Source organism: Eumetopias jubatus, unplaced genomic scaffold (assembly GCF_037043125.1).
Source record: "Eumetopias jubatus isolate StellerSeaLion01/CBP00866 unplaced genomic scaffold, mEumJub1_p1.0 scaffold_9, whole genome shotgun sequence".
Taxonomy (NCBI): Eukaryota; Metazoa; Chordata; class Mammalia; order Carnivora; family Otariidae; genus Eumetopias; species Eumetopias jubatus.
Genome location: NW_028274815.1, coordinates 113,703,577 through 113,775,665, shown reverse-complemented (window position 1 = coordinate 113,775,665; position 72,089 = coordinate 113,703,577). Strand labels below are relative to the sequence as shown.

At 38.4% G+C, this 72,089-nt stretch overlaps 1 protein-coding gene and 1 non-coding gene across 2 annotated transcripts; one reads left to right on the top strand and one right to left on the bottom strand.

The window, feature by feature from the left end:
- Positions 1–31,746: 31,746 nt before the first annotated feature.
- LOC114220758 (beta-defensin 115) lies at positions 31,747–33,690 on the bottom strand. The gene is made up of 2 exons (XM_028118833.1): positions 33,597–33,690; positions 31,747–31,943 (listed from the first exon to the last, which is right to left on the bottom strand). Exons 1-2 carry the CDS (start codon positions 33,688–33,690, stop codon positions 31,747–31,749), a joined length of 291 nt encoding a protein of 96 aa, XP_027974634.1.
- A 13,413-nt stretch (positions 33,691–47,103) lies between these two features.
- Positions 47,104–47,206, top strand: LOC114220857 (U6 spliceosomal RNA). The gene has a single exon (XR_003611638.1). It is a non-coding gene; the product is annotated as a U6 spliceosomal RNA (small nuclear RNA).
- Positions 47,207–72,089: the final 24,883 nt, after the last annotated feature.

Below are 72,089 nucleotides of genomic sequence, written 5' to 3'. Positions count from 1 at the left end.
AAAATCCTGAAGGCAGCTCGGGACAAGAGGTCTGTAACCTACAATGGTAGAAACATTAGATTGGCAACAGACCTATCCACAGAGACCTGGCAGGCCAGAAAGGACTGGCATGATTTAGTCAGAGCACTAAGTGAGAAAAATATGCAGCCAAGAATACTATATCCAGCTAGGCTGTCACTGAAAATAGAAGGCGAGATAAAAACCTTCCAGGACAAACAAAAACTAAAGGAATTGGCAAACACGAAACCAGCCCTACAAGAAATATTGAAAGGGGTCCTCTAAGCAAAGAGAGAGCCTAAAAGTAACATAGACCAGAAAGGAACAGAGACAATATACAGTAACAGTCACCTTACAGGCAATACAATGGCACTAAATTCATATCTTTCAATAGTTACCCTGAATGTAAATAGGCTAAATGCCTCAATCAAAAGACACAGGGTATCAGATTGGATAAAAAAACAAGACCCATCGATATGCTGTCTGCAAGAGACTCATTTTAGACCCAAAGATACCTCCAGATTGAAAGTGAGGGGGTAGAAAACCATTACCATGCTAATGGACACCAAAAGAAAGCTGGGGTGGCGATACTTATATCAGAAAAGTTAGATTTTAAACCAAAGACTATAATAAGAGATGAGGAAGGGCACTATATCCTACTTAAAGGGTCCATCCAACAAGAAGATCTAACAATTATAAATATCTATGCCCCTAACATGGGAGCAGCCAATTATATAAGCCAATTAATAACAAAAGCAAAGAAACACATCGACAACAATATAATAATAGAACGGGACTTTAACACCCCCCCTCACTGAAATGGACAGATCATCTAAGCAAAAGATCAACAAGGAAATAAAGACTTTAAATGACACACTGGACCAAATGAACTTCACAGACATATTCAGAACATTCCATCCCAAAGCAACAGAATACACATTCTTCTTCAGTACCCATGGAACATTCTCCAGAATAGGTCACATCCTAGGTCACAAATCAGGTCTCAACCAGTACCAAAAGATTGGGATCATTCCCTGCATATTTTCGGACCACAATGCTTTGAAACGAGAACTCAATCACAAGAGGAACATCAGAAAGAACTCAAATACATGGAGGCTAAATAGCATCCTACTAAAGAATGGATGGGTCAACCAGGAAATTGAAGAAGAATTTAAAAAAATTCATGGAAACAAGTGAAAATGAAAACACAACTGTTCAAAATCTTTGGGATGCAGCAAAGGTGGTCCTAAGAGGAAAGTATATAGCACTACAGCCTTTCTTAAGAAACAAGAAAGGCCTCACATACACAACCTAAACCTACACCTAAAAGAGTTGCAGAAAGAACAGCAAATAAAGCCTAAACCCAGCAGGAGAAGAGAAATGATAAAGATCAGAGCAGAAACCAATGAAATAGAAACCAAAAAATAGTAGAACAAATCAATGAAACTAGGAGCCGATTCTTTGAAAGAATTAATAAGATTGATAAACCCCTGGCCAGACTTATCAAAAAGAAAAGTGAAATGACCCAAATCAACAAAATCATGAATGAAAGAGAAGAGATCACAACCAACACCAAAGAAATACAAACAATTATAAGAGCATTTTATGAGCAAGTATATGCCAGCAAATTAGATAATTTGGAAGAAATGAATGCATTCCTAGAGATGTATAAACTACCAAAACTGAACCAGGATAAATAGAAAACATGAATAGACCTATAACCACTAAGGAAATTGAAGCAGTCATCAAAAATCTCCCAACAAACAAGAGCCCAGGCCAGATGGCTTCCCAGGGGAATTCTACCAAACATTTAAAGAAGAATTAATACTTATTCTCCTGAAACTGTTCCAAAAAATAGAAATGGAAGGAAAACTTCCAAACTCATTTTATGAGGCCAGCATTACCTTGATCCCAAAATCAGACAAAGACCCCATCAAAAAGGAGAATTACAGACCAATATCCCTGATGAACATGGATGGGAAAATTCTCAAAAAATACTAGCCAATAGGATCCAACAGTACATTAAAAGAATCATTCACCACGATCAAGTGGGATTTATCCCTGGGCTGCAAGGTTGGTTCAACATCCGCAAATCAATCAGTGTGATACAATACATTAATAAAAGAAAGAACAAGAATCATATGATTCTCTCAATAGATTTGACAAAGTACAGCATCCTTTCTTGATCAAAACTCTTCCGAGTATAGGGATAGAGGGTACATACCTCAATATCATAAAAGCCAACTATGAAAAACCCACAGCAAATATCATTCTCAATGGGGAAAAACCAAGAGCTTTCCCCCTAAGGTCAGAAACACGGCAGGGATGTCCACTATCACCACTGCTATTCAACATAGTATTAGAAGTCCTAGCCACAGCAATCAGACAACAAAAAGAAATCAAAGGCATCCAAATCGGCAGAGAGGAAGTCAAACTCACACTCTTTGCAGATGATGTGATACTCTATGTGGAAAACCCAAAAGACTCCACCTCAAAACTGCTAGAACTCATACAGGAATTCAGTAAAGTAGCAGGATATAAAATCAATGCACAGAAATCAGTGGCATTCCTATATACCAACAACAAGACAGAAGAGAGACAAATGAAGGAGTTGATCCCATTTACAATTGCACCCAAAACCATAAGATACCTAGGAATAAATTTAACCAAAGAGGCAAAGGATCTGTACTCAGAAAACTATAAAATACTCATGAAAGAAATTGAAGAAGACACAAAGAAATGGAAAAACGTTCCATGCTCATGGATTGGGAGAACCAACATTGTGAAAATGTCAATGCTACCTAGGGCAATCTACACATTCAACGCAATCCCCATCAAAATACCATCCACCTTTTTCAAAGAAATGGAACAAATAATCCTAAAATTTGTATGGAATCAGAAGAGACCCCGAATAGCCAGAGGAATATTGAAAAAGAAAAGCAAACTGGCAGCATCACAATTCCGGACTTCCAGCTCTATTACAAAGCTGTCATCATCGAGACACTATGGTACTGGCCCAAAAACAGACACATAGATCAATGGAACAGAATAGAGAGCGCAGAAATGGACCCTCAACTCTATGATCACTTTATCTTTGACAAAGCAGGAAAGAATGTCCAATGGAAAAAAGACAGTCTCTTCAACAAATGGTGTTGGGAAAATTGGACAGCCACATGCAGAAGAATGAAACTGGACCATTTCCTTACACCACACACAAAAATAGACTCCAAATGGTTGAAAGACCTAAACGTAAGACAGGAGTCCCTCAAAATTCTAAAGGAGAACACAGGTAGCAACTTCTTCGACCTCAGCTGCAGCAACTTCTTCCTAGAAACATCGCCAAAGGCAAGGGAAGCAAGGGCAAAAATGAACTATTGGGATTTCATCTTTTTGCACAGCAAAGGAAACAGTCCACAAAACCAAAAGACAACCGACAGAATGGGAGAAAATATTTGCAAATGACATATCAGATAAAGGGCTAGTATCCAAAATCTATAAAGAACTGATCAAACTCAACACCCAAAGAACAAATAATCCAATCAAGAAATGGGCAGAAGACATGAACAGACATTTTTCCAAAGAAGACATCCAAATGGCCAACAGACACATGAAAAAGTGCTCAACATCACTCAGCATCAGGGAAGTCCAAATCAAAACCTCAATGAGATACCACCTCACATCAGTCAGAATGGCTAAAATGAACAAGTCAGGAAACGACAGATGTTGGCAGGGATGTGGAGAAAGGGAAACCCTCCTACACTGTTGGTGGGAATGCAAGCTGGTGCAACCACTCTGGAAAACAGTATGGAGGTTCCTCAAACAGTTGAAAATAGAGCTACCATACAATCCAGCAATTGCAGTACTGGGTATTTACCACAAAGATACAAATGTAGGGATCCCCAAGGGGCACCTGCACCCCAATGTTTATAGCAGTAATGTCCACAATAGCCAAACTGTGGAAAGAGCCAAGATGTCCATCGACAGATGAATGGATAAAGAAGAGGTGGTATATATACACAATGGAATATTATGCAGCCATCAAAAGGAATGAGGTCTTGCCATTTGCAAGGACTTGGATGGAACTGGAGGGTGTTATGCTGAGTGAAATAAGTCAAGCAGAGAAAGACATGTATCATATGACCGCACTGATATGAGGAATTCTTAAGCTCAGGAAACAAACTGAGGGTTGCTGGAGTGGTGGGGGATGGGAGGGATGGGGTGGCTGGGTGATAGACATTGGGTAGGGTATGTGCTATGGTGAGCACTGAGAATTGTGCAAGACTGTTGAATCACGGATCTGTACTTCTGAAACAAATAATGCAACATATGTTAAGAAAAAAGAAAAAGAAGAGAGCAGAGGGGAAGAATGAAGGGGAGTAAGTCAGAGGGGGAGACGAACCATGAGAGACGATGGACTCTGAAAAACAAACTGAGGGTTCTGGAGGGGAGGGGGGTAGGGGGATGGGTTAGCCTGGTGATGGGTATTAAAGAAGGCACGTTCTGCATGGAGCACTGGGTGTTATGCACAAACAATGAGTCATGGAACACTGAATCAAAAACTAATGATATAATATATGGTGATTAACATAACAATAAAAAAATTAAAAAAAGAAATGGGCAGAAGACACTAACAGACATTTTTCCAAAGAAGACATCTAAATGGCCAACAGACACATGATAAAGTGCTCAACATCGCTCAGCATCGGGGAAATCCAAATCAAAACCTTAATGAGATACCACCTCACACTAGTCAGAATGGCTAAAATTAACAAGTCAGGAAACAACAGTTGTTGGCGAGGATGCAGAGAAAGGGGAACCCTCCTATACTGTTGGTGGGAATGCAAGCTGGTGCAGCCACTCTGGAAAACAGTATGGAGGTTCCTCAAAAAGTTGAAAATAGAGCTACCCTGTGACCCAGCAATTGCACTACTGGGTATTTACCCCAAAGATACAAATGTAGTGATCCGAAGGGGTATGTGCACCCCAATGTTTATAGCAGCAATGTCCACAATAGCCTAACTATGGAAAGAGCCTAGATATCCATCAACAAATATATGGATAAAGAAGATGTGTTATATATACAAAATGGAATATTATGCAGCCATCAAAAGGAATGAAATCTTGCCATTTGCAACGACGTGGATGGAACTGGAGGGTGTTATGCTGAGTGAAATAAATCAATCAGAGAAAGACATGTATCCTATGATCTCACTGATATGAGGAATTCTTAATCCTAGGAAACAAACTGAGGGTTGCTGGAGTGGTGGGTGTGGGAGGGATGGGGTGGCTGGGTGATAGACTTTGGGGAAGGTATGTGCTATGATGAGCACTGTGAATTCTGTAAGACTGTTGAATCAGAGACCTGTACCTCTGAAACAAATAATACATTATATGTTAAAAAAAAAAAAGGAAGATAGTAGGAAGGGAAAAACGAAGGGCGGGAAATTGGAAGGGGAGATGAACCATGAGAGACTATGGACTCTGAGAAACAAACTGAGGGTTTTAGAGGGGAGGGGGCTGGGGGGATGGGTTAACCTGGTGATGGGTATCAAAGAGGGCACGTATTGAATGGAGCACTGGGTGTTATACGCAAACAATAAATCATGGAACACTACATAAAAAATTAATGATGTAATGTATGGTGATTAACATAACATAAAAAAAAATCCTCCCCCATTATCTGGTTTACTCCAGATTTCTGACGTTCCATTTTTATTTGTAAGTGTGTTCTGTTGAATATGTTAGATCACCTTAATTTGCACTTTCATGAAGTAATTATCTGTTGGATGGGAGGATGCACAGGCGCAGGCTGGTGGATTTTCCTGGGAGATAATGGAGTTATTTGGGGCAGCCTATGGCTTTTCTTGCTGGAAATTTTTCCCTTTGTCACATGTTTTCTTTTCTTTTCTTCTCTCTCTCTCTTTTTTTTAGTATGTTCAATTAGCCAACATATTAGACATCATTAGTTTTTGATGTAGTGTTCAATGATTCATTAGTTGCGTATAACACCCAGTGCTCATCACAACATGAGCCCTCTTAGCGCATGTGCAAGTGGAGGGAAGGGGCAGCAGGATAGGGAGAGAGAGAATCCCAAGCAGGCTCCATGCTCCAATTCTCACAACCCTGAGATCATGACCTGAGCCAAAATCAAGAGTCAGATGCTTAATCCACTGAGCCACCCAGGTGTCCCATGTCTTCTTAACCAAATTTTCAGTGTTTTTTTGTAGCCTTTATAATTGTTGTAGCTAGTTTTTGGTCTCTACTGCCTGGAAAGCAGAAAGGAAAACGATCTATGACTCAAAGTTATCAATGAGCCAATCATAATAATAAATGTAATAATGTAATAATACATGTGAAGAAGAATCCGTAAACTTAACACCTGTGGTCAATAAATATGATTATGTGTGTAACACATCTAGCCCAGGCCTGAAGTATACCTATTTCCTTGTATCTCAGACACATTTTCTTGCACATTTCAACACTTGTGAAATTTGGATGCATTATACCATCAGTGTTACGAGCACCTTGTTAATCACCACACATTGGAGTAAATTGTAAGTTACATGCTTGCTTAATCGCTTTGAGAAAAACAACCAACACTATGGTGTTTTAGTATGCCTTGAAACTGTATTGTCAATATTAAAATTATTAAGAGGTCAAGGTCACTCATAGCAACTAAACAGTAGTTTGAGAATATGATCTTATGCATAACTGCCAGAGGCTAAAACTTCCATTAATATTTTATTGATATCTTTTATACTTTATAAATGAGAAAAGATATCCAAGAATGAGATTGTTCCAAAAGACATAATTTTTGCAGGCACACAGAAAATAGGATGTGTCATAGTCGAGTCAATAGATAACAGTAACAAGGTGTAAGTCACATTCCTTAGTATATTAGATTTTGTTGCATTATTTTTGGCATTTAGCTGAACCAAGTTCAATGGACCCATTTTTACATGCCTCCTCAGATTTCCTTGACCCTATCTGCTTCTCAAATCTTTGGCCATTTACTCACAGGAAAGCCCTGATCACCGCTGACATCACCACAACTCCTATATGTGCCAGATGGAATGAGGATTGTGCTCCTGGCAAGATGCCTACATCATGCCAATGTGGTGGGAACTTCAGCACTGAATGCTTTCACCATCTCTGGAGAAGTACCACATCTTGGGGAATGGGGTCTGGTTTCTACAGTGACTGCTCAGAGGGGCTGTTTGCTGCAGTTTAGAAGAGGAGGGGAATTAATCCCCAGGAGGCAAATTTTGAGGAATAAGGGCCTTGAGACAGGAAGAAGCCAGCGGGTGTGTTCTCCCTTGTTCCCCTGATACACTGTTCTGACTGGCCAAGCAATGATGATATTTTCTCTTGAAGCTGTGGACAGCTTGGTAAGGCATCTCCTGGAGTCCATCTCTGTTGTAGGCTTATCATCCCAAATGAAGTGTTAGTACGCAAACTTTGTCTTAAATTCTGCTTTCTAGGACAGTGGTTTTCATACTTGCTAAAACCCAGATTGCTGGGTCCACCTCTATAGTTTCTGATTCAGTAGGCCTGGCATAGAGCCCAAGAATTAGTATTTCTAGTAAGTTCCTAGTAATAATTGTTCATAATAATCCCTCATGATCCTTATTATTTTGAGGCATCTGTTGCAATGTCTTCTTTCATTTCTGGTTTTATTTGAGTTTTCTCTTTTTTAGTCAGGCTAAGGGTTTATTGATTTTGTTTATTTTTTTGAAAAAACAAATCTTAATTTTGCTGATTATTTGTGTTTGTATTTTTGTCCACTCTGATTTGAATTATTCCTGCTCTAATCTTTATTATTTCTTTCCTTCTGCTAACTTTGGGCTTAGTTTTTTTTCTAGTTATTAGAGGTGTATTATTAAACAGTTTTTGAGATCTTTCTTCTTTTTTAATTTAGTCATTTATCACTATAAACTTAACTTTTAGTTCTGCTTAGCTGAATCCTATAATTTTGATGTTATATTTTGTTTTTATTTATATCAAGGTACTTTTAAAATTCTCTTTTGAGTTCCTCTTTGATCCAATACTTAAGAGTATGTTGTTTAGTTTCTACTTATTTGTGAATTTTTCTTTTTCTTGCTGTTATTGATTTATTTTATTCCATTATGTTTGGAAAAGTTACTTGGAATTATTCTGATTTACTTAAATTAAGACTTATGTGACATAATATGTAATCTGCCTGGTGACTGTTCAGTGAAAACTTAGGGATGTTTATTCTTCTGCTGTTGGGGAGAAAAATCTGTGTTAGGTCTGTTTGGTCTATAGTGTTCAACTCAGCTATTTCTTTATTGGTTTTCTCTCTGGATGTTCTATCCATTATTGTAAGTGGGGTTTTGAAGCCCCTCAACTATTATTTTATTGCCATCAATTTCTTCCTTCAGATCTGTCAGTATTTGCTCTATATATTTAGGTGCTCTACTATTGGGTGCAAATACATTTACAATTGTTATATCCTCTTGATGAATCAACTGCTTTATCATTATATAACAATTTGTCTCATGACAGTTTTTGACTTAACATCTTTTTTTGTCAGATATGAATATAGCCACTCTTGTTCTCTCTTGTTTGAAAATTGCAATTGCACAGAATATCTTTTTCCATGTTGCTTTGCTTCTTTCCTCTTTCTCTCCCTCTTCCCTTCTGTCTTTTTGCAATTTGTACACTTTTAATTTAATTTCAAAAATTCCCTTTGCATGACAATAAGCGATCTGGAGAAAGCAAAGTAGTAATAATGAGAAGTTTTCCTCATTATTATTTGTGAGGAGAATAGCACTCACAAACATGGTGTCATTGCTGGGTTCCCACTGTGCTCCCTGGCTGGGAGAGAAGTGGGATCTATGGGAAAAGTAGGAAAAGTTGCTCTTGACACTAATAATGGTCCTGGGGCATGCCACCCTAATCCAGTTGCCTGGTCATGCAAGATGCAAAAAATGGAGACATCTCAGGACCATGGAGCAGATGCATCAACATGAGGAGTCCTTTGGGTACGTTCCAAGGTACCTGCAGATTCTGAAACACCGTAGCCTCGTATCCAAGTCCATGAGTGTAGTCAGTTAACAGCACCAGTTGGGAGGCTTATAGCAGGAGAGAGACTGAGACTCTTAAACTCTAGCATTCACTTGCCTGGCCCTCCTGGGAAGAAACTTACTTCCTTGATGGGCTGCTCTTGCAGCATGAGCCCCTCTCTCACCCCTTTGCCCTCATTTTCACCTAGGTGTGTCTTTAAATTTAGTGTGAATCTCTTAAATCCTGTTTTTATTGATTTTTTAATCCAGTTAGTCACTCTATGCCTTTGGGTTGAGAAGTTAATTCATTTACATTTAAAGTAATTATTTTTTTAACATGAATAGTTTTTTAAATTTTTTAATTTATTTAAAAAAAATTTTAATTAACATATAATGTATTATTTGTTTCAGGGGTACAGGTCTGTGATTCATCAGTCTTACACAATTCACAGCACTCACCATAGTACATACCCTCCCCAAAGTCCATCACCCAGCCACCCCATCCCTCCCACCCCCCCTCCACTCCAGCAACCCTCAGTTTGTTTCCTGAGTTTGAGTCTCTTATGATTTGTCTCCTTGTCTGGTTTTGTCCTGTTTCATTTTTTCATCTCTTCCCCCATGATCCTCTACCTTGTTTCTCAAATTCCACATATCAGCGAGATCATATAATTGTCTTTCTCTGATTGACTTATTTAGCTTAGCATAATACCCTCTAGTTCCATCTACATCGTTGCAAATGGCAAGATTTCATTTCTTTGATGGCTGCTAATATTCCATGTATATATATACCACATCTTTATCCATTCATCTGTTGATGGACATCTAGGCCCTTTCCATAGTTTGGCTATTGTGGACATTGCTATAAACATTGGGGTGCATGTGCCCCTTCAGATCACTACATTTGTATCTTTGGGGTAAATACCCAGTAGTGCAATTGCTGGGTCATAGGGTCATTTATTTTCAACTTTTTGAGGAACCTCCATACTGTTTTCCAGAGTGGCTGCACCAGCTTGCATTCCCACCAACAGTGTAGGAGGGTTCCCCTTTCTCTGCATCCTCACCAACATCTGTAGTTTCCTGACTTGTTAATTTTAGCCATTCTGATTGGTGTGAGATGGTATCTCATTGAGGTTTTGATTTGGATTTCCCTGATGCCAAGTGACGTTGAGCAATTTTTCATGTGTCTGTTGGCCATTTGGGTGTCTTCTTTGGAAAAATGTCTGTTCATGTCTTCTGCCCATTTCTTGATTGGATTATGTGTTCTTTGGGTGTTGAGTTTGATAAGTTCTTTATAGATTTTGGATACCAGCCCTTTATCTGATATGTCATTTGCAAATATACATTTAAAGTAATTATTGATAGCTGAGGAATTATTATTGCCATTTTGTTGTTTTCTGTTTTGCAGTTTGTCCCTCTCTTTCTCTCATGCTGTCTTTCTTTGTTATCTGTTGATGTTTTTTTTGTTTTTTTTTTAAAGATTTATTTATTCATTTTGAGAGAGTGAGAATGAGAGAGAGAGAGAGAGCACATGAGGGGGGAGAGGGTCAGAGGGAGAAGCAAACCCCCTGCTGAGCAGGGAGCCCGACGCGGGACTCGATCCTGGGACTCCAGGACCATGACACGAGCCGAAGGCAGTCGCCCAACCAACTGAGCCACCCAGGTGCCCCCTGTTGATGTTTTGTAGTGATTTGCTTTGATTCTTTTCTCTTTATCTTTTGTGTATCTATTACAGGGTTTTGTTCTTTTTGAGGTCAGTTTGAGACTTACATAAAATATCTTATAGCGTGATTATTTATTTTAAGTTAATAACAACTTACCTTTAGTCTCTTATAAGAATTTTGTACTTTTATCCCCTCTCCACACACACTTGGTGTTATTGTAGTCAGAGTTTGCTTCTTTTTACATTATGTATCCATTAACAAATTTCTGTCTTTTAACCTTTCTTCCCCAAAGATTTATTTATTTATTTATTTGAGAGAGAGAGCATGTGAACCAGTGTGAGCAGGGGTAGGGGCAGAGGGAAAGAATCTCAAGCAGTCTCCTTGCCAAGCATGGAGCCTGAAGTGGGACTCAATTCCACAACCCTGAGATCATGACCCAAGCCAAAATCAAGAGTTGGATGCTCAACTGACTGAGCCATCCAGGCACCCGTCTTTTAACTTTTATATTACAGTTTACATTAATTTATGGACCTCTTCAGTTTTATATTATTTTGTATTTGTCTATATATTTATCTTTACCAGTCAAATTTATGCTTTCACATTGCTCTTTAATGTGTTTTCATTTTATTTATTTATTTTTTAAAAGATTTTCTTTATTTATTTGACAGAGAGAGAGAGACAGCGAGAGAGGGAACACAAGCAGGGAGAGTGGGAGAGGGAGAAGCAGGCTTCCTGCCAAGCAGGGAGCCCAATGTGGGGCTTGATCCCAGGACCCTGGGATCATGACCTGAGCCAAAGGCAGACGCTTAACAACTGAGCCACCCAGGGACCCCTGTGTTTTCATTTTAAGTTGAAGAACTTCCTTAAGCATTTCTTATAAGGCAGGTCTAGTGGTGACAAACTTCCTCAGTTTTTCTTTGGGAAACTATCTTTTTTCCACTTTTAAAGGATAATTTTGCTGGGTATAGTATTCTTGTAGCAATGTGGGCTCTGGGCAGTTCTACTGGCTAGAGTTAGCATTAGTGAAAACTGCAAGGATCTTCAGTGGCAAAAGGTTCAGGTGTTTTCAGTGGCAGTGAGGGCTGCTTAATTCCTTGGACAAAGGGTTCTGGGGTCCTTCTTCTCTCCCTTTCCCTTGCAGATGGTGGTAGCTGCTGAGGAGATCCCTTTTGTTGCTGAGGTTTGCTAGGCTGTGGGATGGGGTGATGCAGGTAAAATGCTTCTTATACTTTTCTATGCAGGTATCCTTGGTTTTTGTGCTCCACTGAGTTGTTGTAGCTTCTTCATTGTACTCTGGTGGTCCTCCAGAGCCATTTGTATCAGTGGAAACTTATTAAATGTTGTTGTCGTTGGGGGATGAGTACTGGGATCTCCTACTTTGCCATCTCTAAACATTGCTCCCTGACTTTTGTTTTTTACCTTCTATCTTTTCTTCCCTTTTCCACCACCCCCAATTCCCCCCCATCTTTTTTTCCTTTCTTTTATTTTGATGGCTAGTACAGTGTTGGATACACATTAAGTACTACTGATTAATGTGATATACTCCTGACAGGAGTATAAAGAAATATATATTTTTTAAGTTTCTTTTTTTTCCTGATAATTAGATTTTTTTCATTGTTTAGTTTACTGATTGATTGACTCATTCCAATTTGTCTTATGAAAAATACAAACTGGCTCTAATTTTACTGTCTCTTACTGGGAAGGAAAGCCCACCTTTGTGTGGGAACTGGCAAGATCCTACACTCACACAGAGTGCCCAGATGAGATATATAACACATGTTATCTTTCTGCCTGGCTGACCTCAGACATATCCCATCCTTCTTAGTTCACTGCCCACACCCTGGCCTACTTCTGAAACTAATAAAGCAGGACATTGCCTTGTTGAAAAGATATCTATCCTGTTCTCTCTGTGTGCTCTTCATCCTCTGAATCTGTCAATTATGAAGCCCTATTTAATGACCATTGTCATCATTCTGATCCTGGTTCATAAGACTTCAGGTAACTCAAGCTATTTTCAAAGATTCCAGTGTTCTGCATATGGTTTTGCAATTTTGATTACTTGGTGTAAGGCAGCTTAGAGATGTTAACCTCAAGTTTTTATCATGCAGGGATCTTACTGGCTTTGTATTGCTATGATTCATTTAAGGGTTTTGTGCTCCTGGATAGAGGTGCTCCAATAGACTACTGGACATACAGCATATTAGGGTAGCAATATCATTGGGATGACAGACTGAGACATGGTTTAGGTGTGAGGAATTGAGTCCAAGTTGAGGCTTTATAGGATCAATCAAGGGGTTACTTTGGAGACTGGGAAGTGAATTGTGTAGAAAGGACAGCACATTTTGGTTGGGATAATGGTAGAAAAATAAATAGTAATTCAGTGGAAGTGAGTGATTGTATTTATGAAATTAGATCGGGCTGATTGTTTTGGATAGGCTGGGTTGGGAATATTTGTAGTTGAATGAATCTTGCAGTTAAGTTGGGTGAAGCTGAAAATTGAAGTAGATGGAGTTTCCATGTGGGCTGGTTGTTGTGCTGAAGCTAGATATTGGTGTTGGGTGTCTTGATTAGTGTTGTGTTTGTCTTGGGACTGGGGATTGGGTGGGCATAGGATGGAGGTAGACCTGGGGTTTGGAGTTAGGTTTTGTCAGGTATTTGTTTCAAGGAGACTGAATGTGAGGTTGAAATGGATAGAATTTGTATTAGGCTAGAGTAGAGGCTCATTGGACTTGAATGAGACATCTGAGTTGATCACAGCAAGGCTGTTTTTAAAATGGCAATCAACTGGCTCTGGATTAAACATATCCAATGTCCTTTTCCCATCTTTCAAAGACTTCCTTAAACGTGACTCTCATGGACCACACATAGCCCTAAATGTAAGAGAAGACAGTGCAGGTAAATGAAATCAGGAGGCTCAAATGTTTCCAGATCCCTTCAAATCTTGGCATTTAAAGTAAACACACACACACACCAGAATACAACAAAAGACAACAAAAACATCAGAGAATCTTTAACTATCCCTATAGACAATCGAGGTTGTTGCTTCTTTCTTGGGTTTGAGCTCAGTTACCTTGTTTAGCTTTTCCCTTTCTTCTTCTCCCTTCGACATTTCCTGTTCTATCATTCTTTCCTCATTATCACCCCTTCCTTCTTACTTTCCATCTTCCTATCCCCCCCTTCCTTGACCTATTTCCTATCCTTCTCTTCCTTAAGGTATACTTGTTCCCATGCTCAGTAAAACATTAGAGTAGTTATGGTCACTGCAAGTGGGTTTACAAATAAAATGAAAGCAAAATTTCATGCTTCAAGAATTATAAGTGGTTCTGCTTCCTTAATGATCTTAATGATTATTTAACATGTTCATCTGAAAGAATTCATTGCTAGGAACTATCTTTAATTTAAATATAATTAACATACAGTGTTATATTAGTTTCAGGTGTACAATATGATTCAACAATTCTATACATTTCTCAGTGTTCATCAAGATAAGTGTGCTCTTAATCTCCTTTATCTATTTTACCCATCTCCCACCTCCCCTTTTGCAACCACCAGTTCATTTTCTGTATTTAAGAGTCTGGTTTTTTGTTGAGAGTCTCTCTCTCTTTTTTTTTTTTTTTCATTTGTTCATTTTGTTTCTTAAATTCCATGTAAGAGTGAAATCATATGGTATTTGTCTTTCTCTGACTGACTTATTTCACTTAGGATTATACCCTCTAGATCCAGCCATGTTGCTGCAAATGGAAAGATCTCATTCTTTTTTATGGCTGAGTAATAGTCCATTGTATCTATATGCACACCATGTCTTCCTTATCCATTCCTCTATTGATGGACACTTAAGTTGCTTCCTTATCTTGGCTATTGTAAATAATGCTGCAGTAAACCTAGGAGAGCATGTATCTTCTTGAATTAGTGTTTTCATTTTCTTTGGGTAAACACACAGTAGTGGAATTACTAGATCATATGGTATTTCTATTTTTAACTTTTTAAGGAAGCTCCATACTGTTTTTCACAGTGGCTGCACCAATTTGCATCCCACCAGCAGCACACAAGGGTTGCCAGGAACTATTTTGAACAATCTCTCCTATAAGAAAATCCAAGCTATACATATATATTACACATATGCATATGCATGCCCTGGATGGAGCTCTTTAGAAAAGGCACATTGCAGGTTTTTAGTTGCTGGTGTAGTTGTTATTTAATTTATGACTTGTTAGGGGGGCCTGGGTGGCTCAGTCATTAAGCATCTGCCTTCAGCTCAGGTCATGATCCCAGGGTCCTGGGATCGAGCCCCCCATGGGGCTCCCTGCTCAGGGGGAAGCCTGTTTCTCCCTCTCCCACTCTCCCTGCTTGTGTTCCCTCTCTCGCTGTGTCTCTCTCTGTCAAATAAATAAATAAAATTTTTAAAAAATCATTTATGACTTGTTAAATTGGTCTTAAAACACAGATTGTGTACTGAGGATAAATGGGGCAGTATCTAAATGTGAGTGTTAGATGGTCAGGATTAGGAAGAGTTGAGAAATTCACATCTAGTAGAGGTTTATTATAATTGCAGGGCCACTCTTGCAAAGCATCCTTCCTCTGGCCTTGACTTTACTTGTGATGATTTTACTTCTTCCTTTCTGATTTGGATGACTTTTATTTCTTTTTCTTGCCTAATCACTGTGGCTAGGACATCTAGTACTATGATGAATAGAAGTAGTGAGAGTGGGGCACCTGGGTGGCTCAGTCGTTAAGCATCTGCCTTCAGCTCAGGTCACGATCCCAGGGTCCTGGGATCAAGCTCCGCATTGGGCTCCCTGCTTGGCGGGAAGCCTGCTTCTCCCTCTCCCACTCCCCCTGTTTGTGTTCCCTCTCTCGCTGTGTCTCTGTCAAATAAAGAAAATCTTAAAAAAAAAAAAAGAAGTAGTGAGAGTATACACTCTTGTCTTGTTCAGATCATAGCAGGAAAGCTTTCAAACTTTCACTATCCAGGATGATGTTAGCTGTTGGATTGTCATATATGGCCTTTATTATGGTGATGTATATTCTTTGAATACCCAATGTCTTGAGAGTTTTATCATGAAATTATTTTGAAATTTGTCAAATAATTATTCTGTCTCTATTTAGATAATCATATGATTTTTATCTTTCATTTTATTAATGTAATGGATCTCATTGATTTGCATATGTTGAAATGTTCTTGCCTCCCAAGGATAAATCCCACTTGATCATGTGTATGATCCTTTCAACGTGCTGTTAAATTTGGTTTGCAAATATTTTGTTCAGAATTTTTGCATCTGTATTCATCAGGGTTATTGGCCTATAGTTTCATTTGCTTTCAGTGTCCTTGACTATCTTTGGTATCAAAACAATGCCGGCCTCATAAAATGAATTTGGGAGTGTTCTCTCTACTCTTTCATTTTTTGGAAGAGTTTGAGAAGTATTGGTGTTAATTTTTCTTTAAATGTTTGGTGGAATTAACCAGTGAAATCATCTAGTCCTGGACTTTTCTTTATTGGGAGGTTTTTAATTACAGATTCAATCTCTTTACTCATTATTAGTGTGTTCAAATTTATTCATGATTTAATCTTAGTAAGTTGGATGTTTATAGGTTTTATCTAATTTTCATAGGTTATCTAATTTGTTGGCATATAATTGTAGTGGTCTCTTACGATATTTTGTATTTCAGTTCTGTGAATTAGAATTTCTCTCTCTATTTTTTTTTAGAATTTCTCTCTTTAATTTCTTATTTTATTTAATTGTTCTTTCTTTTTTTCTTAGTTAATCTAGCTAAGGGTTGTCAATTTTGTTTATCTTTTTAAAAAACCAGCTAAGTTTTGTTGATTTTTTCTATTGTTTTTTCTGCCTTTATTCCATTTGTTCCAATCTGATGTTTGTTATTTCCTTACTTATGCTAATTGGGCACTCAGGTTACACTCCTTCTCTCACAGGGAAATTGTCTCTGAACTGGGTTGCATGAGCTTGGAGGAGGGTGATGGAGATAGTGTGACTCTGTCTTTCTTATCCTCCTCAGTGCATTTTTTTCTTATTTTTGTGCTTCACTGAGGTTCTGTAATTGTTCACCTGAAATCCACTGGCTCTTATCAATGCATTTTTGTGCATAGGTAGTTGTTCAAATTGAGGGGTTTTTTTTGTTTTGTTTTGTTTTGTTTTAAGGGTGGGGGGGGAGTAGTAGAAATTCCTGTGTCTGCTGTTAAAACCCTGCCATGACTTTCATTTCAGTTGTTGTATTTTTCAGCTCCAGATTTTCTGTTTAATTCTATTTTCATAATTTATATCTCTTTGTTGATATTTTAATTTTGTTCATGTGTTATATTCCTGATTTTCTTTAGTTGTTTGTCCATGTTCTCCTTTAGCTCATTGATGTATATTTGAGATAGTTGTTTTAAAGTCTTCAGTAAGTCTGAGGCCTGTTTCTTTGAGGTAAGTTTCTGGAGATTTATTTTGTTTCTTTTAGTTAGTCATGTTTCCCTGTTCTTTGCATGTCTTGCGATCTTTTTTTGGAAAACTGGCCATTTGAAAAACAGTTCCCTTTCCAAGTCTTTACCTACTGGCTCTTTCAGAGGTAGACTTCACTTATCTTGTGAAAGCTCAAGGTCCTCTCAGGCATTTTCCAGGAATGTGTCCTCTCTGGACCTGTGCATGTGCTTCCCCCAATCCCAATTATACATGCTGCTTTTAAATGCCTTAATTTTTCTTAGAAACTTACATCTGTTTATTGTCAAGGCCTTAAGTGTTCTATTGTATTCCTCTTTCCATAATCTCTTGTCCTGAGGCTCCCATGGGACTATTGTCCCCTGGAATTCTCTTAAGTCACAGGGCTCACCACTGCCTTCAGCAGTCTCCAACCTGTAATCCAAACTGTGCCATCATTCCTGTCAATGTTCTGAGTCAAGCAAGGCAGAAATGAATTCCTCAGGCAGCCCTGACGTAAGCCAGAATACTGGAAGAAAATTCCACTTTTTTTCTTCTATGCTGAGGGAAGAGCTGGGAATTGGGTGGTTTCTTCCTGACCATGCCACCTTGCACCAAGGAGTGGATGGAGAAAGAATGAACAAAAATGCCACAAATGTTCCTACCATTCTGAATGTGGCTTTTTCTTGTTTAGGTGTTCGCTTTGTTGATGCAACTTCTTAACTGGTTTCTAGAATTCCCACAAAGCTGCTTTGGTCCACATAATGCTTATTTGGTGTTTCTGTGGGGGAAATGATGTCCGAAGTTTCCTAGTCTACCATCTTCCAGATGTCATTCCAGAGTTCTGAGTCATGTAGACCAGAAATTAAATCTTGGCTCACTCTTTTTCCACCTTGGGAACCTCAGCAGGAACATGGTCTCTCTTTGTGCTTTAGTTTTCTTATTTGAAAAATGGAGATAATGACTGCATGCTGTAAATTTTCACTAAGGTAACATATAAAAATTCTCAGCACAAATAGTTTTTAATATTTTATAGTAGTAGGGCCACCTGGGTTAAGCATCCAACTCTTGATTTAGGCTCAGGTCATGATCTCAGGGTTGTGAGATTGAGCCCCACGACGACGGACATCGTGCTCAGCAGGGAGTCTGCTGGCTGGTCCCTCTCCCTCTCTTTCTGCCCCTCTCCTACTTGTGCTCTCTTTCTCCCTCTCAATAAATAAATAAATAAATATTTTAAAAATGTTTGACAGTAGTCATATTCTTTCCAAAGGGCTTTTTTTTTTTTTTTTTTTTTTGAGATAGCTAACTGTTTCTAATGAGTAATGCTTACAGAATGGTAGCTATATGTTGGGAGCTGTACCATAAAATATTTTCAGGCAGAGGGCTTGTATACATATGTATATATTGGTGTAACTAGTTTGTTGACCTGTGCATTGATACATGGTTGTGAATGCACAACAATGGGTGTGTCCATGCTCAGTTTGTGTGTGATAGTGGATCTGTGAATAAATTGAGTTATACACATGTATCCATGCCAATGTGCACACTGACACAATACCTGTTTGGGGGTCAGTGCAAAGAGGGTTTCACCTGTAACACATATTTATTATTTCAAAGCATGGAAGCACTGATAAACATGTGCACCAATATGTGTGTGTCCTGCCTTACAGTAGAAGCTAGCTATCTCCAAGGAATTGAGCATTAGAAGCACATATCTGTTCAGGTAAATGGGAACTTGCCCAACAAGTGCTCACAGAGGCAAATTTTGTAGACTTAAATTCTCAGGAAAATCCCTTTAGTAATAATAGCAATAGGAAAAACACCACCAATAACTACAACAAAGGCTAATGTTTAGTCACCTTTTACTAAGTGCCAGATACTATTCTAAGCACTTTAAATATGTTAATTCACTTAATAATCACAACAATCTTAAGAAGTAGTCTCTATTATTATTATTTCCATTGTACAGATGGAAATGAAGCGGCAGAGAGCTGAAGTTACTTGTCCAAAGACCAAGATCTAGTAAATAAGAACACCCAGGGTTGAATCTAGATGATTTTGATCCGAGCTCCTATGCACTTCACATTCTGTCTTCTGTGATCATGGTTGCATAGAGACTGACCATAGCCATATCTTTCCCAGGAAGCATGAGAAAAGTACTCAGAAAAATGAAGACAGAACCAGCAACTAAATGTCACCAAGGCTATGGAATATGCAGAGAACGATGCAGACACGATGAAACTGAAGTTCACGCCTGTCGAGGCAAAGGAAAGTGCTGCATTACCACAGAATCAACTGCCCTTCCTCAAGTAATAGTGAACGAATTTGTGTGGTCGAAAACAATCACCACAAGTATGCCTTATTACTGAAGGCCCTCAACAACATCCCCTTCTGGAAACCCTCCTGTCAAATATTTTCACTATAAAATTGCATTCCAGTCTCTTGTGTCTGTGTTTTATTCTCTGAAGATTCATGATTGGAGGAGGGGAGTTAGGTGGGAGCCACAGATTTTGATAAAAGACTCCAGTTAAGAAAGCAATGAAAATTCTGAGATTGTTCAGTAGATGTAGACAGTACAGAGGAAAGGAGATTATATTTTACCTTGCTTGCTTACCACACAGAGTGAAAAAGACATGAGCAGGCACTTCACAAACTGGGCATCTAAATGGCCACTAAACATAAGACAGGGTGTCGATACACATTAGCTATCAAGGAAAAGCCAATGAAACCTCAGTGAGATGTTACTCAGCATATGCCAAAATGGCTGAAAGCATGACAATTCCCTATGTCGGTGAGACTATGGAGGGACTGGGACCCTCTTATACTGCTGGTAGGAATATAAGTGAAAACTGAACATATAAATTCCATATGCTTCACTATATCCACATTAAGGATATACATAACAGGAATGAATACATATTTTCACCAAAAGGCACATACAAAAACATACATAGAAGGATTATCTTAACTCTAAAGCATGTCAACGAGAATAAATATACTGTATTGCAAAGAAAATAGACTATTTCTCCACACAACATGGATTAATCTCAAGAACACAATGATGAGTGAAGAGAGCCATGATTCCCTTTTATATATTATATATATATTTATATAAATAAGAAAAATTTGTATGGCATTAGAAATAGGATAGTGATAACTCTGGCAAGGGAAAATAAGATGAACTTCCATAATGCTGGTAAAGTTCTATTTTTTTATTATGTTCGGTTAGCCAGCATATAGTACATCATAAGTTTTTGTTGTAGTGTTCAATGATTCATTAGTTGTGTATAACACCCAGTGCTCATCATATCATGTGCCCTCCTTAATGCCCATCACCCAGTTACCTCATCTGCCTACCCACCTCCCTTCTGCAACCCTCAGTTTGTTTCCCAGAGTCCATAGTCTCTCATGGTTTGTCTCCCTCTCCGATTTCCTCCCATTCAGTTTTTCTTCCCTTTCCCTATGGTCCTCTGCCCTATTCCTTATGTTCCACAAATAAGTGAAACCATATGATAATTGTCTTTCTCTGCTTGACTTATTTCACTTAGCATAATACCCTCTGATTCCATCCATGTCAATGCAAATGGTGGGTATTCATCTTTTCTGATGGCTGAGTAATATTCCATTGTATATATGTACCACATCGTCTTTGTTCATTTGTCTGTTGAAGGACATCTCTCAGTTCCTTCCACAGTTTGGCTATTATGGACATTGCTGCTATGAACACGGGTGCATTTGCCCCTTCTTTTTACTACAGCTGTATCTTTGGGGTAAATACCTAGTAGTGCAATCACTGGGTCATAGGGTAGCTCTATTTTTAATGTCTTGAGGAACCTCCACTAGCCATCAGGGAAATACAAATCAAAACCACAATGAGATACCACCTTACACCAGTTAGAATGGCCAAAATTAACAAGACAGGAAACAAGTGCTGGTGTGGTTGTGGAGAAAGGGGAACCCTCTTACACTGTTGGTGGGAATGCACACAAGGTAATGGTTACATGGGCTTGTTCATTTTGGATAATTCACCAGACTATATACTTACGATTTTTGTACTTTTCTATAGACAAGTTATACTTCAATTAAAATGATTATTTTAAAAAAGACCTAAGAGACTTAGGGTTATGGCCAGAATTCTCTGCAAAGATATTCACACCATGCTGACTTGCAATTATTATGGTCCTATTCTTAAAAAACATGATTTTTTTTCCTGAAACTTTTCAGTATGCAAGTTAGCCACATATCAGTCCAGCAGAGGGAGGCTTTGTCCTACATCTTTTCAGTTAAGCTAGGCTATGCAAAGGTAACAAACCTTGAAATCTCAATATCAAAGATTTATTTATCCCTCAGAAATTGAGGCCCCAAAGTGAGTTATTAATAATAATAATGATGTATTTATTAATGTGAAGAAGATCTTTAAAGGAAACTCTGTCACCACTGAAGATGGTAAAAAGGCTACAAATTCTGCCCCTCTCTGCATTGATGCCCTTGCAATGGGGTGTTGCAGATTCTCTCATTAAGAGGTGGGGGTGGGAGGGATGGGGTGTTGGTGATAGACATTGGGAAGTGTATGTGCTATGGTGAGCACTGTGAATTGTGTAAGACTGATGAATCTCAGACCTGTACCTCTGAGACAAATAATACATTATATGTTAAAAAAAAAAAGAAGATAGTAGGAAGGGAAAAATGAAGGGGGGGGGAAGGGGAGAGGAACCATGAGAGACTATGGACTCTGACAAACAAACTGAGGGTTTTAGAGGGGAGGGCGGTGGGGGGATGGGATAGCCTGGTGATGGGTATTAAGGAGGATATATATTGAATGGAGCACTGGGTGTTATACGCAAACAATGAATCATGGAACACTACATCAAAAACTAATGATGTAATGTATGGTGACTAACATAACATAAAAAAAAAAGAGGTAGAGCTTTTTTGCCACCATTTGACTGTGGGCTTGGCCAGGTGATTTATTTAGGCCAATGGATGTTAGCAAAAATAATGCAAACATAGGCTTGAAAAATTCTCATGCATTGGTCTCAATCTATTGCTGCACTTGTGATCCTGAAAGTTTGCTCAATTGATGAACTCAAACCAACCTGCTGGAAGTGGAGATGCTATATAGAGGAGAACTAAGGTGCCCTGAATGACATCCAATCAAATGTCAGATATATGAGTAATGTTATCCTAGATCATCAAACGACTCAACCACCAGCTGAGCATGAACATATGTACAGCCCAGTAGAGATCAGTCAAGCTTGTCCAGACCAGAAGAATTGCCAAGTCAATGCACAGAATCATGAGCTAAATAGAATGATTTATTCAAGCCTCTAAGTTTTATGGTGCTTTTTTATTCAGGAGAAGTTAACTGATACACTGACCTTGCAACTGCCTGTTGGAAAATAATCATTGGAGATTTTGATCCTGACACACATTTCCACTGGGGGACAGGAAGATGCCAATCTTAGCTATTAGTTATTCTATCAGGTGCTCCCCTAATATTTGTGGATAGAGAAAAAGAACAAATGGAGACAACAGTGCTAGAATACCCAATAGGCATTACAAATCTGCACTTAGGGCATGAGCAGGGACATGAGGAAAGAAAAAATGAAAAAAAAATATTTTAGAGGAAATACGTAATCTTTTGACATCTAAAAAAGGTATAAAAATTCATGATGGACATTATTGGGACTTTGTTGTACCTCCTTGCACTTCCCTTTAGATGAATATTCTTCTTACTTTGAATTACTGAGATGTGGTTGGAGCCTCCAGAGATCTTGATCAGGGTCAGAGTGACATGATAGAATGGCAGCAGATGAGATCATGGCCCATGACATACACTGTTCCTCACCAGTCCATTTGTCCTTATTGGCAATATCCCAGTCTCTTGCAGTTAGATAGAGCAATATGTCTAATTCTGAGCTGTGGAATGTGGAGAGAAGTGACTTCAAGGCCAGGGTTATAAAATCTTCCATGACATACCACGATGTGGTGCCACTTCTTTATTTTTGCTTTATTTTGCTTCTGTTGCCTGTGGTTTTGGTGTCAAATCCAAGAAATAATTGCTAATACTAATGCCATGAAGTTTCCCACTATGTTTCCTTTTAGGAGTTTTACAGTTTGAAGTCTTACATTTAAGTCTTTAGACTATTTTGAGTTAATTTTTGTGTCTAGTCTAAGAAAGGAGTCCAACTTAATTCTTTTGCATGTAGATATCCAGTTGTTCTAACATAATTTATCGAAGAGACTGTTCTTTCCTCATTGTGTATTCTCAGCACTCAGGTCAAAGATCAGTTTTTCTTCATTCCTTCCTTAGTTCATTGTTAGTGTATAGAAACAAAACTGAATTTTGTATATTGGTTTTTTTTTCCTGTTTTCAAGATTTTCTCTTTGTTTTTTCCTTTCAAAAGTTTAATCATGATGATAATGATTTGTTTAGGTGTGAACTTATCCTACTTGGAGTTTACTAAACTTGTTTAATATGTACATTAATGTTGTCCTCATTATTTTGATAAAATATAGAAGTTTGTGACCATTATTTCTTCAAATAGTTTTTCTTCCTCTTTTTCTCTCCTCTCTCCTTCTGAAGCTCCCATTACACATATATTGATAATATTCATAGTATCTCACTGATCCCCAAGGTGCTATTCATTTTCTCATTCTTTTTTTCTCACTGCTCTTCAGACTGAATACTCTCAATTGAACTATCTTAAAGTTCACTGATTATTTCATCTTCCAGATTAAATCTTCTGTTAAGCCCCTGTAGTGTATATTTAATTTCAGTTATTGTATGTTTCCACCCCAGAATTTTTATTTGAATTTCTATTTAGTTCTTTTAAAAAAATTTCTATCATTTCACCTATATTTGCAATTGGATGAGCTATTATCATATTTATTTTGTTGTCATTATATTTCATGTTAATTCTTTAAGTGGTTTCTTTTAGTTCCTGAATATATTTGATTGCACAGAAGTCTTTCTTTTCTAAGTCCAATATCTCACCTGCTGTATTAGTGTTCTATGAGTGCTGCAATAAATTACAACAAACTTAGTGACTTACCACAGCAGAATTTATTATTTTACAGTTCTGTAATTTAGAGTCCAAATGAGTCTTGTAGGGGTGAAATCAAAGTGCAGGCGAGGCTGAATTCCAGGGCTGAAAGGAATACCTGTTTCCTTGCCCTTTCCAGCTTCTAGAGACTCCCTACATTCCTTAGCTTCTGGGTCCCTTCTTCCATCCTCAAAGCCACCAACACTGGGTCTTATCATATCATATCATTCTATCTATCTGTTTTTCTGCCTTCCACTTCCATATTGAAGGACCCTATGATTCATTTTTGAGGAGAGGATTTGCTGAGCTCCTCATTCTGCTCTTCTGGAAGTCTCACACCCAATGAAGACATCAGGAAGAATATGTTTATGTCTTTCTGAATCCTGCATTTAGACAGAAGTTGAGAACTTCAGTGTTCAGTCATCAGACATTATTTTTATATGAGATGATTGAAATTGTCATTTGTGCTTATAATTAAATATATGAAATTAATCAAATACATTAATACTTTATTGTTACCTATTATGATTTTCATAAATATGTCAAGAATTGTTAGCTTGATTTTAATATAAGTAAGGGAGTAAACTTGACTATCATCATCATTCCAGTGTAGAGAAAAAAGTTTAGAGAAATACAAACATTGTTTCTAAGGCATTGTTTATAGAGACCTAGAAAACTGGTAGCAGGAGAAAAGAGAGGGGAGGCTTTATAGAAAAAGCCGGCACATGCAAAAATGATGGACATTGGAGGACATTTCTGCATTTGTGATAGGTCCTGCGACAGAACCTGTCTTTTTTTTCAAGTACAATAAATGTATTTATCATATATTACATATAATGAGTATAACACTACATTAGGTGTGTTGTATACTTTATCTTATTTGTCTTTACAATGTTATGAGAAGGGTAGTATTAAATAATATCCACTTCATTGAAAAGGATTCTGAAGCTCAGAAGGTTTGATACATTGCCCAAGAAAGTGGCAGGGCAGGGATGTAACATTTTTTACCCGAAGAATAGACTTTTTTTTAATTTAAATTCAATTAGCCAACATATAGTACATCATTAGTTTTTGATGTAGTGTTCAATGATTCATTAGTTGCATATAACACCCAGTGCTCATCATATCACGTGCCCTCCTTAATGCCCATCACCCAGTTACCCCATCCCCCCACCCACCTCCCTTTCCACACCCCTCAATTTGTTTCCTGTAGTCAAGAGTCTCTTGTAGTCTGTCACCCTCTCTGATTTCTTCCCATTCAGTTTTCTCTCCCTTCCCCTATGATCCTCTGTATTGTTTCTTATATTCCACATACGAGTGAAGCCATATAATAATTGTCTTTCTCTGCTTGACTTATTTCACTTAGCATAATACCCTCCAGTTCCATCCATGTCATTGTAAATGGTAGGTATTCATCCTTTCTGATGGCTAAGTAATATTCCATTGTATATATGAACCACATCTTCTTTATCCATTCATCTGTTGAAGGACATCTCAGCTCCTTCCACAGTTTGGTTATTGTGGACATTGTTGCTATGAACATTGAGGTGCAGTTGCCCCTTCTTTTCACTACATCTGTATCTTTGGCATAAATACCCAGTAGTGCAATTGCTGGGCCGTAGTGTAGCTCTATTTTTTAACTTCTTGAAGAACCTCCATACTGTTTTCCAGAGTGGCTGCACCAGCTTGCATTCCCACCAACAGTATAAGAGAGTTCCTGTTTCTCCACATCCTCGCCAACATTTGTTGTTCCCTGTCTTGTTAATTTTTGCCACTCTGGTATCTCATTGTGGTTTTGATTTGTATTTCCCTGATGACAAGTGATGTGGAGCATTTTTTGCATGTGTCTGTTGGCCATTTGTATGTCTTCTTTGGAGTAAATTAAATAATTTAAATGCAAATCAACTAAAAGCTCAAATAGAGTTTTTAGACTAATATTTCCAAGCTGGATAAGAAAGAAAGCTCAACCATATGCTGCTTACAAGAGACAGGCTTAACTATAAGGATATAAGACATTTTATTCCATCTCGGTCACAGAGAGTCCTTTACTGACTTTAAGAGTCTGTGAACTTGTTTATGTTCAGGAGGGAAACAACATGGCCCAACTGGTAGCAACTAGTGCAAATACCAGATGTCAGCTGTGTTTTTTCTTTCTGAGTGCTGACCAAGAAGGAAAAAAAATCACCAAATGATAGCATTGAAAGAAAGAAAAAGCAAGTCAGAGAATTGGAGAAAATAGTATAATACATATACTTATAATCTTACAAAGAACTCATACCTGGAATATAAAAAGGACACCCACAGATCAATAGGAAAAGAGAGACAACCCAGGAGAAAAGACTTGAACAACAGATATTTCGCAGAAGAGAGTAACCAAGTGGTTAATAAATATATGAAAATGTGTTCAAGTTAATTTCTACATCAAGAAAATGCAAATTATAGCCATAATGGGATACCCCAGTACAGTCACCAGGTGGTTAAATTGAAAAGGTATACAATAGGCCATTAGTTTCAGGGGTAGAATTTAGTGATTCATCAGTTGCATATAACACCCAGTGCTCATTACATCAAGTGCCCTCCTTAATGCCCATCACCCAATTACCCCATCATACCACCCACTTTCCCTCCAGCAAATAAGTCCATCAGAGAAAGACAAATACCATATGATTTCACTCATATGCGGAATTTAAGAAACAAATCAGATGAACATAGGGAAAGGAAGGAAAAATAAAATAAGATAAAAACAGAGAGGGAGGCAAACCATAAGAGACCCTTAACTATAAGGAACAAACTGAGGGTTCCAATGTTTTTTTTCACAGAAATAGAGAAAACAATCCTAAAATTCACATGGAACCACAAAAATCTCCAAATAGCCAAAGCTATCTTGAGAAAGAACAAAGCTAGAAGCATCACACTTCTTGATTTCAAATATACTACAAAGCTATAGTAATCAAAACATTACGGTACTGGCATAAAAACAGACACATTAGACCTATGGAACAGCCCAGAAATAAACTCACATATGTATGGCCTACTAGTTTTTACAAAGTCATAAAGAATACACAGTGAGGAAAGGCTAATCTCTTCAATAATGTTATTGGAAAAATTGGGTATCCACATGCAACATAATAAAATTGGACACTTCTCTTATACCATATCAAAAACATCAACTCAAAACTGATTAATGACTTAAACAGAAGACCTAAAACCATAGAGCTTCTACCAAAAAACCCCATAGATTAAAGCTACATGACATTGGAAATGATTTTTTGGATTTGACTACAAAAGCATTTGGCAATCTAATGGCAATACAATTTTCTCTTAAAAAAAAAAAGCAAAGACAATAGAAGCAGAAGTAAGTGGGACTACATCAAACTAACAAGTTTCTGCACAGCAAAGAAAACCATCAACAGAGTGAAAAAGCAACCTCCAGAAGAGGAGAAAATATTTAAAAACTATACATCTGATAAGGAGTTAATATCCAAAATATAAAAAGAACTCACACAACTCAGTAGCAAAAAAACAAACAATTCAGTTAAATAATGGGCAAAGGACCCACTGAACTGACATTTTCCCAAAGAAGATATACAAATGGTCTACAGGTATGTGAAGAGGTACTCAACATCACTAATCATCAGGGAAATGTAAATCAAAACCACAATGAGATATTCATTCAACCTGTTAGGATGGCTATTACGCCAAAGACAAAAGATAACAAGGGTTCACAATGATGTAAAGAAAAGGGGGCCCTTGTACACTGTTGGTGGAATGTGCATTGATACAACCATCATGAAGAATAGTATGGAAGTTCCTCAAAAAGTTAAAAATGAAACTATCTTATGATCCAGCAGTTCCACTTCTGGGTATATATCTGAAGGAAATGAAACAGTATCTTGAGGAGATAACTGCAGTCCCTTGGTCACTGCATTTTTATTCACATAGCCAAGACATGGAAACAACCTAAGTGTTTGGATGAATGGATGGATGGATAAAGAAAATTTGAACTCTATATATCACATGTACATATATAAGTACACATATATACAGTGGAATATTATTCAGTGTTAAAAAGAAGGAAATCCTGCCATTTTGGACAACTTGGATGAATGTGGAGGACATTATGCTAAGGGAAATAAACCAGACACAGAAAACAAATCTTGTGTGATCTCACTTACATGGTGAATCTAAATTAGTTGAACTCACAAAAAAGAGCAGAAAGGTGTTTGCCAGGTCTTGGAGGGGGGTGGGCATGAAATGGAGAGATATTGGTCAAAGGGTACAAATTTCAGTTATGGAATAAGTTCTGGTGATCTAACGTACAGGGTGACTGTTGTTACTAAAAATTTACTGTAGGCCATCTGGGTGGCTCAGTTGGTTAAGCGACTGCCTTCGGCTCAGGTCATGATCCTGGAGTCCCGGGATCAAGTCCCACATCGGGCTCCCTGCTCAGCAGGGAGTCTGCTTCTCCCTCTGACCCTCTTCCCTCTCGTGCTCTCTATCTCTCATTCTCTCTCTCTCAAATATATAAATAAAATCTTTTTAAAAAATTTACTGTATACTTGAAATTTGCTAAGAGAGTAGATTTTAAGTGTCCTTATCTACAAAAAAGGTAACTATGAGGTGATAGATGTGTTAAATTAACTTGAGTGTGTATACGTATATTAAATCATCACATTGTATGCCTTAAATACAAGCAATTTGTATTTGTAATAAAAATTAAAGTAAATTTAAAAACGGATCCCTTTGGGCTGGGAAAGAAGGAATAAATGAATATACATGGCTTAGGGCAGGTAGAAGTACTGACTAGGTGAAACTTACAGAGAAGTATATGTTTGTTTTGCAAGAAGAACCTTCCCAGCAAAAGGGGAAGCCTATTTTAAAAAGGGCAAGAAACACGTTAATCTCAAAGAACACAAGTTGTCTGTGAGGTCCATGGTGGGAATGGAAAGGGAGAGTACTGAGGTGAACAGGGATTATCATAAAGGAAGCTGAGAATTGATTTCTGTAATCATCGTGCACAGCTTTTGAAAAGTTTGAAAGGAAAAATAAAATTTCAGATCTGGGTTTTAGAAATGATCCACAGCAACTGTATGGGAACAGTGGAGTGAGTCAAAGGTGTGATGGCAGACAAAGAGACAGGTAGGGTGTACATGTTACAGTATGTGTATATTAATCTGCCAGGGCTCCACAACAAAGTATCACAGGCTTAGGGGCTGACACAACAGAAATTTATTTTCTCACAATTCTGGAAGCTAAAAGTCCGAGATCAAGGTGTTGGCAGGGTTTTTCTTTTCTTTTCTTTTTTTTATAATTAGTTTCAGAGGTAGAATGGTGTTGGCAGGGTTGATTTCTTCTGAGGCCTTGGTCTTTGGCTTGTAGATGGCTGTCTTCTTTCTGTACCCTCACATGGTTTTTCTTCTGTGTCCACATCTCCTCTTCTTATAAGAATGCCAGCCATATTGGATTAGGGTTCACCCTAATTATCTCACTTTAATTTAATTGCTTCTTTAAATTTAGACCCTATCTCCAAATGCAGTCATGTTCTGAGGTACTGGGGATTAAGACTTGACTATATGAATTTAAGGGGACACAGTCAGCCAATAACAATGGGCAAGAAAAGATGATGGCTGAATCAGAATAGCAGAGGCAGGGATGAAAAACAGGTGCTATGGAGGCAGATGTGGAAGGTTTTCGTGGCCAACATGATGTGGGGGGGGCAGTGAGGAACAAGAAGGTCACTAAGATATATTTTAGGATTATGATCTGAGTACTTAGGTGGAGGTCACTTTCCTGTTTATCAGTCTCTTCATCCTCCATGTCTTCGCTTTCTAAAGTGGCATCTGAAGTCATAGGTAGAGAATGGATTTTCACTACAAACAATGAAGAAGGCTTTAAGAGTTGAAAGGCATATGGAGTTTATAATCTAGTCCAACACTTCCATTTTGCGGATGGGCAAAATGTGGCTCAGAGTGGTAAGATGACATAGTCACATACTATTAGTGCATTTGAATTCCCCCTGCACCCTTTTCAATTCTTTGGGACTATGGTCTGGAGGCATGTTTACACAACTCTCTAAGACTCCTGAGTCCATTTGTAAGCATAATTTCTCTAGCCAAAAATACGTAAAAACTTGTACAAGAACGGTGGCTTCTCAGGCTTTTCTACAGCTGTCGGTGTGGTCAAGGTTGAAGCTGAAATATTACTTGGCATCACTGCGCCTAGGTAATTGGAGACCCAGTCTCTGATCCATTCTCCAGATATCCTAAGGACATCTTCTAAGGTTTGGGACATGAATGTTATATGGTGGTATTACAGTGGGGGGAAATGAGGAAACTGATATGAAAGGACTTTGAGAAATGGGTTGAATGGTTAGAAGCTGTCGTGATTGTGAGAATTGCTGCACCTTGTCTTCAGACTGTGTCCTCCAGATAATTATGTCAACAGAGGCAAGGGATAATTTTCACCATTAGACCTGACTGGCACTGGTCTCTGAACTAAGACTGTCTACTAAGTGGGAACAACTCCTTCCTTAACTATAACTTGGGATCACTTCTGTTTGTGCCTGGATATACAAGTTAGGGCTGGATTTGTTATACATTTTAACCACAAGGAGGCTCACAAGGCTTTGCCTTTCGCCACACCTTCCACATTAAGGACGTTGGTTCTGGGCGGGAAGAGCACAGTGAGCTTCTCTCACTGCAGCAAATTTTCCGCTTTGAGGAAGCATAACATCTGAACTCAGGCATCATGGGTTCAAAGTCTTGCTACTGAACCAGCAGGACTAGATCAGTGGCCAACGGTACTTGGGTCAAGTCACTTAAACTCTCTGTGACTTCGTTTCCTCTTCTGGCAAAAGAACATAATACTAAATTCTAACCTCATGGAGCTGTTAGGAAAAAAGGAGATTAGGTACGTAAAGTACTTAGGACAAGGCTTTGCACACAATAAGTAAATTCTCAGTAAATGTGGAGGTTGGGGGTGTTTGTTTTTTGTTTTTGGGGGTTGGTTGGTTTTTTTGTTTGTTCTTTGTTTTGTTTTACTGTTTTCCCCTTCCACTTGGGTGGGGTGGCAACGGTTGCTTCCTGGTCAGAGGGCATGCCAATCTTTGGAGAGCTAAGTGTGATTAAGGAATTGGGGTAAGGGGTAAGTTCCAGAAGTGAGCCCATGAGGCAGAGCCTGGGGTTGAACCTTGAGCTAAAGAGGCAAAAGACCTCTGGACCACACTGGCCTATCTCAAGATTCTAGGATGAGTCTTAGACAAGGTGTGGCCAAGGTGGAATCTGCATTAGCCTGGAAAACTTCCACGTTGAGGGACCTAGTAGCACCTGGTCAGAGACTTAGGAATTCAGGATGTAGGTCCTATAAAATAGTCTTACAGTGAAAACCAAAGAACATCAGTCATGTCCTGACACAACCTAGCAATGTCAGGCTACAGAGGATTAGAGAGACAGGATATAATGAGAGCTGGAATGAGCATATTTTCTTTAATGGACCATGTGAAGATCCTGCAGGTGTCTAAGGATCTAAGGACCATGCAGTTGCCCTAGACAGCCACTTCACCGACTCATTATTCTGGCTGTTAAAAGTCTTGTGTCAGGAGTTTTATGGACGCTCAGCTGTTCTTGCCTTAGCCTCACATGTCATCTGTTGTTTCTCAACAGGGTATGAGGGTAAATGTTTTACATCAGGGATGCAGCCAATTTTTTTGCCCCACCCACATTTTTCTTTCTTTTTCTCATTTTCTTTGCAAGATTGTCTGCAGCTGCCAATTCTATAACTGCATCTTTTGATCCAGCCATCTATCACAGAAACCCCAAAAAGATGAATAAACAAATACATAAAAGAGAGTAAAGACTATAATACTAGGGGTGTTAGTATTGTATTGTATATTGTAGTAATAATAGTTAGGATGAACTACTGAAATGTAATGGCATTCTTGGGAAAATTAAATAAATCTGTGGATGTAGAATGCCTAATGCTGGTCTTGAAATGTACTAGATATGTGTAGTTATCTCCCTTCCTTCAACCAGCTCTAACTGGACTTTATTTCTGTGCTTGTGATGTTTTCATCTTTGTCATTTTTCAGTCTTGCCAACACTGGTTCCTCCTTGTCCCCCAAATCTAGGTTCTTGGACCTATACCTTCAATTATCTATTTTTTCCCCTCTCAATTCATTATTCACTCAACAGCAACTTGTTGAGCACCAGAGTATGTGCCAGGCACTGTTCTAATTGCATGCCCCAAATGATGCCCTAGAACAGGACTTTGAACACTGAAGGATTAATTTATACTGCCGACCTGCAGGCTGACGTTCTGGATGGTATAAAACTCTGCCCTTATAAGACACTGTGACTCAGCCCCATCTAGATCTATAAAACACAGCTTCCCCAGCACACTGGGTTCATTTGAGAGATTATAGTATCTTGATTTTCTCTACTTAAGTAGGATTTTCCCCAAACTCCCCTCCTGGGAGATAATTCCCAATTCTCTCTTTCTTACCAGGACATTCAGACTGGAAAAATCTGACTCTGATTCCATGAATCAATGTGCAGATTCTTTCCCCCAAAATGTCTTTTGCGGCTGCAACTCCCTCCTCAAAACTAATTTGCCCTTACCAGAATTTAAGACAAGTTGAAATCAACTCAGGATTAGCCCAGAACTATCTTCTTTTACTTCTAGAACAACTGAGTGATTGACAAAGACTTTCAGTTTGAAAAGCTGATCTGAGAGGATGCAACTTCCAGCAGCAATGATCCAGAGGGAAATCATGGAATTGATAATCATAAACTTTAGAACCCCCAGGAAGCCTAAGCAGAAAACATTTCCATCAGAAAGTCATTCACCATTCAGCTATAAAACCTATCATATTGTTACAGAGCTATGGTCATGTTCAGTCTGGAATTCAGAATCTTCTGCCCTAACCCCAGCTCGACACCTTGAGCCTATTTTTTACAAACCTCTAGATAGCCAACATCAACCCACAAATTTTTCACTACATATTCTAAGACAAGAGCAAGATGCCTCTTCTGATTGCTTTAAAGGAACATTCGAAGCCATATAACAATGAGAGGTAAAGTAATGGGACTGGTTACTGCCAGAGGTGGTATCAGTTAGAAGTAGGTTGAAGTGAGAGATGGAGGGAAGAGACCCTGTTGACATTTGGGCCAAGGATATTAAGGACACTAGGGATGCTGCAGTTGCTTCTGCATATGGAAGGGACTTCATACAAGAAACCCTAGGCTCTGCCAGTATTTGCCATCATGAAAAACACCATCGTAGCCAGGAATGACAGACTGCCCTTATTACCGGGCATATTCATTATAAGGCTTTTCATTAGATCTCAGTCATCTCTATGGGTTGTCCTCACTGCCACATATGTTCAGTTTTCCAATGATTCTATGACTAGAACCCCATTTTCACTCCCTCTTCCCTCCTCTCCATTGTCTGGTTACCTGGGGAAGCCTGAACCAGGAGCACAAGGACAGCTAAGGTCAGGAACAAGAGTTTAATGTATCCTGAGAGGAGTGAGGAACGATCCAGCAGCATACTGAATGTGCCAGGAAAGGCTCGTCTTCACTCTGCATTTTATTGTCTTGGTTAAGGCTGAGTCATGGACAATAAATCAGAGAAGGGCAGAGTGCTCCACCACCCATCAGCTTGTGGGTCAGCAACATAAATTGATGATCCAATATTCAGAGTCCTTCTCGAGACATCATCTGGGAAGGTGGAAGACACTAGCAGAGGCTCTACATGCCCGCCACAAGTCTCCGGCATTGTGGAAAGAATGGACCTACCTTCCAAGAAGCCTTTCCTGTTCCTCTCCTTGAGAAGTTTAGCCCCCTCCCTTATGTTTACAGCTGCCCTGCCTCCTTCTTTCTGTCATAATGTTTTTCATGTTGAGTTGGAACTAAGTATTTTTCTAGTTCATCTTCTCTACTGGGCTGACACTGTCAAGGGCAACTTTTAACAGACACTAAGCCCCTGAAGGTAGGGACTGGTTGTAATTTCTGTTATGTCCAGAGTGTGCAGTACATATTTGTTGAAAGCAATGAATGAACGAATGCATGTAGGGTACTCACTCATATACTGATAGATCCTAGAAATGGCATTTCTCAGCTATGAAAATGAAGACTCAGAGAGTGGAAGAGGATTGCCCAGGGTCATACTGCGAGCAAGAAGGAAACAGACGGAGACCCTCCTAACACAGCTCATCATCCAGCTCTTTTTAACTATGCATTTACTCCTTATTTCTTACTTTAAATCCTTAATTTTGGCTGCAACTGAGACATTCTTGGACTCCAGCCTCAAGGAATACAGCAGAAATGTTTCCTGCAGGTTCTCCAACAAAGAGGGTATAGAAGGGGTTACTGCCTGGGCTCCATCAGGAAGTGTATCTGTGAGTCCACTGGGTTTTCTTTTTGGGGTCCTTAGTCTGTTGTATGGTCATTTTATACCTTTAGATGGGCCCAGTGCTCTTCTACTCTCTTCTTCCTCCAGTTGGCAGGTATTAGGGACAGCCTGGTGGATAGCAGGAAATCTGTTTTGCCCTTGATAGCCAAGCAGTCCGTTCTCCAGGAAAGCAGTAAGCATGAAGCCACCCACTGAAGTCTCACTGTCTGTCAGTAGCTATGATAAGCACTTTCCATACATGACCCCCGGAATTCTCACAGGATCCCTGATAGGCAAATGTAATTTGCTCAAGGTTACATAGTGCTTAGGAGTAAGGTCTGGATTCAGGTTTGGCTTACTTATCTCAAGAGCACATCTTCTTTCTTTCTTTAAGATTTTATTTATTATTTGAGAGAGAGAGCGTGAGTTCGTGAAAGCAAGCAGGGGGAACGGAGAGGGACGAGCAGACTCTGCACTGAGCTCAGTGCCCAATGTGGGGCTTGATCTCAGGACCTGAGATCTGAAATCAAGAGTTGGATGTTTAACAAACTGAGCCACCCAGGCTCCCCAAGCACATCTTTCTATCATCCCAGAGGATTATGCCTGAGTAATGATGGAAAGAGAGACCTATTAACCTGAAAAGCAGTGATGGGTGGACGAGAGGTAGAGTCATTATCTCCTGAAAGACATGATCTGTGCAAGCCTAGAGGGCAGAACTACAAGTCTTGGGTGGAAATTGCAGCGGGGCAGATTTTTAACTAATAGGAAAGACTTCTGATGATTGAAACCATCTGAAAATGGTTGGACTGTCTGGGAGATGTGGTGGTTTCCTGGTGTCCAAATACTACACGTGGAGTCTGCCTGACCACTTCTCCTGGGTTCTGCAGGGAGGACTGGTGAATTGGCTGATATGGATCTCTACACTAGACACAGTTCTAGGCACTGGGTCTAAGAAGAGAAGAAGGCAAAGTCTTGCCATTCTGATTAGGGAGGGAGACAAAACTCATAATGGCGGGTGATGACAGTGCTTATAAAGAAAACTAAAGCAGGGTGAGGGATGGAGGATAAGATGATGTACATGTACATGTGAGGGGGGATGTCTATTTTGAACAGGTTAACCAAGGAAGGACTTTCTGAGTTAGTGACATCGAGTAGAAACCTAAATGTATGGAGGAAGTGAGCTACATGGATATCTAGAATCTTCCAGGCGTAAAGAACTGTAAGAGCAAAGGCTCTGAGGAAGGAAAGCGATAGGTCTCTTAGGAAGAGCAAAGAGCCAAGTATGACTGGGGTCCAGTGAGTGAGGGAAAGGAAAAGAGAAACTGAAACCATGGAAGCAGGCAGAGCTACACAACATCAGGACTGACAGGGCCTACTAAGGACTTGGGACTCTACTTGATATGTGATAGGGAATTGTGATTTACATTTTAAGAGATCTTTCAAATCTGAACTTTTGTTTCTTTTTGTCTATGAGACATCACTTTCTTCATCTGTAACGTAAAGTATTTGGGCTAAACTAGTGTTTCCTGAAATGTGTGACCCATGTCATTGGCAGTGTGAGTGACAATTTAAGTAGCAAACATAAGTGTATGTTTTTAAAAATTTTTATTTTAATGCTTATTTGACAAAAAAAGTCACTAGCCCTTGATCTGGTGATTTTACAGAAAACCACTTAAGATGTGGTCCAAATATGAGTTTAAGTAAATGGACTGTGTCGGTTTTTATAAAAAATATTAACTAAATAATACTACAAACTATAGATGATATAGCAGTATGTAAGTTTGTAAAATGATATACAAATGACTGAAGTTTAGGCTAGGAAATTGATAAAGACCGTTCTATGGAACAGAACTGAAGCTCAGACAGGTCAGTTGACTTTCTTAAGGCCATGGAGTCACGAATGGGACTTTAGTCTACTGACTCCAAATCCATTGCTCCTTGCACCAGGGAGAACTGTCTCACCAAACACATACTTCTTCTGGCTATAACTGTCTTTATTTGTTTATTTTATTTTATTTTGATTATTATAGATTAAGAGGAAGTTGCAGATAGTAAAGAAATCCTGTGTATCCTTCACACAATTTCCCCAAATGTCACATTTTGGATAACTATAGTACAATGTCAAAACAAGGAAATTGACATTGGTACAATGTTTATGTATATCTCTATGTCATTTTATCACAGGTGTTGTTTAGTGTAAGCAATCAATATGCAGAACTATTCAGTCACCACAAAGATCTTCCTTGTGCTACTCAGCTTCCTACTCCCCCAACATTCCAACGTTCTTGCTCTGATATTGTCATTTTGAGAATGTTATATAAATGGAATCATACAGTATACGACCCTTGTGAGATCACTGCATCTACTAATAGGTGTTTCTTTTGTTGCTGTGTTGTACTCCATGGTACGAATGTACTGCAGTTTATTTAACCATTAACATATTATAGAACATTTTGGTTGTTTTTAGATTTTGGTTATTCCAAATAAAACTGCTGTGAATATTTGTGTACAGATTTTTCTGTGGATATAAGTTTTCATCCCTCTGGATAAATGCCTGGGGAGGGGTGATTTCTGAATTGTATGATATACATAAGTTTAGCTTTTAAAAAAATTGCCAAACTATTTTTCAGAGTGCCTGCACCACTTAACATTCTCACCAATGTATGAGAGATTTGGTTTCTCTTCATCAGCTTTTGACATTGTCATGGTTTTTAATGCTGGCTTTTCTAATACATTTGTAGTAGTATGTAATCCTGGTATTAATTTGTATTTCCCTAATTGCTACTGATGTTGAACATCTTTTCATGTACCTTTTTGCCATCCTCTGGTGAAATGTCTGTTCATTTGCCCATTTTCTAAATGGACTATTTGTGGGTTTTTTTAATGAGGAGTATGTCTTTATTTTTTTACTGAAGTATAACTAAAATACAGTGTTATACTAGTCTTGGGTGTACAATATGGAGATTCAACAATTCTATACGTTACTCAGTGTTCACCACGGTAAGTGTAGTCACCATCTGTCACTAAACGATGTTATTACCGTCTTACTGATTATATTCCCTATGCTGTACTGTTCATCTCCATGAGGTATTTATTTTGTAACTGGAAGTTTGTACCTCGTAATGCCCTTTTCTCTATCTATTTCACCCACTGCCCCCCAACCTCCCTTCTGGCAACCACCAATTTGTTCTCTGTATTTAAGAGACTATTTTTCCTGTTTGTCTCTTTTTCTCTGTTTGTTCATTTGGTTTTTTTCTTAAATTCCACATATGAGTGAAACCATATGGTATTTGTCTTTCTCTGTCTAACTTATTTCACTTAGTATTATACCTCTAGGTCCATCCATGTAATTGCAAATGACAAGATCTCATTCTCTTTTATGGCTCAGTACCATTCCATTGTGTATACATATACCACATCTTTTTTTATCCATTCATCTATTGATGGACACTTGGGCTGCTTCTGTATCTTGGCTAATGTAATAATGCTGCAATAAACATAGATGTACATATATCTTTTCAAACTGGATTAATATCCAAAATATATTAAGAACTTATATAACTCAACACACAAAGGAAAATAATAATCCAATTAAAAATGGGCAGAATACCTAAATAGGCATTTTTCTAAAGAAGACATACAAATGGCCAACAGACACATGAAAACATGCTCAAAATCACTCATCATGAAGAAAATGCAAATCATAACCACAATGAGATATCACCTCACACCTGTCAGAATGACTAAAATAAAAAAGACATGAAACAACAAGTCTTTTCAAGGATATGGAAAAAAAGGAACCCCCATGCACTCTTCATGGGAATGCAAACTGGTGCAGCCACTGTGGAGAAGAGTATGGAGGCTCCTCAAAAAATTAAAATAGAACTACCATATCATTCAGCAATTCAACTTCTGGGTATTCACTCAAGGATAATGGAATATTTGTTTTTAATTGTTAAATTTTAAGTGTTTTTTATGTACTCTATTTGAGTTCTTTGTTGGATACGTAATTTGCAAATAACGTCTTTCACTGTATTTGCAAATAATATCTTTCAGGTTTCTTTTAATTCTTTTCATTTTTTAAAATTCATTACCACACATAGTTATTGTTTTCCTTTTAGATCAATTTTTTTTTGTGGTGGAAACATTTAAGATCTACTCCATTAGCAAATACGTAGTATATAATACAACATTGTTAACTTATAGTCACATTGTTCTAAAACAGATCTTCAGAATTCATTCATCTTGCATAACTAAAATTTTGTACCTCTTGACACCATCTCTCCATTTCCCCCTCTACACAGCACCTGGCAATCACTGTCTACCCTCTGCTTCCATGAGTTTGACTATTGAGATTCCAATGTAAATAAGATCATGCAGTATTTTTCTTTTTCCATCTGGCTTATTTCACTTAGCATAATGTTCTACAGGTTCATGCATGTTGTCAAAAAATGGCAGGTTTTCCTTCCTTTTAAAAAGCTGATTATTGCATAAGAGGTGGAGCAAGATGGCGGAGGAGTAGGAGACCCGGATTTCATCTGCTCTCAGGAATTCAGCCGAATAGGGATCAAACCATTCTGAACACCTACGAACTCAACAGGAGATCAAAGAAGAGAGTAGCAACAACTCTCTGAACAGAAAAGTGACCATTTACTGGAAGGTAAGACGTGCGGAGAAGTGAATCCGAGGCGATATTGGGAGGATAGACGGCGGGGGAGGGGGCCTCTGTCGGCCACTTTGGGCAAGTGATAGAGACGCAGAGCACAAAATCGGAACTTTTAGAAGTTGGCTCCTCTGAGGGACGTTGCTCCAGTGGCTAAGCTGGGGGTGGAACCCTCGCGGGACAGTGTGGTCTCAGGACCCTTGGGGTCACAGAAAAACTGGGGGTGCCTGAGTGCGGCAGAGCTCCCAGGTATCGGAGCGGGGAAGCCGGCTACAGAGACCGAGCCAAGGCGCGGGCTCTCAGCTTGGGGTGGCATAAACTGTGATCCGCGGCCCAGTCGGGCCACTGCTCCTCCAGCAGGGACCCAACAAGCAGCAGAGCCGGGGAGACTCCCCTTCCTCCCAGGGAGGAGTGGCTCAGGAGCACACTGCAGGGATCTGCTGGGTTTGGAGATTCCACACGGGGTCGGGTGCCAGAGATACAAATGCTTGGTCACAGGCCGGGTGAGCACGGAGTGCGGCCAGAGACCGGGGAGACGGGAGTGACTGCTTTTCTCTGGGGGTGCACTGAGGAGCAGGGCCCCGAGTTCTCAGCTCCTCCTGGCGGAGATTGCGAGGCCACCATTTTTGCCCTGGTCCTCCAAAGCTGTACCGAGAGCTTGCAGGGAACAAAAGCTCCTGAGAGCAAACCTGAGCAGCTTGCTTAGCCCAAGGGCGGGGCAATTCCACCTCCGGCAAAGACATTTGGGAACCACGGCAACAGGCCCCTCCCCCAGAAGACCAGCACGAACAGCCAGCAAGCCAAGACCAAGTTTACCAATCAAGGAGAACGGGAGAACTCCAGCGCTAGGGGAATACTGCACAGAGAATTCATGGCTTTTTTACCATGATTCATTAGTTTTTCAAAGTTAATTTTTTTAACTGTTTTTTTTTTGAATTTTTCTTTTTCCCTTTTACAACCATCTTATCAATCCCTTTTTTAAAAAAAACTTTCTATTTTTCATTTTTAGAATCATATTTTATCCCTTCATAGTAGTTACCCTTATTTTTGGCACATATATATATATATATATATATATATATATATATATAAGTTGTTCTCTTTTTAAAATTTTGAGATACAGTTTCTTCTAACAGATCAAAATATACCCTAAATTACTAGTGTATGGCTTTGTTCTAGTCTCCTGCCTGATCACATTCTCTACCTTTTTTTCTTTTTTTTAATCTTCTTTCTTTTTTCAAACAACTTATCAATTCCTTTTATAAAATCTTTTATAATTTTCATCTTTACAGTCATCTTCCATCCCTTCATTGTATCAACCCTTATTTTGTACATATATAAGTCTTTCATCCTTTAAAATTTTAGCAGGCACTTTCTTCTAACAGACCAAAATACACCCAAAATCTAGTGTGTGGCACTGATCTATGCACCAGCCTGATCATATTTGATCATATTCTGTTTTATTTTTGTTTTGTTCAGTTTTTGTTTGTTTTTATTTTTTTCTTTTTCTTTCTTTTTTCTTTCTTTCCCTTTCTTTTCCCCTGGTTTCAGGTCTTTTCTGATTTGTATAGAGTATATTTGCTGGGGATGTTGTTAACCTGTTAGCATTTTGTTCTCTCATTCATCTATTCTCCTCTGGACAAAATGACAAGACGAAAGAAATCACCTCAGCAAAAAGAACAAGAGGTAGTACCGTCTGCTAGGGACCTACTCAACATGGACATTAGTACGTTGTCGGACCTAGAGTTCAGAATCATGACTTTAAAGATACTAGCTGGGCTTGAAAAAAGCGTGGAAGTTATTAGAGAAAACATTTCTGGAGAAATAAAAGAACTAAAATCTAACGAAGTCGAAATCAAAAAGGCTATTAATGAGGTGCAATAAAAAATGGGGGCCCTCCAGCGCTAGGGGAAAACTGCACATAGAAATCATGGCTTTTTTACCATAATTCATTAGTTTTTCAAAGTTAATTTTTTAACTGTTTTTTTTTAATTTTTCTTTTTCCCTTTTTCAAACAACATCTTATCAATCCCTTATTTAAAAAAACATTTTTTATTTTTCATTTTTAGAGTCATATTTTTATCCCTTCATAGTAGTTACCCTTATTTTTGGCATATATATATGTTGTTCTCTCTTTAAAATTTCGAGATACAATTTCTTCTAACAGATCAAAATATACCCTAAATCACTAGTGTATGGCTTTGTTCTAGTCTCCTGCCTGATCACATTCTCTCCCTTTTTTTCTTTTTTTTTAAATCTTCTTTCTTTTTAAAAACAACTTCTTATCTTTTTTTTTTTCCTCTTCTTTCTTTCCTTTTCTTGTCCCCTGGTTTCAGGACTTTTCCGATTTGTATAGAGTATATTTGCTGGAGACATTGTTAACTTGTTAGCATTCTGTTCTCTCATTCATCTGTTCTCCTATGGACAAAATGACAAGACGAAAAAAATCACCTCAGCAAAAAGAACAAGAGGTAGTACCGTCTGCCAGGGACCTACTCAATACTGACATTAGTACGATGTTGGACTTAGAGTTCAGAATCATGACTTCAAAGATACTAGCTGGGCTTGAAAAAAGTGTGGAAGTTATTAGAGAAACCCTTTCTGGAGAAATAAAAGAACTAAAATCTAACGAAGTCAAAATCAAAAAGGCTATTAATGAGGTGCAATCAAAAATGGGGGCACTAACTGCTAGGATAAATGAGGCAGAAGAAAGAATCAGCAATATAGAAGACCAAATGATGGAAAATAAAGAGACTGAGAAAAAGAGAGATAAACAACTACAGGATCACGAGGGCAGAATTTGAGAGATAAGCGATACGATAAGACGAAACAACATTAGAATAATTGGGATCCCAGAAGAAGAAGAAAGAGAGAGGGGCAGAAGGTATATTGGAGTAAATTATAGCAGAGAACTTCCCTAATGTGGGGAAGGAAACAGGCATCAAAATCCAGGAGGCACAGAGAACCCCTCTCAAAATCAATAAAAATAGGTCAATAGCCCGACATCTAATAGTAAAACTTACGAGTCTCAGAGACAAAGAGAAAATCCTGAAAGCAGCTCGGGAAAAGAGATCTGTAACCTACAATGGTAGAAATATTAGATTGGCAACAGACCTATCCACAGAGACCTGGCAGGCCAGAAAGGACTGGGATGATATCTTCAGAGCACTAAACGAGAAAAATATGCAGCCAAGAATACTATATCCAGCTAGACTATCATTGAAAATAGAAGGAGAGATAAAAAGCTTCCAGGACAAACAAAAACTAAAGGAATTTGCAAACACAAAACCAGTCCTACAAGAAATATTAAAGAGGTCCTCTAAGCAAAAAGAGAGCCTAAAAGAGGCATAGATCAGAAGGGAACACAGACAATATACAGTAACAGTCACCTTACAGGCCATACAATGGCACTAAATTCATACCTTTCAATAGTTACCCTGAACATAAATGGGCTAAATGCCCCAATCAAAAGACACAGGCTATCACATTGGATTAAAAAACAAGACCCATCGATATGCTGTCTGCAAGAGACTCATTTTTGACCCAAAGACACCCCCACATTGAAAGTGAGGGGGTGGAAAACCATTTACCATGCTAAAGGACACCAAAAGAAAGCTGGGGTGGCAATCCTTATATCAGACAAATTAGATTTTAAAACAAAGACTGTAATAAGAGATGAAGAAGGACACTATATCCTACTTAAAGGGTCTATCCAACAAGAAGATCTAACAATTGTAAATATCTATGCCCCTAACGTGGGAGCAGCCAATTATATAAGGCAATTAATAACAAAAGCAAAGAAACACATTGACAACAATACGATAATAGTGGGGGACTTTAACACCGCCTAACTGAAATGGACAGATCATCTAAGCAAAAGATCAACAAGGAAATAAAGACTTTAAATGACACACTGGACCAAATGGACTTCACAGACATATTCAGAACATTCCATCCCACAGCAACGGAATACACATTCTTCTCTAGTGTCCATGGAACGTTCTCCAGAATTGATCACATCCTAGGTCACAAATCAAGTCACAACTGGTACCAAAAGATTGGGATTATTCCCTGCATATTTTCAGACCACAATGCTTTGAAACTAGAACTCAATCACAAGAGGTAAGTCGGAAAGAACGCAAATACATGGAGGCTAAAGAGCATCCTACTAAAGAATGAATGGGTCAACCAGGAAATTAAAGAAGAATTAAAAAAATTCATGGAAACCAATGAAAATGAAAACACAACTGTTCAAAATCTTTGGGATACAGCAAAGGCAGTCCTGAGAGGAAAGTATATAGCAATACAAGCCTTTCTCAAGAAACAAGAAAGGTCTCAAATACACAACCTAACCCTACACCTAAAGGAGCTGGAGAAAGAACAGCAAATAAAGCCTATACCCAGCAGGAGAAGAGAAATCATAAAGATCAGAGCAGAAATCAATGAAATAGAACCCAAAAGAACGGTAGAACAGATCAACGAAACTAGGAGCTGGTTCTTTGAAAGAATTAACAAGATTGATAAACCCCTGGCCAGACTTATCAAAAAGAAAAGAGAAATGACCCAAATCAACAAAATCATGAACGAAAGAGGAGAGATCACAACCAACACCAAAGAAATACAAACAATTATAAGAACATACTATGAGCAACTCTATGCCAGGATATTAGATAACCTGGAAGAAATGGGTGCATCCCTAGAGATGTATCAACTACCAAAACTGAACCAGGAAGAAATAGAAAACCTGAACAGACCTATAACCACTAAGGAAATTGAAGCAGTCATCAAAAATCTCCCAACAAACAAAAGCCCAGGGCCAGATGGCTTCCCAGGGGAATTCTATCAGACATTTAAAGAAGAATTAATTCCTATTCTCCTGAAACTGTTCCAAAAAATAGAAATGGAAGGAAAACTTCCAAACACATTTTATGAGGCCACCATTACCTTGATCCCAAAATCAGACAAAGACCCCATCAAAAAGGAGAATTACAGACCAATATCCTTGATGAACAGGGATGCAAAAATTCTCACCAAAATACTAGCCAATAGGATCCAACAGTACATTAAAAAGATTATTCACCATGACCAAGTGGGATTTATCTCTGGGCTGCAAGGTTGGTTCAACATCCGCAAATCAATCAACGTGATACAATACATTAACAAAAGAAAGAACAACAATCATATGATCCTCTCAATAGATGCAGAAAAAGCATTTGACAAAGTACAGCATCCTTTCTTGATCAAAACTCTTCAGAGTATAGGCGTAGAGGGTATATACCTCAATATCATAAAAGCCATCTATGAAAAACCAATAGCGAATATCATTCTCAATGGGGAAAAGCTGAGAGCTTTTCCCCTAAGGTCAGGAATGCGGCAGGGATGTCCACTCTCACCACTGCTATTCAACATAGTATTAGAAGTCCCAGCCACAGCAATCAGACAACAAAAAGAAATCAAAGGCATCCAAATCGGCAAAGAAGAAGTCAAACTCTCACTCTTTGCAGATGATATGATACTTACTGTGGAAAACCCAAAAGACTCCACCCCAAAACTGCTAGAACTCATACAGGAATTCAGTAAAGTAGCAGGATATAAAATCAATGCACAGAAATCAGTGGCATTCCTATACACCAACAACAAGACAGAAGAGAGACAAATTAAGGAGTCGATCCCATTTACATTTGCACCCAAAACCATAAGATACCTAGGAATAAATTTAACCAAAGAGGCAAAGGATCTGTACTCAGAAAACTATAAAATACTCATGAAAGAAATTGAAGAAGACACAAAGAAATGGAAAAACGTTCCATGCTCATGGATTGGAAGAACAAACATTGTGAAGATGTCAGTGCTACCTAGAGCAATCCACACATTCAATGCAATCCCCATCAAAATACCATCCACCTTTTTCAAAGAAATGGAACAAATAATCCTAAAATTTGTATGGAACGAGAAGAGACCCCGAAAAGCCAGAGGAATGTTGAAAAAGAAAAGCAAAGCTGGCGGCATCACAATTCCGGACATCCAGCTCTCTTACAAAGCTGTCATCATCAAGACAGTATGGTACTGGCACAAAAACAGACACATAGATCAATGGAACAGAATAGAGAGCCCAGAAATGGACCCTCAACTCTATGGTCAACTCATTTTTGACAAAGCAGGAAAGAATGTCCAATGGAAAAAAGACAGTCTCTTCAACAAATGGTGTTGGGAAACTTGGACAGCCACATGCAGAGGAATGAAAGTGGACCATTTCCTTACACCACATACAAAAATAGACTCCAAATGGTTGAAAGACCTAAATGTGAGACAGGAGTCCATCAAAATCCTAAAGGAGAACACAGGTAGCATCCTCTTCGACCTCAGCTGCAGCAACTTCTTCCTAGAAACATCGCCAAAGGCAAGGGAAGCAAGGGCAAAAATGAACTATTGGGACCTCATCAAGATAAAAAGCTTTTGCACAGCAAAAGAAGCAGTCCACAAAACCAAAAGATAACCGACAGAATGGGAGAAAATATTTGCAAATGACATATCAGATAAAGGGCTAGCATCCAAAATCTATAAAGAACTTATCAAACTCAACACCCAAAGAACAAATAATCCAGTCAAGAAATGGGCAGAAGACATGAACAGACATTTTTCCAAAGAAGACATCCAAATGGCCAACAGGCACATGAAAAAGTGCTCCACATCGCTCGGCATCAGGGAAATCCAAATCAAAACCTCAATGAGATACCACCTCACACTCGTCAGAATGGCTAAAATTAACAAGTCAGGAAATGACAGATGTTGGCGGGGATGCGGAGAAAGGGGAACGCTCCTACACCTTTGGTGGGAATGCAAGCTGGTGCAGCCACTCTGGAAAACAGTATGGAGGTTCCTCAAACAGTTGAAAATAGAGCTACCATACGATTCAGCAATTGTAGTACTGGGTATTTACCACAAAGATACAAATGTAGGGATCCGAAGGGGTACGTGCACCCCAAAGTTTATAGCAGCAATGTCCACAATAGCCAAACTGTGGAAAGAGCCAAGATGTCCATCGACAGATGAATGGATAAAGAAGAGATGGTATAGATACATAATGGAATATTATGCAGCCATCAAAAGGAATGAGATCTTGCCATTTGCAAGGACGTGGATAGAACTGGAGGGTGTTATGCTGAGTGAAATAAGTCAATCAGAGAAAGACATGTATCATATGACCGCACTGATATGAGGAATTCTTAATCTCAGAAAACAAACTGAGGGTTGCTGGAGTGGTGGGAGGTGGGAGGGATGGGTGGCTGGGTGATAGACATTGGGGAGGGTATGTGCTATGGTGAGTGGTGTGAATTGTGCAATACTGCTGAATCACGGATCTGTACTTCTGAAACAAATAATGCAATATATGTTAAGAAAAAAAGAAGAAGAAGAAGATAGCAGGAGGGGAAGAATGAAGGGGAGTAAGTCATAGGGGGAGACGAACCATGAGAGACGATGGACTCTGAAAAACAAACTGAGGGTTCTAGAGGGGAGGGGGGTGGGGGGATGGGTTAGCCTGGTGATGGGTATTAAAGAAGGCACGTTCTGCGTGGAGCACTGGGTGTTATGCACAAACAATGAATCATGGAACACAACATTAAAAACTAATGATGTAATGTATGGTGATTAACATAACAATAAAAAAATTTTTAAAAAGCTGATTATTGTGGCGCCAGATGGCTCAGTCTTTAAGCATCTGCTGTCTGCTCAGGTCATGATCCCAGGGTCCTGGGATCGAGCCACGCATCGGGGTCCCTGCTCAGCAGGAAGCATGCTTCTCCCTCTCCCACTCCCCCTGCTTGTGTTCCGTCTCTCACTATGTCTCTGTCAAATAAATAAGTAAAAATCTTTAAAAAAAATAAAAAAATAAAAAGCTGATTATTGTGGTCACTTCGGCAGCACATATACTAAAATAATGACACAGAGAAAATTAGCATGGCCCTGTGTAAGGATGACAGGCAAATTCTGAAGAAAAGTCTGATTATTAGTCCACTTTATATATACATGTTTTCTTTATCCATTCTAATGCTAACAGACATTTGGGTTATTTCCATACCTTGGCTATTGTGATAAATACTGCAATGAACATGGGAATGCAAATATCTCTTCAAGAGAGTGATTCTGTTTCATCCAGATACATATTCACAGTGGGATTTCTGGATCAAATGATAGTGCTATTTTTAATTTTTTGAGAAACTTCCACACTGTTTTCCATAGTGGCTGCACAACATTTAACAAGATTTATCTTCCATTTGTGAACCTAGGATATCTTTCCATTTATTTGTCTTCCTTACTTTCTTTCATCAATGATTTATAGTTTTTAGTGTATAGATAGGCCTTTCATCTCCTTGGTTAAATTTATTCCTAAGTATCTTATTCTTCTTGTTGCAATTGTAAAAGCGATAGTCACTCATGGCTCTCTCCAACCATCATCTAATTTCTATACTAAATAGTTCTGCACACATTTATCATAAGGTACAAGTGGTAAAGCAGGGGCGACACAAGTAATGAAATTGGTACAAAAATGTAAAAATGGGGACGCCTGGGTGGCTCAGTCGGTTAAGCGTCTACCCTCAGCTTGGGTCGTGATCCAGGGTCCTGGGATCGAGTCCCACATCGGGCTCCTTGCTCAGCGGGGAGCCTGCTTCTCCCTCTTCCTGCAGCTCCCCCTGCTTGTGCTCTTTCTCTCTTTGACAAATAAATAAATAAAAATCTTTTTAAAAATTAAAAAAAATACATAAAAATGTATGTAATGGCTTTTTTCCCCATTTTTTCCTTTTTATTATGTTATGTTAGTCACCATACAGTACATCATTAGTTTTTGATATAATGCCTTTTATAGGATATATGAGTCATTTCTTTAAGTCCTTCCCTACCCCACACTGACTCCCTCAAATGTTAAGAATATACATACTAATATTATTGCTAACTTTATTATACAAATGCTACCCTAAATGTAGACGCTCAGATATATAGGATCATTTTGCAGTAAGAGAGCTTGGCCAAGGGCCATGTGTGTAGACTATGCAGTAAAGGATTAGCTTAGCAGACTTGTGGTTTCCCCAACTCCATGTTCCCAGAGTCACTAGAATGGGTCCTTGAGCAGCTTCTGGCACACGTTTAACCTGTGAGCCCTTAAAATATCCTGCCTGATAAAGTGTCTTGAACTACCTGAGACTTGGGCCACACATTCCTAGCATGTACTTTTGGCCCATAGTTAGAAGATGGCTGCATCGCCTCCAGCATTATGACCGTGTTTCAAGCACAAGGAGGTGGCAGGGCAAACGCTAATGGGTACATGCCACTTGAATCTTTGCCCCACCCCCTTGAAGTATCTTACAAGATACCCCACCACCAAAGATACTCTGCTTAAAGTCACTGGCCACAATTGCATCACATTTCACCACCGTGTGCTTGCCAGATTTGGAAATGTTTTTTCCATGGGCATGCTGCTGCACCTAAACTACCATTCAGACACAAAATGTTGTAAAAAGAAGCAAAGAAGCAGAAATGCCCAGAGTACACTCACTCCTCGACAGATATCACATAGCACACTGAGTTCTCCAAGAAAGACGGCACCCCTGCAGGGCCAAACTCATGATCCCTTTCTTGGAACATCAAGATCGAATTGTGCTGGCAGCCTGCAGGCATACCCCAAGCTTTGTGGAACATCACCGAGGGTCAGGCGAGGAACTGTATGTTCAAACCACCATCCATGAAAGGAGCAGCCTAGAGATGTGGCAGATGGAAGAGCTCTGTTGACAGGTGATCAGCGCCACTACTGGCGATTTAAGGCAGCTGAAGAAGTCTGGCAACTGATACCAACCTACAGCCCCTGGAATGCACCGGAGCTTCTCAGAAAGCCTGCCATCTGAGGACACAGTATGTGGTCAGGGGACACTCAGTGTCTGAATGGTAGTTTAGGTGCAGCAGCATGCCCATGGAAAAAACGTTTCCAAATCTGGCAAGCACGCAGTGGTGAAATGTGATGCAATTGTGGCCAGTGACTTTAAGCAGAGTATCTTTGGTGGTGGGGTACCTTGTAAGATACTTCAAGGGGGTGGGGCAAAGATTCAAGTGGCATGTACCCATTAGCGTTTGCCCTGCCACCTCCTTGTGCTTGAAACACGGTCATAATGCTGGAGGCGATGCAGCCATCTTCTAACTATGGGCCAAAAGCACATGCTAGGAATGGGTCAAAAGAAGGGAAGATGTTGCCTGGTGCCTGATGTCGTTGTGAATCTCTTATAGCATTCCTTCAGCTTTTTGCATGTTTTTGTGTTTCACATTTCTTTCTAATAGGTTATATCAAAATATGTGGGCTGCATCTAAAGTGATAATTAGAAGGAAGTTTTTAGCACTAAATGCTTATAACTGGAAAGAAGAATGATCTCAATAATGTAAGATTGTATCTCAAAACTAGAACAAGAGAAGCAAAATCAACCCAAAACAACCATAAGAAAGGAAATAATAAGGGCAACAGCAGGAGAAAAATAAAATTGAAACCGGAAACACAATAGAAAAAAGAATTAAACAAAAAGCTAATTCTCTAAAGAAAATCTATAAAATTGCTAAATCAAATTTCAAAATTAATAAAAAGAAACAATTCAGAAACCATCAGTATCCAGAAATAAACAGTGGATATCATTAAGCTCCTATAGCCATTTAAAAAGATAAGAAGAGGGGGACGCCTGGGTGGCTCAGTTGTTAAGCAGCTGCCTTCAGCTCAGGTCATGATCCCGGGGTCCTGGGATCGAGCCCTGCATCGGGCTCCCTGCTCGGCAGGAAGCCGGCTTGTCCCTCTCCCACTCCCCCTGCTTGTGTTCCCTCTCTTGCTGTGTCTCTCTCCGTCAAATAAATAAATAAAATCTTTCAAAAAAAAAAAAAGATAAGAAAACTACAAGAAATGTTTCACTCAAAAATTTTAAAACTTAGAAGAAATAGGTCAAGGGCGCCTGGGTGGCTCAGTTGGTTAAGTGACTGCCTTCGGCTCAGGTCATGATCCTGGAGTCCCGGGATCGAGTCCCACATCGGGCTCCCTGCTCAGCAGGGAGTCTGCTTCTCCCTCTGACCCTTCCCCCTCTCATGTGCTCTCTCTCTCTCTCTCTCTCTCATTCTCTCTCTCTCGAATAAATAAATAAATAAAATCTTTAAAAAAAAAAAGAAGAAATAGGTCAATTCTTCAAAATGAAATAGACAACCTGAATAGCTCTTTTTTCTTCCAATTATTTTATTTATTTATTTATTTATTTATTTATTTATTTATTTATTTATTTATATTATGTTATGTTATGTTAATCACCATACAATACATCATTAGTTTTTGATGTGGTGATCCAGGATCCATTGTTTTCGTATAACACCCAGTGCTCCATGCAGTATGTGCCCTCCTTAATACCCACCACCGGGCTAACCCATCCCCCCATCCCCCTCCCCTCTAAAACCCTGTTTGTTTCTCAGAGGGAGAGATGAACCATGAGAGACTATGGACTCTGAATAGTTCTATAACCATTAAAGAAATTGAATCTGTAATTTAAAAGCTTTGAAACAGAAATCTCCAGGCCAAAGTGGTTTCATGGGAGAATTTTACACAGTACAGGTTTCCCTCACTATCCGAGAGCAGAGGGTTTCTGTGAAAACATAAAGCAAAGAAGCAGTTACCATTAATCTATATGGAAAATGTGAGTGTTTTCGGACCCCACAATAACCTTTCTTAGGCTTTCTGATACCTTGGGACACAGCTTGCTAATGGATGCACAAACTAAATCCAGACAAAGCACAGAGATGCTCAAATAGTTCAAAGCTATGACGGCTTGATGCTGAGACGCTGAGTGTAGTCCCGAGGAAGGAGCTTGGCGGAGCCACTCTTGCTGCTCTAGGTGTGAGCTGCCTCTGTAACAGCTCACCAAAAAACAAACACTGAACTGAACACTATTTTTGCTTTTCACTTTATTTTTAAAAACAAAGATCCTCTTCAGATTTCTTTCAGTTACCAAAAACAGGTACTAATGTAGGTCTTTCATAAAAGTGAAGTGGTGTAACCCAAACTTTCAAAGAGTGAGGGATACCTGTACTTACAAACACTGAATGACAATACCAAAGAGGAGAGAATGCTTCCTAACTCATTTTATGATGTCAAGGGGTGCCTGGGTGGCTCAGGTGGTTAAGCATTTTATGATGTCAGCGTTACTCTAATAGTAAAAGTAGATGAAGACATTATGAAAAATGAAAACTACAGACCAGATGCTCTCAAAAACTTACATGCAAATATCTCAGTAAAATATTGCAAATAGAATCCAGCAATGTATAAAAGAATAATTTATTTCAGGTATGCAAGACTGGTTTTAACATTCAAAAATCAATCAATGTGGGGTGCTTGGATGGCTCAGTAGGTTAAGTGAACGACTGTTGATTTCAGCTCAGGTCATGATCTCAGGGTCATGTGATCAAGCCCCATGTGGTGCTCCCTGCTCAGCGTGGAGTCTGCTTGAGATTCTCTCTCCTTCTCCCTCTTCCCCCTCCATCATACTCTCTAAATAAATAATAAATACAATCTTTTACAAAAGTCAATGTATCTCAGAGTCCATAGTCTCTCATGGTTTGTCTCCCCCTCTGATTTCCCACCTTCATTTTTCCCTTCCTTCTCCTAATGTCCTCCCTGCTATTCCTTATGTTCCACAAATAAGTGAAACCATATGATAATTGACTTTCTCTGCTTGACTTATTTCACTTAGCATCATCTCCTCCAGCTCCATCCATGTTGATGTAAAAGTTGGTTGTTCATTCTTTCTGATGGCTGAGTAATATTCCATTGTATATATGGACCACATCTTCTTTATCCATTTGTCTGTTGAAGGGCATTTCAGCTCTCTCCACAGTTTGGCTATTGTGGACATTGCTGCTATGAACATTGGGGTGCATATGGCCCTTCTTTTCACTACATCTGTGTCTTTGGGGTAAATACCCAGTAGTGCAATTAGGGGAAAGGGTTGGGGGATGGGTTAGCCCAGTGATGGGTGTTAAGGAGGGCATGTATTGCATGGAGCACTGGGTGTTATATGAAAACAATGAATCATGGAACACTACATCAAAAACTAATGATGTACTGTATGGTGACTAACATAACATAATAAAATTAAATTAAATTTAAAAAATAAGAATAAAAAAATCAATGTAACTGTAGCAACAGGGAAATTATAAAAATAATATGAGCATATTGATTGTTGCAGAAAAAGCATTTTACAAAACACTAATTCATGATAAAAATTCTCTGCAAGTGAGGAGTAGAAGGGAACTACTTCAATTTGATAAAGAACATCTACAAAATAAATCCCTCATATTTAATGATCAAAGACTAAATGGTTTCACATTAACACCATAGGAGTACTGGGTGTTACACGAAAACAATGAATCATGGAATACTATATCAGAAACTAATGATGTACTGTATGGTGACTAATATAACATAATTAAATTAAATTAAATTTAAAAAAACTATTGGAAATTGTCATCATTGCAATAAAGCAGTAAATAATAGGTATATAGATTGAAAAGGAAAAAAAAGCTGCCTGTTTGCAGATGACATGACTATCTAGGTGAAAATTCCCCAAAAAATCTATTTGAAAAATCCACAAGAATCAACTAATGAGTTCAGCTGTGTTGCAGGATAAAATATGAGACACAAAAGAATTCAGGTTTCTACCTGAATATGTGACTCCTGAATTGCAATTCTAATTGCCCAAATAAACATCTGTTCACAAAGTACATTTCTATATATTAAGAATATATTTATGGAAATTGGAATTTTAAAGCTGTACTAATTATAATCACTTCCAAAGTAAATGAAATACTTAGGTATACATTTAACAAAACATGTTTAGGATCTGGATGCTGAAAATTACAAAATTCTGATGGAGGCAAAGAAGACCTAAACATGCAGTGAGTCTTACCGTATTCAGGGATTGGAAGACTTAACACTGATCTACAGGTTTAATGAAATTCTTATCTAATATAAGCAAGATTTTTCTAGATGTGGACAAGTTTATTATAAAATTGATATACAAGAACATCAGTCCTAGAGTAATTAAAACCATCTTGAACAGAGAATCAAGTGAGAGGTATCATTCCATCCAATAGCAAGGCTTAGATACAGCTGTGTGGCATTCGCAGAGGGATAAATGCCTATCAATGGACCAAATTACAGAACCTAGAAATAGATCATACAAATATGCACAACTGACTTTTAAAAAGGCCAAAGTAAACTGAAGGTGGGACCCTTGTGATGATGGAACTGTATATCTTGAGTGGTAGATATGCAAACCTACATGTGATACAAGTGTACAGAACTGCATACACACACACTATCACAACACACACATGCACACACAAATAATTACCAGTAAAACTGGGGAATCAGAGTACGACTGGTGGAATGTATCCATGTCAACATCCTGGTTGTTGATATTGCACTATAAGTTTGCAAGATGTGACTACTAAGGGACACAAAATAAAGGGTACACAGGATTGCTCTAAATTATTTCCTACAAGTACATGTGAATCTACAATTCTTTCAATTAAAAAAGTATTGGCAGATGGAGTTGGGCAATATATAAAAAGAATTAAAGTCATGACCAGGTGGGATTTGTTGCAGAAAGAAAGGTGGTTAAATATTTGAAAATCATCAATGTCACCTAGCAAATTAACAGGCTAACAACAGAGAAAAACCATATGATCCAATCAGTAGATGTATAAATAGCATTTGAATAAGTTTCAAATGCATTCATGATTAAAAACTCTCAGAAAATTAAGAATGTAGGCAAACTTTCTCAACTTGATAAAAATTTACCAAATACCTACAGCTAATGTTACACTTAATGGTAAAAGAATGAATACCTCTAAGATCACAGAAGCGCAAGGATATCCACTCTCACCCTTCTTATTTAATGTATTTGAAAATTCTACTCAACATGATAAGAAAAGGAAATAAATACAGAGTGTGGAAAGGGAGAAAGAAAATTGTCCCCATTTACAGCTGACATGATAGTCTACAGAGAAAAGATCAAGGAATCTATAAAAAACCTCCCAGAACTAATAACTGAGTTGAGCAAGGTTCAGGATACAAAATCAATACATAAACATGAATTGTATTACTGTATACTAAAGATATGTGAATATTGAAATTAAAAGTATAAATTTATTAAAATCACTCATAAAATACTTAGATATAAATTGAAAAATATTTTAAGTCTTGTATTCTAAAAAGGACAAAACGGTGATGAAAGAAATAAACACTTAAGTGAAGTGGCATAGGCACACATGGATGGATTAGAAGACTCAACATAACAAAGAAGTAATTTATGCCAGGCTAATACACAGGTTTAACTCAATCGCTATCATAATCTCAAGCAAGATTTTTGTAGATATACATAGACTATTCTACAATTTTTATTGAAAGGCAAAGGAACTGGTATAGGTAGAAAAAAAATTTTTTTAAAGATTTTATTTATTTATTTATATATAAAGACAGCAAGAGCAGGAACACAAGCAGGGGAACTGGGAGAGGGAGAAACAGGCTTCCCGGTGAGCAGGGAGCCCGATGTGGGGCTCGATCCCAGGACCCTGTGATCATGACCTGAACCGAAGGCAGACGCTTAACGACTGAGCCACCCAGGCACCCCGGTAAAAAATTTTTTTAAAAGAAGAATAAAGCAAGAAGAATCACTGCACTATCTCAAGACATATTATACAGCTATAGTAATCAAGAGTGTGTTGTTCTGGCAGAGGAATAGACACATAATCAATGGAACATAATACAGAATCAAGTATGGACAACTAATTTTTGACAGATGTGCCAAAGCAATTCAATGGAGGAAGGATAGTACTTACAATAAATTGTTACTGCAAAAATCGAATATCCACAGTGAAAAAAAGTCCATCTCAAACTAAACTTTGTAACTTATACAAAAATTAATACAAAATGGATTTGGTAATCATTCAGATGGAGAGAAGAATACTCTACTAGAAGTCAAAAGCTATTGGTCTGAAATAAGTGGGATCTTTATGTAGCATTCTGCTATCATCGATGTATGTTTATGGTGTTGCATACAAAGAGGGAAGTAATTGGCCCCATGTAGGGTTAAGGAGAACAATTTCTTTTGGGAATTGTTTCTTTCCATCAGACCATACACTTCCTCAGGATTATAATTCATTTCACAAGGCCTCAGTTTCCTTTAATAGTTTCTAGAACAGAGCATTATTTTGTCATGCACACTCAATGATGCAAGTTAATGGTCTGGTGATCCGGATGGCATGGCATTCTCCCCATCTCTGGTTTATCACCCGTGATAGGCAAGTAAAGGTGACTATTTATACTCCTAGCTGGGCCAAGTGCTCTGGATTCCTCAGGACACAGAGCTTCCTCTCTCCCAGAAGCCATGAATCTCCTGATGCTGACCTTCATTATATGTGGGTTCCTAAATCTGGTGACCAAAGGTAATGGAACCCTAAAATGTAGGGATGTGGAACTAGGATGAGTTATTGACCTTGAGATTTCAGGTGTCTTGACAGGAAAAGAGGGTCTGCAGGAAAAGACTTGGGCCAATAAAAAGCCACAGAAATGCTCTCATTATGGCAGCTCCATGTCCCTACTCTCTAAGACCCTGTTGGAGGCAACAATCATGCTGGGGTATTTTCTGAGACATTTCTCCAAAGGCAAGAATTTCCTCAATCTTCTGAGCAGCCTTTTCTGGCTGTCTCTCTAACCAGTGTTAACCAGTGAACTAGTAAGCCTCTGGTATTAGATCAATATGAATGAGCTTATTCCTGCTTTTTAGTAATGCTACTTTTGGAAATTATCTACTTTTCATTGAAAAATAGTACTTGCAATTGATACAAAGTATCAAGCGCTTGATAGGTATATATGAGTTTAAGGAAAAGTACTCTCTTACCCTAGAATAACATTTCTTCAATCTTTCTTGCAGAATCTCTCTCAATCAATCAATCTTACCAATTACTTGTATATCCTAGCATATATATATATATGTACATATATATGCACATATATATGTTTACCAATCTTACCAATTACTTGTATATCCTAACACATATATATATATATATATCTTAGATTTTAAAAAATACATTGTAAATGAACCATGTGGATTCTTCTGCAAGGCACTACCAGTATGTCTTAGAGATTTCTTATCAATATAGAAACTTACGTTATTATTATTAACAGATGTATAGAACTTATAGAGGGTGGGTGAATTTCTGATTATGAACTATTTGCTGACATTTTGAAAAGTTTTGAAATAATAAAGAAATAAACAAAGTTTTGTTCTGTTGCTCTTCCTCAGATTCTTGGATACCATGTAAATAAATGTGTAGCCTACTTTTAAATTTCTATTACATTATTAGTAGTTTCCCATATATTAAATATTTTCCAACAATGGAATTTTCAATAATTGCATAAAATATCAATGAATGGATGCTCTGCAAATTATTTATCCAATTTGATAAATGAACATTTATGTCATTAGTTTTGCTAATAAGTATATTTATGTTATATATACAAGTTATGTTCCATATAAACGTTCTTAGACATAAATCAAAATTTTTACATGAAGGATAATATTTAAAGATATAATTATTTCTATTTCACTCAGTACGAAGAAGTCAAACTTCAGATATATATTTATTGTATATTTTAATTTTTCTAAAAATTGTGTGGCTATGCCTATTTTTCCCTTTTATTTTAGGGGGTAGTTTTTATTCCTGTTGATTTATAGATTTTCCCTTATAGGTTCTGTTTTGAAATTTAACTATTTAATGTATTTGAGTTTATTTCTGTATTTTCACATGAGACAGCATTTGGTGGTTTTTACCAAGCTAAGCTGTCCATCAATGGTAATAGCTATATTTAAGTTGATGCTTTTTGATTCTGCATCTGGTATGTTTTAGAGAGAATTTCTACATGGGAAAATGTTTTGGCAAATGGCTTATATGTCTGAAATAATACAGTTGTTATTCATATTCTTTAGTTTTATGATTTTGAGATATTGGTGATGGAGGTCACAAGTTTTAACAACATAATTCCAGACTGAAGAGCTTTGAAAAAAATGACTGCTGTCATTCTAAGCAAAAATACATTCAATTATAGATTATTCCCAATTGCCATCATTTCATTGCTTAAGCCATATTCTTGGAATTATCTTTGATATTTTTAGCTGTGACATCCGTATCTATCAAAGAGTCTACTTGCAAGTTATGTCCAGAGCCAACCAATCTCACCACCTCCATCGCTACCACTCTGATTCAAATCACTACCACCTCTTACCTCCTACTTCTGTAGCTTCCTCACAGGTATCTGTCCTTTTACACTTTCCTCCTGCAATCTGCCATCAAGATAGCAGACAGCACTCCCATTGGAAGTCAGATTATGTACCTCTTCTGCTCAAAACTCTGCAATGGCCCCCTCTTCACTCAGAACAATAGCCAGGGTCCTAACAGTAGCCCACCTGCTCTCCATGATCTGTCCCTTATGACCTCTCTCACTTCATCTTCTGCCATTCTAGTCCTTGCTCATTTCACTAGAGCCACAATGGTTTCAATGCTCTTCCTCAAACATGCCTGGCTTGCTCAACCCAGAGTTCTGTCTGTTTCCTCTGCTTAGAACGCCCTTGCCCCAGGTACTGTTGTGGCTAATTCCTTTACTTCCTTCAAGTCATTGTTTACTTGTCACATTCTTTTAAGCCCTATGCTAATGGGTGTTTAAGAAACTGCAACCTGGGGGTGCCTGGGTGGTACAGTCAGTTAAGTGTCTGACTCTTCGTTTCAGCTCAGTTAAGTGTCTGACTCTTCGTCGTGATCTCAGGGTTGAGAGATCAAGCCCTGCCTTGGCCTCCACGCTCAGCAGAGTCTGTGTGAGATTCTCCCTCTCCCTCTGCCCCTCCTGCCTGTGCTCTCTCTCTCTCTCTCTCAAATAAATACATCTTTAATTTAAAAAAAAAAGGAAGAAAGAAACTGCAATCTGCCCCCATAACACTCCAAACAGATTCTCTCTTATTTCTGTAAACCACTTATCACCTTCTCACACATAAGATAATTTACTTGTTTTTCATTGTCTTTCTTGCCCTGGTAGAAAGTAAGCTTCATGTGACTTTGTCTGATTAGTTCACAAATGTACCTTAAGGGCCTAGAATGAAGTCTGTACTATAGTTAGGGGCTCAAACTTTGTTGAATGAGGAGCTTTCTAGAATAGGTACCCTGAAGGAAAAGAAAAATTGAGAAATAATCTTGTAGAAGCAAGAAATGAAGAAATGATGTCAAAGTTTGTCTTGGATGAAAGAAGTGGAATGTCTACATTTGAAACTTACAGAAAATTCTAACATAAGCAAAGTAAATTTGAGCCAGTAAGTAGTAAGAGAATGAATCATTGGAAAAGTGGAATAAACTTAGCCCAGGGAAGGCAATAGGAGACAAATTATGGAGAGCTTTATATATGTCAACCCATGAAAGGTGCTTTTTATACATTATTAAATTAAATCCAGAAAAGATTGTTTCGAGAATTATTTCCCCTTTCTCATATATACCAGGCTTCCTCCAATATAGAACATTTGCTCTAGCTGCTTCCTCTGCCTATAATACACTAATCTTTGCACTTTGTAGGCAATTTGATGAGAAAGATGGTCATGTTTGCTTGCTTGATAAATGATCATACAACGGAGCAGGCTAGTTTCATTTTACATTCATGTCTACATCCCACAAATGAATTATCACATTGCTCATAAATCCTACTGTATTTTTTAAGCTCATCTTCCCTCCTTCCTAGACAGCTATTTTGTACTGACCTTTCTTTAATTCTCCTGCTCTACTTTTCTATGTGCCTCTCCCTCCCAGCTTAATGACTTTATCCCACACTTCAAGATTTTAAAAATTCAAAGAGTCACATGAAAAGATGCTCAACCTCACCAATCATCAGGGAAATGCAAATCAAAACCACAATTAGATATCACCTTACAGGGGCACCTGGGTGGCTCAGTCAAACATCTGCCTTCAGCTCAGGTCATGATCCCAAGGTCCTGGGATTGAGCCCCACATCAGGCTCCCTGCTCAGTGGGGAGTCTGCTTCTCCCTCTCCCTCTGCCCCCACCCTCCACTCATGCTCTCTCTCTCTCACACATTCTCTCTCTCTCTCTCTCTCTCTCTCTCTATATATATATATATATATATATATATATATATCAAATAAATAAATAAATAATCTTAAAAAAAGATATCACCTTACACATCAGAATGGCTAAAATAAAAAAGACAAGAAATAATAAGTGCTGGTGAGGATGTGGAGAAAAAGGAACCCTTGTGCACTGTTGGTAGGAATGCAAATTGGTGCAGAAACTGTGGGAAAATAGTATGGAGGTTGCTCAAAAAATTAAAAATAGAAATACCATATAAGTTACTAATTCTACTACTGGGTATTTACCCAAAGAAAATGAAAACACTAATATGAGAAGATATATGCCCCCCTATGTTTATTGCAACATTTTTCACAATAGCCAAGATATGGAAGCAACCCAAGTATCCATCAATAGACGAATGGATGAGGAAGATGTGGTATATATATACAATGAAATATTATGCAGCCATTAAAAATGATGAGATTGTGCCATTCACAACAACATAGATAGACTGAGAGGGTATTTTGCTAAGTGAAATAAGTCAGACTGAGAAACACAAGTACTATATAGCTTCACTCATATGTGGAATCTAAAAAAATGAATAAACAAAAATTTAAAAATTAAAAAAGAACTTTTTTCTTTTTACCATGGTCAACATTCATACCAGTATGCCTCTGTATGTGTGCCTTCTCCGTCTCAATCTGCCAGATGTGATTTTGATCCTTGCCGACTACAAAGGACTGTGACCTTTCTTGTCACATTTCCCTATTCTACATTAATCTCTCCCTTTCTACTGGTTTCTTCTTAAGTGTCTTCAAACATGCTGTTATTTCCCATTCTTCAAAACATCCCTGAAAAATGCTCACTTGGCTCCATATTATCCTCCAAGAACCTCTCTATTTTTCCACCCTTCCTCACACTAAACTTAAGAGTTTTGTCTCCAGGTGCTACTTCAACTTTTCTCATTCACATTTCACCAACTTCACTTTTGTTTCTTTTTTCCCTACCACTGGGAAACTGCTCCTCTCATGGTTACCAGTGACAATCATCATGTTCAACATAATGGACACTTCTGCACTTATCTTACTGAACTTCTCAGTAATATTTACCTACAGAAGTCCACTCATTGCTTTAAGAAACATTTTCCTCTCTTGCATAATCTATTCATATCTGAATTGATTTTCCTTGGATCCTCTTGGCATTTACCATTTTCATGCACACCAGCCTGCAACTGGCAGTTATCCTTAAAGCATGGTTGATTGCATGTGAAATAGCCCTATACAGAGCAATCCAGAAATGAGAGGGAATTATGAACTCACTCTAGGATCATCTATCAGCTATTGGCTGGCTAGATGGCAGATAAATACTCCAGCTCCTTTCATTCTCAAGAACAATAACTCTGAGGCTTGTTTCATACACTGGCTGCCAGAGTTTTCCATGGGACTATGCTCTAGTCAACCAGTGCTAACTAACTGTATAACTCACCTACTTTTGGCTTTCTCTTTTTTTTTAATTTCAAGTTTTAATTTAAATTCCAGTTAGTTAACATATATTGTAAAATTGGTTTTAGGTGTAGAATTTAGTGATTCATCACTTACATATAACACCCAGGGCTCATCACAACCCCCCTCCTTAATACCATCACCCATTTAGCCCATCCCCCCAACTCCCCTCCATCAACCCTGTTTATTCTCTATAGTTAAGGATCTCTTATTGCTTGCTTCCCTCTCTCTCTCTCTTCTTTTTTCTCCATTCCTCTATGTTCATTTGCTTTGTTTCTTAATTTCCACATATGAGTGAAATCATATGGTGTTTGTCTTTGACTTATTTCACTTAACATAATACACTCTAGCTCCATCCACGTCATTGCAAATGACAAGATGTCATTCTTTTTTATGGCTGAGTAATATTCCATTGTGTATAGCTATACTTCAACTTCTTTATCCATTCATCAGTTGATGGATGTTTGGGTTCTTTCCATAATTTGGCTATTTTGATAACGTTGCTATAAACATTGGGGTGCATATGCCCCTTCAAATCAGTATTTTTGTATCCTGTGGGTAAATACCTAGTAGTGCAATTGTTGGGTCACAAAATAGTTCTATTTTTAAATTTTTGAGGAACCTCCACACTGTTTTCTAAGGTGGCTGCACCAGTTTGCATTCCCACCAATAGTGTAAGAGAGTTCCCCTTTCTCCGCATCCTTGCCAACATCTGTTGTTTCCTGAGTTGTTAATTTTAGCCATTCTGACTGTGTGAGGTGGTATCTCACTGTGGTTTTTTTAAGATTTTATTTATTTATTTGACAGAAAAAGAGAGCAAGAGAGCACAAACAGGGGGGTTGCTGCAGAGGGAGATGGAGAAGCAGACTCCCTGATGAGCAGGGAGCCCAATGCCAGGCTCGATCCCAGGACCCTGAGATCATGACTTGAACCAAAGGAAGACGCTTAACCAACTGAGCCACCCAGGCATCCTTCTCACTGTGGTTTTGATGCTGAGTGATGTTGAACCTTTTTTCATGTATCTTCTTTGGAGAAATGTCTGTTCATGTCTTCTGCCCATTTCTTGACTGGATTATTTGTTTTTTAGGATGTTGAGTTTCATAAGTTCTTAATAGATTTTGGATACTAGCTCTTTATATCATATGACATTTGCAAATAACTTCTCCCATTCCATAGGTTGCCTTTTAGTTTTGCTGACTATTTCCTTTGCTGTGCAAAAGCTTTTCATCTTAATGAAGTCCCAATAGTTAATTTTTGCTTTTATTTCTCTTGCCTTTGGAGCTGTGTCTAGAAAGAAGTTGCTGCAGCCAAGGTCAAAGGGGCTGCTGCCTTGTTCTCCTCTAGGATTTTGATGGATTCCTGTCTCACATTTAGGTCTTCCATCCATTTTGAGTTATTTTTGTGTATGGTGTAAAAAAGTGGTCCAGTTTCATTCTTCTGAATGTGGCTGTCCAATTTTCCCAATAAGTTTTGCTGAGGAGACTGTCTTCTTTCTTTTAGATATTCTTTCCTGCTTTGTCAAAGATTAGTTGACCATAGAGTTGAGTGTCCATTTCTGGGCTTTCTCTTCTGTTCCATTGATCTATGTATCTGTCTTTGTGCCAGTACCATACTGTCTTGATGATTTCAGCTTTGTAATATAGATTGAAGTACGGAATTGTGATGCCTCCAGCATTGCTTTTCTTTTTCAACATTACTTTGACTAGTTGGGGTCTTTCCTGGTTCCATATAAATTTTAGGATTGTTTGTTCCAACTCTATGAAAAATGCTGATGGTATTTTGATAGGCATTGCATTGAATGTGTAGATTGCTTTGGGTAGCATAAACATTTTCACAATATTTGTTCTTCCAACCCATGAGCATGGAATGTTTTTCTATTTCTTGTGTCTTCCTCAATTTCTTTCATAAGTGTTCTATAGTTTTCAGACTACAGATCCTTTACCTCTTTGGTTAGGTTTATTCCTAGGTATCTTATGGTTTTGGGTGCAACCGTAAATGGGATCGATTCCTTGGTTTCTCTTTCTTATGCCTCATTGTTAATGTATAGAAATGCAACTGACTTCTTTGCATTGATTTTATGCTCTGCAACTTCGCTGAATTCCTGTATCAGTTCTAGTAATTTTTTGCTGGAGTCTTTTAGGTTTACTACATAGAGTAGCATGTCGTCTGCAAAGAGTGAGAGTTCGACTTCTTCTTTGCCAATTTGGATGCCTTTTATTTCTTTTTGTTGTCTGAGTGCTGAGGCTAGGACTTCCAGTACTATGTTGAACAACAGTGGTGACAGTGGTCATCCCTGTTGTGTTCCTGATCTTAGAGGAAAAGCTCTCAGTTTTTCCCCATTGAGGATGATATTCACTGTGGATTTTTCATATGTGGCTTTTATGATATTGAGGTATGTTCCCTCTATCCCCACATGGCAGAGAGTTTATCAAGAAAGCATGCTGTATTTTGTCAAATGCTTTTTCTGCATCTATTGAGAGGATCATATGGTTCTTGTCCTTTCTTTTTATTAATGTGGTGTATCACATTGATTGATTTGCAGATGTTGAACCAACCTTGCAGCCCAGGAATAAATCCCACCTGGTCATGGTGAATAACTCGTTTAATGTACTGTTGGATCTTATTAGTATCTGGGTGAGAATTTTTGCATCCATGTTCATCAGGGATATTGGTCTGTAATTCTCCTTTTTAGTGGAGTCTTTGTCTGGTTTTGGGATCAAGGTAATGCTGGCCTCATAGAAAGAGTTTGGAAGTTTTCCTTCCATCTCTATTTTTTTAAACAGTTTCATAAGAATAGGTATTAATTCTTCTTTAAATGTTTGGTAGAATTCCACTGGGAAGCCATCCAGCCCTGGACTCTTGTTTGTTGGTAGATTTTTGATTAGTGATTCAATTTCTTTCCTGGTTATGGGTCTGTTCAGATTTTCTATTTCTTTCTGTTTCAGTTTTGGTAGTTTATACATTTCTAGGAATGCATCCATTTCTTCCAAATTGCCTAATTTGTTGGCATATATTTGCTCATAATATTCTCTTATAAATGTTTGTATTTCTTCACTGTTGGTTGTGATCTCTCCTCTTTCATCCATGATTTTATTTACTTGGGTCTTTTCTCTTCTCTTTTTGATGAGTCTGGCTAGGGCTTTATGGACACATCCATGTATTTGTATTCCTTCCAAATTTTCTCTTGTGACTGAGTTCAAATTTTAAAGTATCGTGGTCTGAAAATATTCATGGTATAATCTCAATCTTTTTGTACCAGTTGAGACCTGTGTTTCAGCCTGACTAGTTTTCAGTTCTTTTATCTCTGCAGTAAAGGATTCTCTAGTATCTTCTATACTTTTCTCAAGCCCAGCTGTTATCCTTATGATTGTTTTAAATTCTGGTTCAGGCATATTACTTATATCGTTTTGATTAGATCCCTGGCCATGACCTCTTCCTGTTCTTTCTTTTGGGGTGAATTCCTCCATCTTGTCATTTTCTCTCAGTCACTGTTCTTTTGTGTGCTAGGAAAGCCTGTTATATTTCCTGCTCTTGAGAGTAATGCCTATATTAAGAAGAGTTCCAATACTGTCCAGGGCCTGATGCTGCTGAAAGCATTTCAGAGTGTGCACTCTGCTATTGTGTTTTGCTTGCTCTTTCTCTCAGGTCAGTTCTCTTCGGAGTTTCTCCCTACCTGCAGTGGGGAGTGTTTGGACGTTGTCCACTGTGTGGCAAGTTTTAGCTAGGTGTGTTTTGGTCTACTTGTTAAAAGAGGCTAGATCCTATTTCCCCTAGAGCTGAAGATTTGCGGCACTCTATGATCAGTAGACTTGGTGCATGCAAGGGGTTTGTGCTGGTCTTGTGGGGGAGAGGCCTGCTTCATTGGTTCTCAGGCTGACTTGCTCTAGTAAAGATGCACCTGCAGGGCACAGAGGGGCCGGGCTTGGTGTAGGTGGCTCCAGTCTCCACTGTTGCTCACTGAAGTCAGTCTGTTTGCTGATGGGCAGGGTGAAAAATGGCATTGACTTGCTCTCTAGTCCCTGGAGAGGGGAGTTTGTGCCTGCCACTGTTCAGGAAGCCCTTACAGAAGTGTGAATAATCTCCCCCTCATGCATTCCAGGCTTCTATCAGAACCTTGCCTTCACCCTGTCTATGTCCAAGATGTCTCCCTACCTGGTGGCACAGTGCTCCTTTGTTTTATCTCAGGCGAGTGGCTGGGTTTCAAAACTCCAAATTTTAGGGATCTGGTGTCATGTGGACTGGTGCTGATCCTCTGGGGGTGGGTCTTGCTGCACCGTGGCTGATGCCAGTTTGTCCCAGAAAAGTGGTTGCACTACTGTACAGGGGCTCGGAGTTTATGGTACCTTCAGCAGGTGCTTCTGTTGCCATGCTAATTAGCAGGGCTGCTCAATAGTTCCCACCATCTCTTTTGTCCACTGAGAGGCAGTGCCACCTCTCCCAAATGCACTCCAAGAAGGGGAACGGTCTCTCCAGTGCCATCCAGAGGATCCTAAAATCACACTGTCTGCTCCCAGGCCTCTGCCCTCCATCCCCACAGGAGCACCGCAAAGCCTGGCAGGCACGATCCCCTCGATGGCATGGACTTCTAAAACTTCTGATTTTGAGCTCCACTGCTTTTAAAAACTTACGATAATCAGCCCCTCTCCTTTTCCCAGTCAATTGTTTTGGAGTAGTTTTCTTGTGCAATACCCTGTGCACTGCTTTCTCTTTTTCTTTCCCTCTCTCTCTCCATGCTCAGAGCTCCCTCCCCTTTTAGTACCCACAAATCTTTTCTCCCTTAAATCAGCTCCCTGCAGCTCCTCCCTTCCGCAGTGTGGCTGTTTTTCTCCCTCTAGATGTGAGGTTTGTTCTCTCAGTCCTCAGATCGAGTTCTTAGGTGTTCAGAATGATTTGATATTTATCTAGCTGTGTTTGAGGGATGAGGCAAGCATAGGTCCCCCACTACTCCACCATTTTAACTCCTTCTAGCTCTTTTTTACTTTCTTACTTCCCTAACTATCCCACTTCTAAACTGATTTAGGAGGGAGGAGAATGCCTCTCAATTCAATTATTATACTCAAATTTTTTCCCAAGGTCTGCTTTGGGAGAAACTAATCTAATTCTCTAGTGCCCCATTCTCTTGTTTTGTTCATATGGTTGTTTCTTTTGAGTCTTTTCCTCCTATTTGAGCTCTCAATATTGACACTCACCCGAATTTAATCTTGGCCCCCTTTTATCCCATGTTATTCCAACTACTGTACTTTATCCATTACGCAGTTTTAAATATCTATAAGCAATGATTCCAAAATTTGCATCTAGAGTCCAAACTTATCTGCTGAGATCCTACGGGTATGTTCCACTGCCTTCTTGACACCCTAGGTATATTACATGTTATATGCCCTGAAGCAAATATTTGAGCCCACCTCTTTCTCTTCCTTCCAAATCTTGTTCTTTTCTCAGTTTACTATTCTGTGAATAGTGAGCACCATTAATCTTCCCTATCTCAACAGAAATATAATAATGTACTTTGATTCCTCCATCCTCCTCTGACCTTATATCCAAGCAACCAATGTCTTAAATCAGTCCTCTTCTTTCCACAGCTCTTGAAGCCCAGTTCCAGCCACCATTATGTCTTACCTAGCCAATGTTTCTAACATGCCTTCCTGATTCTATTATTTCTTTTCCCTAATATAATTTCCACATAAAATCCAAACTAATGATCTAAATCATAAATTAGGTCAGACTATGTTTTGAAACAAAAATGCTTAATAATGGCCTAATCTGAGTGGGGGATGGCATTGCCATTTCAAGCTCATTTCATCTCTTTCTCCTTTGCTCTTTGCACATTACACTTCAGACTCAATCAGCTTTCTCCAGATATCTTCTCCAGATACACAATGCAGCTTCTCAGCAGTGAGACTGACCATTTGCTGGTCTTTTTCTGAAACAATCTCTGCCTCCTGTGTACCTGGCTGGCTCCTTCCATCCTTCTTGCCTTGGCTTAAATATCAGCTCTACATAGGTCTCCCTCTCTGTCTCTCTTTCTTCCTCCTCCTCCTTCCTTCTTCTGCTTTCCTTCTTTCTCTCTCTCCCCATCCCCCCCATTTCCTTGATGGCATATGACACAATATTTAATATATAGTTTCAGTTTTCTCTTTTGTCCCCCAATGGCTTGTAGTATTTATCATATTAGTCTAGATGGGAGTAGCAATAGTTGTCAAAATTTTGAATTAATGCTTACCACATTGTTGCTAGAGTCAAAAACTTGACCTACTCGTTTATTCCCTGCAGCTGGCTGGAAAGTTGAAAGATGTTGGAAGAATAATATAGGACACTGCAGAAAACGATGCTTTCATGTTGAGAGGTACAAGCTTCTTTGTATGAACAAGCTAACATGCTGCATTCCCATAAAAGAAGATCACGGATACACTAAAATACCACCACGTCTTATACCCTTTGAAGAAGAGATAACTACTGATATTAATACTTGGGATTTTTTTTCAAATTCCCCTGCTTCTTTTTTGAATGATGAGTTCATACCTGACTCAACCAAACCCACAGAAAGCCTAGTAACTGAGACCTAAAAGAAGTTTCTTCCCAAGCTTTGGCACATCCTCTTGAGACCATTAATGGTACAAATTAACATTTCATCTGGGTATGGGACACTAGAGATAAGCACTGGGAGTAGTATCCAGGGAGCCAATTCTATTGATGTTATTTCCCCAGGGACAATTCTACTGGGGATTGGATGGCATGTAGATGGACATAATGCTATTGCCAAGATAAGCACCAAGAGTGGAAATGTGTAAAGGGAAGTGCATAAGAAGATACAGGAGTTCTCTTTATTGGGCTGAAATTCTTTATCTGTCTTCCTCCGATGTATTAAAATATACTGGTCTCAAGAGAACATCTGTGTGTCTGTGTATTTTTCCAGACCAAAAAACAAAAATAAAAACAAAACAAAATGAAGACCACAGTTTGGAGCTGCCTTTATGGTTGAGACAAGGATTTTGACTTTAATAATCCCTGAACCACTACTATCATATACAGAGGAACCTATGAAGGTACAGAAAAAGTTTCAGACAAGTCCCTTTCCCACACTCGCCACCCCTTTTATTGTAAGTTAAGAGTTTAAATCCCTATCTGTATCATTAGGCCAATTTTTGTTTAAGGCTTCAACTAGAAACTAATCAACTAGAAACTTCAACTAGAAACTAGAAACTAATCCAGTTATAGTTAGAAACCACTTCATTCTCCACAAATATTGATTTAACTAGATAGAGATGGTAGTTAGAAACCACCTCATTCTGCACAAATACTAATTTAACTAGAGATGAGAGTGGGACTTGCCTTGAGAGCATCATATGAAATTAAAAGGTGCATCACAAATTCTACTTATCTTTCCAATGAAAAGTCCAACTTCCCACTATAGTGATCTCACATCATGCCTCTCCAGATCTTCATCTTGTCCACAAATGCTTGTTGTATGTAGGGTTTCTATGCTTTGTGTGTCTAGATACATGTGAGTGTTGTTTGGTGACTGATGAGTCAGTGAGTTAACTCTGATATCACAGAAATGCAGTTATTAACTATAAAGTTGATTAATTGTTAACGTATTGGCTAAGTCTGGGGTGCTACTGAAAGCCACAGCCTCAAGTGCATAAATGTCTCAGAATCAAGAAGGCTTTTTCCTCTAATTCTTTTTATTTTATCTAAGTCAAGTTGCCAGTGACTGTAACTGCAGTTTGGATATTGGCCATCAGATCACTGACCTTTCAAGGGACCTCTATTCCAGTAGATCATAGACCCCCTGTTAGGTTGACAAACCATCTTTGTTTGGGACTGAAGGTTTTCCCAGAATACAAGAATTAGAGTGCCAATATCAAGAAAGTCTTTAGCAAACTGGAACAAACTGATCACCTTCTCTCTGCCTAAATTTCTCTTCTCTATTTCTTTGCATAGCTGACACCTAAATCACAAAGGTCATGTGTTGACTCTTCACAGAGGCATCCTTTCACTATGAAGGCCTCCCTAGACCACCAGTCTGCCTCAGCCTACTCTTTTTCCACATCTTTGCTTCAAATATCATCTCCTTAGAAACAATCCTTGGCAATGAGACCACTCCTCACTACTCTGTATTATTTTCTTCCTATCACTTAAGTCCTTTGAAATTATTTTGTATATTTCTTCATTCTCCTACTGAATTATTGAGTTATTTACTTATTTATGGACTATCATCATGACCATAATGTCCATATAGTCCTAACACCTTGATCTTATTCTTGGCTATGTCTCAAGCTGCTAGACCAGTGTCTTGCACATTGTAAATGCTCAATATAAACTTGAGAACATATGGTTCATGCAATCATCTCAATAAATATTAGAAAGTCACACAATATAAACCAGTAGTCTTCAAACTGGGATACCAGCCTCAAAAAGGTTTTCCAAGGTGTACACATTGAGAATTTAAGGGAATCCATTTTTAGACCCTCGATTTCTGAATGTCTTATCATGCTCAGAACATTCTTAACAGGCTCTTCTTTTCTACCTCCACTTTCTCATTTTCTCTTCTTCCACTCTGAAAAGAAAATGTACTTCTCACCCGTCCTTTATTTGACAGTCATGGATTGCCCAGAATGGACAAACTTCCAGGTGTCAAATCAGTGGATAACTGAAATACTGCTGCTGGTGTTCAGAAGGTGAGTAATCATAGACTTTGGGTAATAAATCCTTTGGAAATCCAAGCAACTGAAAATTTTTTGTTTACCAAAACAATGACACCAGGAAGAATTAAGCTAATGGTGGATAAAGCTTTGAAATTAAGCTTTTCTGAAGCTTAATAATAGCTTACTAAGGAATTTTTGGCATATAATTTGTAAGGAGTTGAAAAAACTGTGTGATCTATCATCTATCTATCTATCTATCTATCTATCTATCTATCTATCTATCTACTATCTAATGCCTAATCTTCCAACTTTCACATTTACCTATTGATGTGAGTTTCAGTGTTTACATTTTTCAAAGTAAAACATGGAAAAAAGTTGATGCTGGTCTTCATCTCACTCCAGTAAAAAGAAATATTCATCTATGTATTCATAAACTAATAGAAAGAAAGTACCATCTGTTTACTAAAGATATGCATTTGTAGTAAAACAAAAAGTTATTTTTGGTTAATAATTATTTTTCATGTTTGATAACATGCTTATGCATCTTTAATCAATTTTGTTCCAAATATTGCAATGATGACTCAATCTTGAATATATTGTTAAAAATGTAGAGCTTTAGGGCACCTGGGTGACTCAGTCGGTTAGGCATCTGCTACCGGCTCAGCTCATGATCTCAGCGTCCTGGGATCAAGCCCCTGCTGAGCAGGGAGCCTAGTTCTCCCTCTCTGCCCCTCCCTCTGGCTTGTGCTAGCACTCTCTTTCTCTCTCTCAAACAACTAAATAAAATCTTTAAAAACGTGATGAGCACTGGGTGTTATACTCAACTAATGAATCGTTGAACACTACATTAAAAACTAATGATGTACTGTATGTTGGCTAACTGAACATAATAAAAAAATAATATGAGAAAATGCAAAAAAACCCCCAAAATCTTCAAAAAATTTAGGGCTTTATGTTCATCGAGATTTTATAATAAATTACAATATATATCCATGTTTTGTGAGGAGAGTGGAATAAAAACTTAAACTTGTGGAATAAAAGCTTTAGAGGAAAAAATGATGTAATGCTTCTAATTGCTTTAAAAAAGCTTTTTTATATATTCATTAAATGGATAATTGTCATTGTTACGTATTCAGACTGAATTAAAAAGTTAAATTATAATTTACATGTCAATGTTTATAATACACCAACAATCATATCTTTTTATTATATACACTTATGATGTAATATCTTATTTTCCAATTTTAAGTTGTGTTAGGAAAACTGCACCCTCAAAATTCAAAAAAGTTTGGAGGTCACTCCTAAAACTTGATATAAAGCTTCAAACATTACCTGGTACAGAGTGATGATGATTCTTTCACTACATCAATCATTCAGTTTTTCTAAACTTCCTAGATATTCCATTTTCATGAATATAGGTTTTCTTCATCATTCATCATAATAACTTTTGTTTTCTTTTTATCTTTGTCCTTAAGGATTCCCTGTAGCTCAATAACCCATCACTTCCCTATATGGGAATTTACCTCCAAATTGCTGCTATCTTCATATATAAACATAATACTTGCATTTGGTTCCTTTTTGTACCATTTCCAGCTCCAGTCTGAAATTCCCCATCTCTTGAGTTTATGCTGTCCATGTTACATATATGATTTGATATGTTAGATATATGATATATATTTCCTCCGTTCTCTGGGTTTCTTTTTCATCTTACTGATAGTGTCTTAAAATATAACACTTTTGGGAGTGCCTAGGTGGCTCAGTCAGTTGAGTGTCCGACTCTTCCTTTCAGCTCAGGTCGTGATCTCAGGGTTGTAGGATCAAGCCCTATGCTGGGCTCCACAGTCAGCAAGGAGTCTGCTTGGGATTCTTTCTCTCTCCCTCTGCCCCTCCCCACCTCTAAAAGAAATAAAAGATTCTTAAAAATGTAAAATATAACAGTTTTTATCTGCTTTGGGGGCCTTATCTAGGAAACTATTGTCCAACTCAAGGTCATGAAGATTTACTCCTGTGTTTTCTTTTGAGTGTTTTATGGTTTCAGCACTTACATTTAACTATTTGATCCATTTTAATTTATTTTTTTGTATGATGTCTATTAGGTCCATTTGATCTAAAGCATGGTTCAATTCCAATTTTTTAAATTGATTTTCTGTCTCAATGACCTATCCATTGCTGAAAATGGGGTACTGAAGTGTCCTATTGTTGTAATCTTGTCTAAATCTTCTTTCTGATGTATTAGTATTTGTTTAATACATTCAGGTGCTCCAATGTTGGTTGTATATATATTTACAATTTTCATATCTTCTTGATGTATTGACATCGTTATCATTATATAATGGCCTTCTGTGTCTCTTGTTACCATTTTTGGCTTACAGCCTACACTCACACTTTCCTGATTTCTGCTTGCATGAAATAATCCCCTCACTTTGAGCACATGTGTGTTCTTAAACCTGAAGTGGGTCTCTTGTAGGCAGCATATAGTTGGGTCTGTTTTTTTAAAATAGCCATTTAGGCACTTTGTGCCTTTTGATTGGTGAATTAAATCCATTTA

What these genes read in the sequence shown, in the direction of transcription:
- LOC114220758 (XM_028118833.1), bottom strand. Translation starts at nt 33,690, where the DNA reads ATGCTGCTGGATCGTTCCTCACTCCTCTCAGGATACATTAAACTCTTG. An exon ending in CCTGGTTCAGGCTTCCCCAG is followed by an intron (nt 31,944 to 33,596) that starts GTAACCAGACAA and finishes TTTCTGTGATAG; the next exon opens with ATGGCTGGATCAAAAGATGC.